Source organism: Taudactylus pleione, unplaced genomic scaffold (assembly GCF_031769625.1).
Source record: "Taudactylus pleione unplaced genomic scaffold, aTauple2 ptg000660l, whole genome shotgun sequence".
NCBI classification, from domain to species: Eukaryota; Metazoa; Chordata; class Amphibia; order Anura; family Myobatrachidae; genus Taudactylus; species Taudactylus pleione.
The window spans coordinates 2756205-2828293 of record NW_028285062.1 but is presented as its reverse complement, the minus strand read 5'-3'; the positions used below and the strand labels follow the sequence as shown (position 1 = coordinate 2828293).

Genomic DNA, 72089 nt, shown 5'->3' with positions numbered 1-72089 from the left:
TACTTACCTCTAATGACAGGTAAGTACTGCAGAATAAGCTGAAATGTGCGGTGTCCAGAATCAGCCAATCAGATATTAGCTAAATATCCAACAGAAGAATCAAAGCTGTTTTTGCTATAGTTTGCTATAGTTGCTCTGTCCATGTTACACTCTGGCCCTGATTCAGAGCCGGACGCTCTCACAGAGCGCTCGCTCTGAATCAGGGCCGGGCTATTTTTTTTTTTAGAACGGCCTCCTGGCTGCTCGCATAACTGCGGGTGACCACCCACAGCTATAGCGAGCAGCCAGGAAGATGGTCGCGATGGTCAAGACCATCGCGACCATCGGGCTTGCAACGAGACCCTTGTGGTAGAGTCTCGTTGCCGCAAACAGAGCCAAAATCTCTCTCACTGACATCACTCGTGATGTCAGTGGGGCCGGCCCCAAACTGAAGCGTTCACATGGGAACACCTCCGTTTGGGCAGCCACTCCCCTGGCCCGCCCACCATAGGGGGCGTGCTGTCACTCAACATCGACAGCACGCCCCCTTTGGTACGAGACCCGGGTCTGAAACAGGCCCTCTGTCCAAGTATACTCACTGCTCAGTGTTATATTCTGTACAGTAGTTGTTTTACTGATCTGTTTTCTTGCTGATACTCCATATTGGAACCAGCCCTGCAGTACTCCTGATTATCCATCTTATTTCTCACACGGGTTATTCTGTCATTTACATCGCACAAAGAATGATAACTAGATTCCTGCTGGTTCCCTGGGGCTCTGCGAGAAGGTGAATAGATTCAGTCCAAGGTCAAATGTAAAAATCAAGAGCCAAAACATTAACATCCTCACTGTCCCCCGCTGTCCTTTTCCTCGGCCGTTCTGCAGTTTCATTACTAATAATTACTCTCTGCTTTGTTTTGTACGTTGTAACAACTTTTATGTGGCTTCTTTTTATTTTTTTTCTCGTTATAATGACTGGATTCGGCCATTGCATTGGTTGTATTTATTTACTTTAATGTGTTATTGATTAGGTAAATGCTAGTAATCGATGCAAATTATAAATTGCTCCAGCAAAGTGTTCTGTGAATTGTTCCTTGGGAAAAAGTCAATGCCGGCTCTCATTTCTCTAAACTTCTCCTTCAGAATCAGAGGCGGCAATACGGACATAGAACATGTTGGAGGCTTAGGATACTGTATAAGGACAATGTATATAGTGTAGATTAGAAGGATTGGCGGACATGCCTTTTTCGGAGGCTTACTGCACCTCTGCGCAACGGGTAGGCCCAGGGCAGGTTTTCAATCTGATTAAGATAGATGGACACATTTTCCACTGAACATATCCATACGTTAGAGTCACAGACGTACACACATAAGTGCGTGTAAAGGTCACAATTATACCATTTATCTATAAACCAGCCCCTGGGTGACACGTACTAATATCACTGTCGTCTAAACATGATACATATTTGAGATAAAGTAGTCAAAACATATTGATTCAATTATTGAGAGAAAATAAACCATTAAAAAAAAGTGTGATGTGAGACGGAAAGAAATGCGAGGAAAGCGCAATTATTTATGGGCCTGGTTCCGAGATGTCCGTTCATCCAATGAATGTACATCACCGGTGTTTAGGCGTCTGTGCCTGCGCAGGAACTTTTCTGCACATGTGCATAACGGGTTCTGCCCTAAATACGGAACATTGGGGAACTGGTGTAGGGACAGCATGACAAGACATGCTCTGGGGGCAAAGGGGCATGAAACAAAGGGGCGGAAGTGTCTACCTATGGCAAACGAAGCAAGGTAAAGCTGCCATCTCACACTTACAGCTCCTTATGGGCTAGATGGAGAGAGATAAAGTACTAACCAACCAGCTCCTATCACATTACAGGCTATGTTTGAAAAATGACAGAAGCTGATTGGTTGATAGGGAATATAGAGTGTAAGCTCCACTAGGGACTGATGTCAATGGCCAAATACTCTGTGTAAAGCGCTTTAGAATATGTGTGCGCTATATAAGTAAGTGGGGTATACGTTTAAATTGCCGACGGGTGGGATCTTGGACATCGATACACCGACACCGGAATACCACCGCCCATCAAACTGCCGACGCCTCTATCCCGAATGAGATCAGGATACCAGCGTCGGCTTACCGATTGTAAGGGTACGGATAAGTATTAGAATTTCTCTGGGGATGGGGAGGTTAGTTTTACGGACTCCCGGGGAGAGATTAGGGTTAGGCACCCCCTCGGGGAGGGTTAGGTTTAGGGGGAGAGAGGGGGAGGGTTAGGGTACTTACTGCCCCTGATGGGATCCTGAACGATCGGGCTTCCGGCGTCGGGATATCATGCCGATTCCGTAACTGGTAATAAATAAGTGATACAATGTAGCCTGAAACATGAACATTACAGGAGCTTTATTAGTTCTAAAAGTTGATGTTTAACTTTTCTCTTCCAATAAAACCGTTATGTGCTATTGTGTCCCAAATATGCCTAATTAAGTGAAAATTAAATTTCAGACAATTCTCTTGCTGCCAGCGGAGAGCTCAATCCATTAACAAGTTAGTGTATTGAGCCATGAGATGGCATTATCAATATCGAGCCATTATGCAACAGAGAATTAGACATTAGCTGTTTTTAAACAATGAAAGATGAGATGTTTTTCAGGTCCGGAGAAAGGTCTCCCTCCATTCTAGCAGCAAAGAAAAGGACTGGATGGCACTCGCTGTAATTACTTAATCAATATATATCTAGCATCTAATGTGTATTAGCGGTATGAACAGGCATCATCTCAGTGGTACATCTCATAAATCATCAGCTACAAAATTCATTGACATCTGACTTGAAGGAAAAGAGTTTTAATAAAAAGAGACACCAGCCGTTAAAACTCCAGCCAAAGTAATTTACAATGTAAAAAGTTTTTTTTTTTAAAGTTTTTAAGGTTAAAAAAAGTTACAGAATGTAGTGGGTGCCTTTATGGTAATGTGCTGTATACTGGCGGTTACTCATACAGTACTTGTCTATTTTGTGGAGTCTGACAGACCTTCGAAGGAGGAAAGGCTGCCCAGCCAATCACAACATCAAAGCTTCGCCCACTGTGCTTTATGTGGTGACCCAAAGCATTATGTCACAGGGGGCGGAGCCATCATGACACCATTCCCTTGCCCCCCTCATAGACTATCTGCATCTATCCACAGGGAACCCTCCTGGAAGGGACAAATAGAAGGAAGGCGAGTATGCACTAACCGGCTGTAACACACTACTGCATATAAATATGGGACAGGAGCAACAACAACAAAAAAATACTCTGTGGTCCATTGAAAAAGGTGCAAAAAATGTTGCCAGACAGAGTAATTGTTTCCTTGTGATGTCATGCGCAGATACGCTTGTTTATTCAGGAAGAGAATGGACAGCTATGAAGATGGCAGCGTCTGTGTAGGACCAGCGTGTAGCATATTGGATGCACCTCCTGAAACACCCACATGGAAATGCTAGATTCTGTGCGCCAGGACAAGATATTCATATGGGCTTCAATCACCCATGTAATAAATCATTTTAAATAAAAACAGCCCCGATGTCTTCTCGCTCTTGTTACGTATTTCTGTAGTGAATGGGAGTCCAATTGGCAGCATTTTTAGATGACGAGGGACAAACTGACTTCAATGAAGGGTATGGACCCCAAGAGAGAGGACTCTGGATTGTCAGTGTTACTTTTTCCACCATGTACAGTATATATTGCTTTATATATATACTTTACTATATATCTATCTATCTATCTATCTATATATATATATATATATATATATTTATACTGTATATATAATACCTTTAACTCTAATAAGAGCCAACGGACACTGTAAGGTGGGAGACTGCCACTAGGTAGATCCGCAGGAGAGCAGGGTGAGGTGTTGCAGGTCTGTGAGACAAGACTGGGCACGTGACGATGCTGAGGTGGTGCCATGAGCCAAGGCCACTGAATATCCGCTGACAGAGTGCTGCTTGTCAGCACCAGGAGCTGCAGCAGAGATCCGTGAAGGCTGTTTAAGCTAAACTGACAAAGGGAGACCTTTCTGCTGAAAGTCTACTGTAATACTGAGTAACTCATACCTTCCAGAGACAGATATGTATATATATATATATATATATATATATATATACACACTGTATATATATTAACCATCGCTGAAAGAAGATCCCTAAAAACAAATGACAAGAGCGGTGCCATTGTTTTACAGAACATTAGTGATTGTAAGGCTGAAATTGAACTTCAACTAAGTGATTCTTCAGTTTATGGTAAAGTTAATGGTGACCCATCTGCGATATACAAACAGGGAGAACAGGATTATTTGTTACTAGCTAAAGATGCTCAAAATATATCTGATCACCATTATAAAGCTATATTGCCTGCGCACCATATTATGCCTGTTCTATACAGTATCCCTAAAATACATAAAGGCCTCTATCCACCCCCCCAGTTGGCCAATTATTGCTGCCAGAGGCTCATTATTTCAGCCTATTGCTATTAATCTGGATGCTCCCCTGCAGCCATATATTCAGGCACACTCCATTTTGTTATTAGACACAACGACTGATAAATTGTAGAGTATAAATTTGATCACAGATTCTATCTGGTTATCAGTATGGATGTTACTAGTCTTTACACTATTATTCCATAATGTCATGGCTTAGCCTCTGTTAGAAGATTTTTGACTAGTCGTAATGCGTATGATAGTGTCCATATAGATTTCATTATCTATTTACTTGAGATGATACTTACTAAGCATTTTTTCATGTACAATGGTCAATATTACTGGCAGATTAAGGGTTGTGCAATGGGGTCCAATGTGGTCCCCTTGGACACGAATATATTTATGTTTGATATTGAGCACGATTTTTTTTCTCCATCCCCCTGATTTCATTTAAAATCCTATGTATTACAAGTTTTATAGATGATTTGTTTAACATATGGAATGACACAAGGGAGTCTTTTGCGCTAATCATTGAGGAACATAATTGCCTGCAGGGTCTGATGAAATTTACATATATGATTAGTCAGCAGAGCATTCACTTTTTGGATGCATTAATATCTAAAAATGGTACGAAATTTTCTACAACTTTGTATACTATAATTACTGACTGTTACGGTTCTTGCACGGTTGTGTAAGACCTCTAGAGCCAGGGAGAGGATCTTCCACCAGTAACAGCCACCAGCTGTACACACTGGTACTTATATGGCCACCTAGATTTTTGCCTCCAGCAGTTGAGGCTTACACAACCAACGAGAGACTGCAGGACTGCTGACCAAGAACACGACAAAGATAAGGAGTGGCAGTCCTTCCACTACTGGTACTAATTGGAGTGCAACTGCGAGTGAATGGTACAAGAACTGATGATAAAAACTCAGTACTCAAGCAGCGACAGATGACAAGATCTCAGGAATGTCTAGGGTCTTTGGTGCAGCTTGGTTGTTTAGACAAGGAGCGAGGTGACAAACAATACAGGCAGCGCAGCAGGAGCGACCTGAACTGTGATATTGCAGGATTTAGCCAGGACTCAACCAGACAGGACTGGCAAATAAGAAACATAGACTAAACAGGCAATATAACTGACAAGGACAAGACATGCCAATAACAGACATAAACCAGACATACAAAAAACAAAGACTAGGTACAAGATGTGGCCTTGAGGGCCGAGGTATGACAGAAACAACATGGAGCGGCCTTGAGGGCCGAGGTGCGGCTTTGAGAGCCAAAGTGCGACTGGAGAGCCAATAGATGTACTGGCTGTAATGCGGCCTAGCAGGCCGAGGTGCAGGAACCAGGTAGCAGACAGGAGCACTAGATGCAGCAGGATCACAGACTGAAGGCAGCGAGGTAGAGAACACTGCAGGTAGGAATAGCTGGAACAAGACCGACACAGCAGAAGCAGCTGTGGTATGGAGATACCGCGGGCAGCAGAGAGATTAACTGCATCTGCAGAGTAACTGCTTTGGAGATTCCAAACTGTGAGGACAGAAGGATTCACAGCTGGAAAACACAGTTATACAGTTACAGATCCAACAGACAGGTACAGGATACCAGAACTGCAGAACTAGGAAGACCATCTAGAACTCAGAACTTCTGAGCACAGACCAACAAACAAAGCATGTCAGACAATATCACCGGCATGGAGTGAAGGGCTGGCTGTAACTTAAGGAATACAGGGTCCAATCAAAGCCATTTCCTGCAGAGAGCTAATCACTGGCTAGTGTGCTCCTGAGCTGCACAGCTGCACACAGACAGATGGTGATTAGTAAGCACCTGAGACAAACACACAGACAGACAGGAATGACAGGCTATGAGCTAAACACAGGCAAGACAGGAATCCGGCTGCCTGCAACAGCCGAGACATGGGTCAGGACAAGATGCAGTGTCCCAGTGACAATTATAGCTGGGACCTGGCAACAAGATGATCGGCTGTCACGGATCTTAACACTTGCTCTCGGTTACAAAGTTTCCACCCTCATAGATTAAAAATGGGATTACCATATTCTCAGATGTTTATGGTTATGAGGATTAGCATTAAAGTGGCTGTAGCTAGCCAACAAATGGATATGATGATCTCAAAATTTCTAGCAAGAGCCTATGAGCGCACTATGCTATTGATACTAAAGCAAGGGAATTAGCTACGGATAGAAAACAATTATAGGGAAAACAGAAAACTGTGCATAACGAACAAGCCAATTTGTCTTGGGTAAATAGATTCAATATATTATCCCCAGTGGCAAACGCAGGATTTCTAGAGGGGGGTTTCCAAATGCCTGAATTTAGAGTGAGTGTGGCCAGTCCATGAAGAGGGCATAATTACCACTTATCCAGCTTTAATATGCGTCATACAAGCAGTATTGTGTATCATAATTCCAGATTTTAGATATGGGCTCCATTCCAGAGCATGGGAACAAGTCTGGGGGAGCAGCAGAAGAACCTAGCACTGGCCTGGACATGTATGTAAATATTGGGCTCTATAGCAATCCATCCCTAACAGTGTATGTTTTCCAAATCCCCTAATTGGTGCACAGGTGTATTTATTACTGGCTGATACATGTTAAATGATCCACAGGTGGTGCTATTTATTTCATTTATGATACTGAGAAGAACATGCAGCACTAGTAAAATTCCATTATATTACTATTTCTATTGTGATCATGGTGTGGGCTGGGGAGGGGGGTTTCCAGGCAGATGGAAACCCCCCTACGTTTGCCTTTGATCCCTTTACGTTAATAAGGCCTCTAAAAAGTTCTGGTCACTTATACAGTCTGACCCTAAACCTAATCTTACGCAAACCAAGTTTATGGCCTGTTATGCTATATGCCGTTATTTGAGAAATATCTTGGTGAGATCTGACATCACAGATATTGATAAAAATACCACCACAAAAAGTATTTTGACCAAGTAACCAGGATGTTATAAATGCTCTTTGTGCCGTTATCTTATAACAGGTAACACTTTTAATCACCTTCATTTGGGTAAAGTGTTTCATAATAATTATCATCTGACCTGTACTGTAATAGTAGTTTTGTGATATATCAGATTATATGTCCTTGTGGACTATTGTATATTGGGAAAACGGAACGCAACTTCAAGACATGTATGGCCTTACAACACAGGTTCTCAAACTTGGTCCTCAGGACCCCAAACAGTGCATGTTTTCCAGGTCTCCTCACAGAATCACAAATGAAATAATTAGCTCCACCTGTGGATCTTTTAAAATGTGTCAGTGAGTAATGAGTACACCTGTGCACCTGCTGGGTGACCTGGGAAATATGTCAGTGAGTAATGATTACACATGTGCACCTGTTGGGTGACCTGGGAAATGTGTCAGTGAGTAATGATTACACATGTGCACCTGCTGGGTGACCTGGGAAATATGTCAGTGAGTAATGATTACACATGTGCACCTGTTGGGTGACCTGGGAAATGTGTCAGTGAGTAATGAATACACCTGTGCTCCTGCTGGGTGACCTGGGAAATGTGTCAGTGAGTAATGAATACACCTGTGCACCTGCTGGGTGACCTGGGAAATGTGTTAGTGAGTAATACATACACCTGTGCACCTGCTGGGTGACCTGGGAAATGTGTCACTGAGTAATGAATACACCTGTGCACCTGCTAAGTGACCTGGAAAACGTGACCTGTGTGAGGTCCTGAGGACCGAGCTTGAGGACCACCGTCTTACATCATTTGGCCATATGCCAAGCCCTTAATGCAGGCTCTAGTGATCTGCCTTTGTCATGTCTGATCACAATCTTGCTAGTCTTCAATACAGAAAGATTGATCAGATTCCTTCGCTAAGATGGGGTGTAGACTGTGCCAAATTGTTCCTCCAATGCGAGTCTCGGTGGATCCAATGGTTAGATGTACTGAATCCCAATGGTCTAAATAATTGTTTGGGGTTTAGCTGTTTTGTATAATATTTTTAGTGGTAATTTATACTTAATATTGCCATATAGCAAATCTAACAATATTCTTATTATGCTGTATATGTCTCTTAAGAATTGTACTGTTATAGTATTTTGTTGATTTTCCAGTCCAGGTTTTGCTGGTATTTGTATATTGTATATTGCATTATACTGAGACTGCAGCCTGTGTATCTATGCATAAAGCTATTTGCTTGTATATGTGTCTCTGTTTCTATGGTGATGGTGGGTGTGTTTCACAGACATCCAGTGGTCATGTGATAGCACTGCAGGGATGATGTCATTATGCAGCGCTCCTGCCCAGGTTCTGAGTCCCACCCCCGGACATGCGATGTGCACATGGTGTCTTATGTGGATATAAAAAATAAGACTTATGTATCTTTATGTGGTCCTGAAGATAGTAAAATACTGAAACGTTGATCTTCTATTGCTGTAGCAATGCCATTTTGTCAAGATCTGAGTGCCACACCTCAGCCCTTGTTTATATGCATTTTATGTGCAGGCACCGGGCACAGTTGACAGTTGTGTGTTTTATTGGACTGCTGGACTTTGGAGTTTATATATGTGCTGATTGCTTTACCATTGAATTAGTGGACTGAGGGCCTGATTCGGCTTTGGGAATAGAGTAAGAAATAGCAAGTAACTCTGTATCTGGACAAACCGTGTTGCAGTGCAAGGGGTATAAATACATACCGTACATTTTTTGCATGCAGGGTAAATACTGGCTGCTTTTGCATGTAGCCCACAGATGCTGTACAGCTTTATTTTTACACTGCAATTTAGATGTCAGTTTGGACACCCCACCCACATCTAATTCTTTCTGCACATGTTACATCTGCCCCCCCTGCAGTGCAGCATGGTGTTACCAAGATGCACAGTTACTGTCTCTATCTTACTCTATTCTCAGACCTGAATCAGGCCCTTAGTCTGTTAGTATAAAGAAATGGGAAGCCATTTTTTAGGAAAGATTGATATAAGAACTGATTAAGAGGGAACTTGGGACTGAGCTACTATTACTATTGAGTGCTGAATATAACTGTGCTACTAAAGTGGAACTGTATTCATTGTGCTTTATAATTATAAAGTGGAAGTTATTGTTCTCTGGAATCCAGAAAGTCCAGCATTAGATGCTAAATCTGTTACTTTTACCCATTGTGGAATACAAGCACATACATGTTATAGGACGGTGACCACCTAGCAAGAGTGGTTGGGTATGGGATGCCTGAGCTTGGGAACCCAGTGGTCAGAATCCAAACACTGGCTTTCCAGCAGAGTTAGGATACTGACACCTGTTGGTAAGTATCCTAACCCTACCCCTAACCCTCCTTCCCATGCACCCTAAGCCTAACATCCCTCCCTAGTGCCTAAACATAACCCTCCCCCTTAGTACCTAACACTAACCCATAACCCTCCCCTAACCCAGCTACTTACCATTGGGATGCTGGTGCCAGGATTCTGACTGGTGTTGGGATTCCAGCACCGGCATTCTGAGCCAGCATCCCGACAACCGAGGTTTCAACTGCATCGCAGCTAGAGAGCACTGGAGTTTTGCTTGTTTGCTGAGTATTAATCTGTGCTGCTATTTGTTCATATACAGTATATGTATTGAGAAGGTTATTGTGTGTTTACAGAATATTGCATTCAAGTACTTGAGAAACCATATTTTCTATAGCAGTGATTCTCAAACTCAGTCCTCAGGACCCCACAAAGTTCATATTTCTCAGGTCACCCAGCAGGTGCACAGGTGTAGTCATTACTCACTGACACATTTTAAAAGATTCACAGGTGGAGCTAATTTTTTCACTTGTGATTCTGTGAGGAGAAATAGAAAACATGCACTGTTTGGGGTCCTGAGGACTGTGTTTGAGAACCTGTGTTCTATAGTAATAGCCAAAGAGGTGCTGCAGCAGTTAGCATAAAGAAGCCTACCTAACTATTAGAAAAAATTGCCTATTTACTACCATATTGCTAACTACTGTCATATATTTGTTATGTTTTGTTGGTACTGCATTGACTGTCATTTGTATGGTGATTATTATTTTTTCCATACTGATCTACCCTGAACTCACATCCTCTTACACCCCTTTTAATAAATTATATTTACTAGATTATTCTATTTACCAAGGCTGTCACATTATATCATGTTACTATGTGTATGGGGCTAGCCTCTCTGCTACAGCCTGACATGGATAAAGCTTGTGGAGTCAATACCAAGGCTGTCACATTATGTCATGTTACTGTGTGTATGGGGCTAGCCTCTCTGCTACAGCCTGACATGGATAAAGCTTGTGGAGTCATTACCAAGGCTGCCACATTATGTCATGTTATTGTGTGTGTGGGACTAGTCTCTCTGCTACAGCCTGACACAGATAAAGCTTGTGGAGTCAATACCAAGGCTGTCACATTATGTCATGTTACTGTGTGTGTGGGACTAGCCTCTCTGCTACAGCCTGACATGGATAAAGCTGGTGGAGTCATTACCAAGGCTGTCACGTTATGTCATGCTACCGTGTGTATGGGGCTAGCCTCTCTGCTACAGCCTGAGGTAGATAAAGCTTGTGGAGTCATTACCAAGGCTGTCACATTATGTCATGTTACTGTGTGTGTGGGACTAGTCTCTCTGCTACAGCCTGACATGGATAAAGCTGGTGGAGTCATTACCAAGGCTGTCACATTATCTCATGTTACTGTGTGTATGGGGCTAGTCTCTCTGCTACAACCTGAAGTGGATAAAGCTTGTGGAGTCATTACCAAGGCTGTCACATTATGTCATGTTACTGTGTGTATGGGGCTAGCCTCTCTGCTACAGCCTGACATGGATAAAGCTTGTGGAGTCATTACCAAGGCTGTCACATTATGTCATGATACTGTGTGTGTGGGACTAGTCTCTCTGCTACAGCCTGACATAGATAAAGCTGATGGAGTCATTACCAAGGCTGTCACATTATGTCATGTTACTGTGTGTGGGTCTAGCCTCTCTGCTACAGCCTGAGGTGGATAAAGCTTGTGGAGTCATTACCAAGGCTGTCACATTATGTCATGTTCCTGTGTGTATAGGACCATCGGCGCTGAGAGGGGGGGAGCGGGGACAGTTTGCCTGGGCTAGCTAGAGGGGCCCGGCGGGGCCTGGGTCTGGCGCCGCCCCCCCCTCACAGCAGCTCAGCACACAGCTTGTGCTGGGCTGCAGTGTGAGACTGCTCGTGGCTGCTGCAGCTGCCGGAGCAGTCTCCTATGGCTGTGGGGAGGAGCGATCACACTGATCACCCCCCCCTGCTTGGCACCGGGCTATGCGGCGCTGAAAAAGTAATACTTTTTTTTTCACGGGGGCGTGGCCGTGCCTCCTGTGATTAGGCCAAGCTCCCTCCTTTACCCGGACCTGGCCAGGCTCTCTACAGCCTTGTATAGGACTAGCCTCTCTACTACAGTCTGAGGTTGGATAAAGCTTGTGGAGTTGTTGCCAGAGAAAAAGGAAGATCCACTAGAGCTGCCTTCTCATCTATAAGGTACCAACTATGCCTAACTTCTCTGTGCCCACTACAACACCCCCAAACAGTCAAACATTTCTACAGGTGCCTTTACCAAACCAGGGATTAGACAAAGAGTACACATCAATGAATGTGCACAGAATGAGATGCACTGTAACACACTGCTTTCATTTGTTTCTAATGCAAGTTAAAGTTGTGCAAACATAGGATCCCTAGTGAAGTGGGGGTGGGACTTGAAGATGAGATTTGTCCTGCCCCCTCCCACTGCTCAATGCATGAAATCATGCCACCATGCCCGCTATACATAACCCCTGCTTCTCTCCTCCAGAATACAAAATATTGAGAAGTATGGCCCTTCCTCCCAAATGTGAACTCTTCACCCTTTGAATCACATCATGTTAAATGCACTCACCCAACAATACTGCAATTCTCTTTGAGTGTGAGAAAAACAATGGTGAATATGTGTTTATTTTCTTCTCAAGCTTCAACTTTCATGACCACTCTACAAAAGCCTACATGGGCATCCCTCTGAAGATGCGCGGTATTCTCCAATTTCACAGATACCAGTGCTGAGATGTATGCACGAAGTGAACCAACAATCACAGTTAGCGCTACCGTTAGGCATACCTACTGTCGGTGATTACCTGGATCACCAGTTGTTTCTTGCCACCTAAAACTTTGTTAGTTGTTTGTTTTGAACCCCACCACCACCACCACCCAGGGAGAGCTGTTGTACAATGAGTTACCATAAGACCGTTACAGTCTCAGCGCATGATGTAACCTGGTCAGTGCTGACCCAGAGTCCCTACTCTAGCCACTGGATGCAGGATGGCGAGGATCAGCCGCAAAGAGAACGCAAAAGATGTGATGTGTGTTCCTTATCTAATGAAAGGTGCATCTCTCACCCACTATTTACCTAGGGGATTTATTCACCCAACATTGAGGTACCAGGAGGGCTAGAGGCAATGTGTGAGGTCTGACCTATGGGCAGATGGCAGCTGGTGAGGATAAAGAGCTACAGTAATCGTTACAGCCTCACTGCATGTGCCACCTACAGTAGGGTTCCCCAGGGCTTGTCCCGGCCAGGGCCGGCTTGAGGGACGTGCAACCAGTGCGGTCGGACAGGGGCACCGCCCCATAGAGGATTCACTCCTCCCAATCATTCCCGTTTTCTGCGAGACAGTCCTGTTTTTTCGGGCACTGCCCCGCTGTTCCACCCACATGGCGAAGTGTCCCGCGAGCGATCGAGAGGTTGGGCACCTCCACCGCCGCAGCTGGAACATCCATTCAGTGCAGGAAGAGGGCCGATGTTAACGGGAGGCGTGCCATATGGGCACGCACCCAAATAATGACTTTTAGGGACATGGCCTATGGTAATTAGGCCAGCCCCCTTGTTGGTCACGCACAACTACGATGTGCGCCCCCTGGAGCCGGCCCTGGTCCCAGCCCTGTCAGTAATCTTAGCAAAATGCAGAAATCGTCATTAGATGAGAAGCACCCACACTATATAACATGACCCTCATATATTTGCTGTCTCACATTATATAGGGACCGTATCCAGGGGCGTCGTAAGAGAGAAGGGGGCCCGTGTGCACTCCCCGTGCGGTGCCCCCTCCTCTCCTCCCGGTGGCTGGCAGCCGACTGACGCGGCTGGCCAGCCACCAGAGCATTAGTAGACTCAGGGCACTAGAGTGTGCCCAGAGTCTACTGTGCATGCGCAGAACACTGGAAAATGGCCGCGGTGGCCATTTTTCTGGCGTTCTGCGCAGCGCTGACACTCGACGCGGGACCACGGACAGGCAAGTCTAAAAAAATATGGGTGCAGTGTGTGCAGTGCGGGGCCCCCCTGGACCCAGGGGCCCATGTGCCCAGCACACACTACACCCATTATAAATATGCCACTGACCGTATCTCTTCGCCCATATTAAGCGATTTAGTCTATGTAAAACTTGAACCACAGCAAAACTGCCTACACTTCGGGAATCTGCAATATCTGGGTAAATCCACAGCGGTACAGGACTATTTGCTCATACAGTAGTTAATTGAGCCTTCACTTTTATTTATGATTCCGCAGATCATTTATCTGTGTTATCTTAGTCTTGCTGTAATCCTCACACGATATGGCTGTTTATACAGGCTGCAGTGTATGTGTATTCATTATGTTTATCGCATAGTAAATGACACAGAAATATAGAATCATAGCAACAATGGGAGATGCCAGATACCAGTGAGGGGGGAAAAAAGCAAAATATAGGTTTGTAAAATGCTTTTCTGAGAGAGAAACAGTTACTGTACCTGGGACACAGATGTAGCTGAAGAAATAAGGACATGGGATAAGCACAGCTCCGACGTGCATGGTGATATACAAAATGATTAGCCTGGTTACATAAGGGGCTTATAATTCACTGTATACAGGCTTCCTTCTGCTTAATTATATATATACTGTATGCACTGCCAATGAGACACAGCCAAGCTAACATACTTGTCCTGTCTTCTTTTACTAATAGTGCTGAGCTCCAATCCTGCTGAATAAGATACATGCTACATGTACAATTGTTTTATCCTGTCTGAGGAAAGGCTGATTTGTAAAGGGAAATGATATGCGTATATGCTTATAAATGACAAGTCATACTGTACGTGCCTATTATTCCAGGGATATTACATAAGTCACCCATTTGTTTTATTATTCCCTTTTGTTAACGTAACTTAATCCTAAACCTAGAAATAAACACACTGACACATGTATATGGAATTAAAAGAGGTCACAGCCAGAATTTATTGATCAAATTGAAATTTTAGAATAGGTGACAAGAAGAAAGCAGAGCTCCGAGGCCACAGCCCGATGGAAACCAATACAAATAAAAAAGGGCGGATCCCTTTCCTGCACAGACTGACCTGGGGCAGTACCATCCTCCCCTAATTGGCACAGCATTGGTCCCTCCATTGGAACAAAGACCATGTCCCCCCTTTAGGCGGTGACAAACTGGCCGCTCTCAAAGGAAGAATGCTACCACAGGCACTCCTGCGCTAATAATAGGCCGCCCATGAGCACTGCTTCCCGCCAAAGCCCGGTTCGCAGAACCAGGCCTCCCACCAAAACTGTGACCCTCTTAAAATTAAAGTGAAAACTGCTGCGGTCACTGGTCACCGCTCGAGCACCGCACCCGTGAGGTGTACCCCATCGGGCCTATGAAAGCTCTTCGCCCCGTAACGTAAACTTGGGTATTGTATGACGCGTCCGCCAACGCTAAATGACAAGCGTACAATGGCCATATCCGCTCAATACCCACGAATGCGCCCAAATCATTGCCTCCCAAGTGGGGCCCCAAACTTCTCCTCTGCTGCCAATGGGGCATCTAGCAGGCACTTTCAGTGCATTTCTCGTAATCCTAATCAATGCAACTTACCCATTCACAACAAAATTTGGGCCTGTAACTCCAAAGGGTGCTGGCTATAGCCCAGTAAATATAGGAATTTTCCCACACCCGAGAGTTAGTTCACCTAGACAGAACTTGGCATTTATACAGACAGATATTGGTATATTTATACATACAGAAATTGGTATGTATATAACAACAACAATCTAACCCCAAGGAAAGGGAAACAAATAGTTGGGTGACCCATCTGAAGATGAAAAACAGCAAAACCTCTTTGAGGGAAAAAACTGAAAATCCTTTCAGAATCCCTAGCGGCAGTAGGCATAAGACCCCTGGGTTTCCCAACAAACTCGCAAGGAGCGCAACCACTTAATGCAACTTGTCCCCCTTTTAAATACGACTTCCACTGCCCTAGCTATAATATAATTCTGAAACACCCTCGCAAACTACAACCTGGACAAAGGGGGTTAGATTAACATGGATAACCACTGCCCGCCACCTGGAGGGCGAACCTTATTAAAGCAACTGGCCAAATAACAGGATCTGCATGCATCTGAATAGAAACCCAACGCTTCCTGGCCGGTTAATCCGTCTTAGACCCATCTATTCAGCATAAAATCAATACCGGCTTATTAACCACCTTATTTTAACATTAAACCTGATAGCGCAGAAATCTTAGTAGCAGCAACTAGCTCGCCCATTCTAAAAGCCCTAAAGTAAGCTAATGAAAATGCTAAACTCAAAAAGGGGGGGGGGGGAGGGGGCGCCTAGTACTTGACCAAAGCAACCCCTTACTGGTCCAATCAAATCCTGCAATAGGGCTGGGTTGATGGGGCTCCGCGTAATGCCTGTGTTAGGATGCTCCCTTGCCCACCCTATTAATGCCTTGGTTAGTACTCTCTTACCCACCCTATTAATGCCTTGGTTAGTACTCTCTTACCCACCCTATTAAATGCCTTGGTTAATACAAATTATTTGTCAGAATCCGCCGAACGTGCAACTTGGAAAATTATACTGGGTAACGCTGAAGATAAAGCAGCCTCGGAACGACCCCTGACATAGCAGCTACAGACAAACTCTGCCATACAATCATCAATCGTCTGAAAACGCCCGCTCTTGGAAGCTAAAAAGCTTGCCAATCGCACAAAAACCGGCGTGTAGATCTTAATGTACTTGGTGCCAATGACTTCAGTGTGAGGCCCTTGATGCCGTCGCGACGATCCGCCAGGCATGGAAGGGGAAGGATAAACCATGTAAATTAGCAAGAGACGCGAGCGAATGAAACCTGTCCCACTGAACGATATAAGACGTCCGCTATCTCATTAGCAACGCCTGAAACATGCCATGCCCTAACTCAGTATTCCGTACACACATAGCAGTGTAAATGCCTAACAACCGTGAGGCCGGATCTAAGTCCGTCCTTGATTAGTGCCTGCCTATACCACACCTAAGTTATCACCAAAACAGGATTCGCCTATTGCAAAGCTTGCTGGACTGCAGTTCAACCGCCACTACAATTGAAAAAAAAAAAAAAAAAATCTCAATAATAAGGATGTTCCTGTCTAGGTCCTGAACCCCACAAGAAACCGGCCAAGGCTCCGCGCCACACTCCCCTTCAAATGCACCACTTAAGGAACAGGACGCATCCACAACAGTCTAAGTTCGGACTTGGCTACGGTTGACGCGTGCAGAACTGTACTCCGTTGAATTTGAGCATAAAAACCAAACAAATGCGCAGAATCTCCACTCCGCTCCAGATGGACGCATATGAGGTGACGAGGCTTCCTAACCCCTGCTGTGGCTCCCTCTAGCTGTCTACTGAAAAAACCAACCCCTATGTATGACTCTAAATGCCAAACTGAGGGGGCCGAACAGCGACTGCAACTGTACTAGCAAAACCTTTTTCACCACAATGAAATGCTTCTAGCAACTCCCCAAAACGCCATGCCTTCGCCATAGGCAAGCGATATAATCCTATCAATGTATCGATTTCTATGTCCAAATAAGATATGCGCATAACTGAACCCTCCTTCCTGTCACGAGGCACCGGGGCTCCCATAACAACGAAACTAAGGAAATTAATTAAATACTGGCAAAACTCAGGTATCTACTAGCCCCTTAACATGAAAACATCCAGGTAGCGGGACACAACAGTATGTCCTATACCCGCCTGGACACACTACTGCAAAAAGTAACTAAAACACTCAAATAAAGTACCCGAAATGGAAAGGCCAATCGGCCGGCATGTAAAACAGTCATCTGACTTAACCACAAAGCCATAAGGGCTTTCCCTCTGTCTAACGTAATTGAGCCATGCAACTCCAATCCCCCAATATTTAAAGGACTCGGGGTGAAATGGGCAACAGTCGAAAAGCAGTTTCGATATCTGCCTTAGCTAGTAGAGCCCTCCCCCTGAAACGTTGCACCATTTCCAGTGCATGTCTGCAAGATTGTTAAACGATGCAGTGATCTGACAGATATTTTGTATGATTACCCAACCCTTCCATTTCGGTAAGACTATCTAATTCCTTCTAAGACGCCCGTTAGAAGGCGATGCACCAAAACCCTCTAAAGAGGGGGGGAGCAAAAGGGGCCGCACCCGCGCCCCCACCAGAGCCAGCCCTAGCCCAAATTTTTTGGTAAGCAAGTATGTTTTTGGCGCCCCCCCTATGCAGTGCCCCTTTTACAGTGCCCCCGGTAGTGGTCCCCCCAGTGCAGTGCCCCCTGTGCCCCCAGTAGTTAGCCCCTTATATAGTGCCCCAGTAGTACTCCCCCCCATGCAGTGCCCCCAGTAGTGGTACCTCCCTATGCAGTGCCCATTATATAGTGCCCCCAGTAGTAGCCCCCCTTGTAGTGCCCCCAGTAGTAGCCCCCCTTGTAGTGCCCCCAGTAGTATTCCCCCCTTGCAGTGCCCCCAGTAGTATTCTCCACTTGTAGTGCCCCCAGTAGTATTTCCCCCCCCTTGTAGTGCCCCCAGTAGTATTCCCCCTCTTGTAGTGCCCCCAGTAGTATTGCCCCCCTTGTAGTGCCCCCAGTAGTCCCCCCCTTGTAGTGCCCCCAGTAGTATTCCGCCCTTGTACTGCTCCCAGTAGTCCCCCCCTTGTAGTGCTCCCAGTAGTCCCCCCCTTGTAGTGCCCCCAGTAGTATTCCCCCCCTTGTAGTGCCCCCACTAGTCCCCCCCTTGTTGTGCCCCCAGTAGTATTCCCCCCCTTGTAGTGCCTCCAGTAGTATTCCCCCCCTTGTAGTGCCTCCAGTAGTATTCCCCCCCCTTGTAGTGCCCCCAGTAGTATTCCCCCCCTGTAGTGCTCCCAGTAGTCCCCCCCTTGTAGTGCCCCCAGTAGTAATCCGCCCCCCCGTAGTAGAGACATAATTAAAAAAAAAAAAACACTTACCTGACACCCGCTCCTGGTCCCGCCGCCGAGATCAGCTCCTCCGTCCGCCGCTTTGCATTATGGGAGTGACGCGTCATGAGAGTGACGCATCACTCCCATTACCCACTGCGGGAGCCGGAAGATGTCCGGCTCCGGCAGTGGGAGCAGCAGCCGATGAGAGTCTGTCAGACTCTCATCAGCTGCTAAAGCAAACACACAGCAGCCGGCGCCGGCGGCTTTGTGTTTGTGCCGTGTAGCGCTGACCGAACTCCGTCCGGTCAGCGCTACACACGCGGTGCAGCTGTGTCACAGAGACACAGTCTGCACCGCGGCCCGCATGGTATGCTGCTGAGGCGCCCTTCACTATGAGGCGCCTTACGCAGCTGCGTATCATGCGTAACAGGAGAACCGGCCCTGGCCCCCACCTGACTTCCGCCTCCACTTTACTCCTAACGACTTCTGGATGGTCATGTGCCGCTTTCAGATTCCTCCTAGAAAATCTGGATAACTCAAACCTCGGATATCGCCCAAGGTAACGCAAACCCAAGCCAAAATCTTGTAGCAAAAAAGGCAGCTTCCTCCCAAGGGGGTTAACGACCCACCAGCTCCTCAACAGAACCACAAAACAATCAGCGATGGTGCTTTTCCGAACACCTCGGCTGGGAGACCGATACCGCAGAGTATGCGATATGTCTGTATCCACAGCCTGCCCTTCATGACACTGCACGTTATTACATGCATATCACTACTCGCGGCTGATGCCCGCAGATCTGGGCAGGCCAGAAAGGGCTGCTTACGACCAGCCGAGGAATCTGCAGGCGAGCTAGGCAGAGTGATTGAGCGAGCCGAACGTCGACGTCTTTGAAACAATTCCTGTCCCTCCTGTTGTATTTGGACTCAAGGTAGCCCGCCGGAAAAACATACATACCAGTCGCCAATTCTGGTACGAATGGAGAGCTTCCTCCGCTACTACTCGCGCTGACTTAGCCTAATCTAACACCTTTGCGCTTCGGCCGTAAACGCCAACATATCCACAAATTTACCCTTCTTGAAGCGCTCACAAAAATATGCAATTTTTATACTTTGACATGCTTAGGGGACCATTGGGGCTGATATTGAAGGTGTACATGCCCACATGGCTCTGGCCACACCCACACAATACTGGCCACACCCACACGGCACTGGTCACACCCACATGGCACTGGTCACACCCACAAGGTACTGGTCACACCCACACGGCACTGGTCACACCTCCTCCGCTTCTCATAATACGACCTTGAACATTTTTAGGCCTCAGGGACATGTGCCCATAACCTGGCCCTGGTCATTATACACAAGCTGTCTTGTCCACAATGAGCAGCCAGCCAGTGTAGATAATGCCTGCAGTACGGCACTGTACAAGCATTATTAATGATCTTATCTGCTCCCTACATATACATATACCAGGGAAGGTGGCACAGAAGGTTATGGCTGGTATAGTCCATGAGAAATGACAGGAGCTTGCTGGGATGGAGCGGACTGGGGGGGAGGGGGGGAGACCACAAAACAAGTCACGTGTGTGTACAGATTGGCTCGCACATGACACCTGTAACCTCCCCCTCCCCACACCCTCCCCCTTAGTGTCTAACCCTAAACCTAACCCTCTCCTAACCCCTGATACTAACCTTCATGATGCCAGCGGTCGTGATTCTGGAGACGGGATACTGACTACATCCTACATCCGGGTCTCGCGCATGCGCACGACGGAGCCGGCTCCGTCGTGCGCATGCGCTCTGGGTCACCATCGACCCGGTTGCGAGCGCTCAGCACTTGCGACCGGGTCTGAATCAGGCCCTGTGTTCCATAGAAAGGACTGTAATATAATAATCTGCAGAATAAATCACTATCTGTTGGGTGGCAGCTGGAACAGAGCAATGTTCTGCAGATCTTTTGAGAGGTCAGTAATGTAATAATCTGCAGAATATATCACTATGTAGTATGTGTCAGGGGGTAGATGGAACAGTGCAATGTTCTGCAGATCTCTCCTGAGAGGACAGTCATGTAATAATCTGCAGAATATATCACTAAGTTTCTGTCAGTGTAGATAGAACAGTGTACTGTAATGTTCTGCAGATCTCTGGAGAGGGCATTAATGTAATAATCTGCATATTATTATTAGTGAAAGAAGACGTATGATGCCCAGGATAATGCCAGTGTAAAGGTCAGTAATGTTTGTTCCTCCGTTTGCTCCCCGCAGCTGGCACCTGAGTCTGTAAAGCACACTGTACCCACCACCTCTCATTATTTTATTTTATGAGCTTGCTGCGCTTGTTAGCGCTGCAGTCTGACATCTCTGTATTTATGTTTTGCATATTCCCAGCATAAATATTTATGTGGAATATTAAGCGTAGTCAATACCAGTGTACTCCAAACTCAATAAACCAATGATTTACAACAAGATCCTCTGCGTAATGATATAAGGTGCAGCTCATTTTTCAGTCTCTTGATGGTGAAAACGTAAAAGGTGCAAGTAAAATGCCGCAGTAATTGACATCTTTATAGACGAGTTTTTTTTGGTCTGCTTTTCAGATGTTTGATAAATGTTTGTGTTTGCAAGAAAATAAAATAAATCGTACCATATGTAATAATGCTTTGTCTATCAATTTAGAGACAAATCCCAAATTAAAAAATAAATCATGTACCAGCTGGTCGTTGTTTTAATGTCCTTCAGAAACCTGCACATTGTGCCAAGAAATGTCACAAATCCTGTGTTGCTGTAAAAGCCACTACGGATAAATCATTATTTGATATTCTGACTCTGCAACGTTTCACAAGTTGGAAATGATATCATTTCACTGGAATCGCCCGGATCCGACCAGCTCTGCCCGGCAAAAAGCGCAAAATGTTGTCTGCCGCAGTCACCACCATCTTGCCATGATGATCTATGTGATGATTGGATAGAGACCAGCAGCATAAATGATATATAGTGATATGCACCTATTTTTGCCCAAATGCCATTGTCTACATGATAAGCGCGAAGATTACCATATGGGTGGAGAAACACACCTTGGTGCTCATGATGTCAAAGAGCAGCCTGTACTGACTGGGCTCCTCCCTACAACCAGAATATGTGCAAAGAGAAAGGCATGGCACAGTATTTGGTGCCGATTGGATAGAGACCTAACAAATCTGGTGAAAATACATAAATGAATAAAAGTAGAAAGGAGCATCTCTTGTATAACCTTGAACAATGGGAAGTGTCGGATGTCATCAGCAAGGTGCCACAGTAATTTATGTTAAGAAAGTACTGTACATCTAATTTTTCATGGATTGCTGCTTTAAGAGGAGTTTAATATGACAAGGAAAGTCACAATGCTTCTTGTATATACAAGAATAACAAAATAAACAGGAATGAAAACAGAAATATGAATTCACATGCTTTTCATGCAACTGTACCTGCTGCCTGGAGAATGGTGAGAATTTGAACTTCCTCTCAGTAGCAGACTGTATCCCAAAACAGACTTTTTGCAATTGTCATTCTTTTTTTTTTTTTTTTACTTTCACTACTTGCACAAAAATCCTTCATTTTGGGGTGACTGAAAAATGAGTGTGATATCCTAAGCAGCTCTATGTACTTTTAATTGCTGTTTGTTCACTTCAGGTCATAAATACAGATGTGTCCTTTTGCATGCACGCGCTGCGTTCGCACAATGCATTCCTTAGTGTCGCGGGGGCAAATACAGCGCACTTCCTGTTCATGGGCGAGCGACTCGCCCCATACATGGCAGGATTTCCCATACAAGCGACAAAGTTGCAAGTGGAAATATCTGTACTATAAATGAGATAACTCTCTCTCCTAAAACATATCAGTATTTAAATAATAATTATATTTAACAGAATATGAATTTGCTTACATAGGCATATGAAACCCCATTATGGAATAGTGGCATTTAGTACTAAATCCATATGAAGCATGACTCATATAAAATTATTTTTTTCGGGATAAGATACTAAAATGCTTATTTATTTCAATTAAATTCAAGGGTTGTGAAGGAAGAATCTTCTCACTTCATAAATGATTATTATTATTATTTTATTTTTTTTAATGTCTTCAGCTGTGGCAGAAACCGAACCCCGGCCTATACGTCTAGGAATAATTTATACAGGTAAGCGAATGTCTAGTTGGATTTAAAGCTACTGACATGTTACTGAGGTTCCAGTGTCCCATCACTCTCATACTTTAATTAAGGCATTTAGAGCCTGATTCAGTAAGGATCGCTATTGTGATCGCAATAGCGAATACTCACGCAGTCTCACTGCGCAGATATGCTAATGATTTCAATCGCAATGCCGTCACAGCCTAACATAAGGACGCCCACCTTACCTTACACACATCTGTAATACTTAGCAAGACTGCGAAACCATAAGTAACATGGAGTACCATCGCAGCCTCACACACACTTACACAGGCTCTGACCTTACTCAGGAATTACTAACCTCATCGCACATAGTGATTACACAGGCCTGAGAGACCATCAGTAACATGGAGTACCATCACAGCCTCACACACACTTACACAGGCTCTGACCTTACTCAGGAATTACTAACCTCATCACACACAGTGATTACACAAGACTGAGACACCATCAGTAACATGGAGTACCATCACATCCTCACACACACTTACACAGGCTCTGACCTTACTCAGGAATTACTAACCTCATCACACACAGTGATTACACAAGACTGAGAGACCATCAGTAACATGGAGTACCATCACAGCCTCACACAGGCTCTGACCTTACTCAGGAATTACTAACCTCATCACACACAGTGATTACACAAGACTGAGACACCATCAGTAACATGGAGTACCATCACAGCCTCACGCACACTTACACAGGCTCTGACCTTACTCAGGAATTACTAACCTCATCACTCACAGTGATTACACAAGACTGAGAGACCATCAGTAACATGGAGTACCATCACATCCTCACACACACTTACACAGGCTCTGACCTTACTCAGGAATTGCTAACCTCATCACACGCAGTGATAGCTCAAGCTGTGTATTGCATCGCAATGGCTAATTTATGCATGCCCCTGTAATGGCGCACTGACACGCCTGCGTTTTGCCAACCGCCCCCCCTCGTCACCACCCCCAAATGGTACCTCCTATCAATCACTATGTGATGGGTATGCGTAGACGCTACCATGTTAATTTCCAGCTGAAACTACAAACTAATTTACTTTATGAAAAGTTAATGCTGCATTCTGTGACATTGGGTTCCGGGTTAGTGAATAAGCAGCCTCGTGTCGTGCAGGAGGCCGGAGAGTCCCTGGTTTCTGGGACCAATGGAGATTGTTCATTTGTATTGACAAGTAAAAGCCTTCACTCTACCACGTGTTACGCATTCTGTCACATCCCACAACGAAGCCATAAAGGCGCAATAAAAAGTAACAACTCTGTAATGTATCCAAATCAAACAACTTAATGCTATGGAGAAAAGAAAAAAAAACACCATGGAGGATGCAGAAATGACAAAAGACATAAACTGTCAGATACATGGACATTAAAACGTTCTCCTAAATAGTAGCTGGATAGGAAATATCACAGAGCGAACATTGTGCCAAGAGGAAAATATCAAGAAATTGTTAAAATAAAAAAAAACCCTCACCATAAAATTATCAGCTGAGATTGTGGCACTCTGGGGAAATTTAGTTAACAAAAATCCAATACAGAGCATTTTGGGTTTATCGCTAGGAACACATTCAATTAGAATGAGATCGGGAAAAGTGGAGACTGTCACCGAGCCGGCTGACTGTGTGTGAGTGAGTAAAAATCCCATCTCCTCCGCTCCCCAATGAGCAATTTACCTAATAAAACCCCAACTGTAAGAATTGTTACACAGGAAAATCTTCTATTGCAACAAGTAGGCAACAAACTCCCGATGCAAAGTTTACAAAGTTTTGCTGAATGTTTAAAGCCGCATACACACACAACGATTTAGTAAATGAACGATTTTAGTAAACGATTTTCGTTATTTTTGTCAAGTGAAAAATGAACGAAAATCATTTACTAAAATCGTTCATTTACTAAATGTAATGAGCAATTTTTTTGAGCTACAAACGATTTTTGCATATTCCCTTACTGAAAATCGTTGAGTTGGTCAGTCTGACTGAACTACAAACGTGAACGCGCATGAACGATAAACGATATCGTTATCGTTAATCGTTCAAAAAATCTTGTGTGTGTATGCACCTTAACTACTGTAAAAGTGCAATACAAGTACTGTAGGTCTGTCTGCTAAACTGCTTATACCAGATAAGCAACATGGGGAAAGTATTGCAAGGGAACATTCATTGGCCATGGATGGGCCATATTCATTTAGGCTGCGAAAAGCCGTTACCGGCGATAATTTATCGCCGATGACATCATTTTTGCCGTTTTGACTTTTCCTCATATTTAATTTCAAAGACTTTTCGCAGGTGCGAAAAGTCTTTGACAAAAACTGGGGATAACTTTTCACCTATGATTAGGTGGCAATAAAGTGCAGAATTGGTATTTTGGGGCACAAAGTAAAAAAAATACCCTGCACCCCTTAAAATGTCACCTAAAGGTATTCTGTGTAAAAAAAAAATTAAAAAGCTCAACAGGATACCCAAAATATGTACTTTCATTTTGGGGGCAAAGAAAGTTGGGAGACAAACTTATAAACTAGCGAATTCAACTCAGGGGGGGTCTCCAAGTATGCGGCAGATGTTTTTTAGAATGTGGTTGGTTGCAGCAGGTAGATTTTTACTGATTTTTAAAAGTTCACTTTAGGGACTTAAATATGCTTGCACCCATTTTCATGTACCCCAAATTTGATGGGACTAGTTATTATTTTTTTTTAAATGTTGCTAAATGCTATTCTTCACCACTTTGTTAAAGGCGCATTAAAGCACCTGCCGACACTGTTTAAAAACCTTAAATACCTTTAGCAGGGCTTTTCGGGGGTACCCATAAGGATCCCCCATGTTAGTGCATCTTTTGGGGAGTGACAGGCTGATTTCCCCAAAAAGTGACAGGACTTTTCGCTACTTACCTTTCCGCCGGGTCCCATTTTCGCCGAATCCTAATTAAATACGGGGATACTCAGACATGCGCCCGATACTTTAACCCCAGGAAAACCTGCGATGTCGGTGAAAAGTCTGGCCTCTGACTTTTCGCCTCTAATTGAATATGGCCCAATGTGGGACAGATCCCAATGGAATTGCTATCTGCAGATCATGGGCAAAATGTAATAGTTTGGAAAATGTGTGAGCATAGTGTTATACTCAGGGACGGTACTAGACTTCTAGGCACCCTAGGCAAAACTTCTGCATGTGAGTAAGCCCCCCCATCCCACCCCCTGCGCACACACATACACACCAAAAAAAAAAACAATACTTACCTTAAACCCCGCTCCAGTGCCTGCTGCCATCTGTCCTCGGCGTCCGCTCCTTGGAACTATGGGAGTGACGTCATGACAACACAATCTAAGCGAGCACCTGGCAAACAGGGGGTGCAATCGCTGGGCCGGCGGGCCCCAGCAACCAGGCGGACTGAGAAGCGCCCTATAGTGGTCGGCGCCCCTAGGTAGCTGCCTAAGCTTGCCTAGTGGAAGTGCCGCCCTGGCTATACTTACACATTTTTAGAACTCACCCTATGTAATAGGGTGTGAGAACACGCAAACATGTTTCTCACACCCCCGCAACTCGCATCCAGATGTATTTCCATTGTGAGCATACAACTTGGGCAATGTAAGAGAGGGCATGGTTTTAACTCGCACACTATTACTGACCTAAAACTCGTAAAATAACAGACCTGCTTTAGGCTAGTGAGTATAGTCTGAGCAGGTGCGAGTTACACAGAGGCATGCACAGATCAGATCTGTGCATGTTTGCAATCTGTGCATGCATATAAGACGCAGTGCGCGTGTGCGAACCAGGCAGTGCGATCGCACCCAGTACGCAGACCCATCACTCATTGATTGACAGGAAGTGGCGTCTGTTGGGGGACGGGGAGGGGGGTGGTCGAGCGAACGCAGGCGTGTCAGTGCATTCAAACGCCGTCGCAAGGGGCATGCATAAATTGACAGTGAACCCATACGCAGACTACTCACTGCGCGCAGGAAGTTCAGCAACCTTTACGGCAGGGTCATGTCAACCACAAGTGTGCGTGCAGCTCCGATGTTACTCCATGTTACCAATGATTGTGCATACTTGCACATTAGTACGGATGTGAGAAGAGGGTAAGGGGGCGTTATTATGTAGTGCTGGGCATCTGCATCGTGTGCTGCGACGGCAGTGCGTATGCATTCATTAGCTTATTTTCACAGTGACCGTGTGCGTGCGAAAGCAGAATTGCGATCCAGCCTGAATCAGGCCCTTAGTACCATCCTCTAAAGACGGTACCTCATGAATGAGGGCTCAGCCGCGGCATTTCCCATAGAAATGCATGGGCTGAGCGTTCATTGGTTGAGGGAGGTGAGCCTCCTCCCTCTCTCAGCCAATGAGTGGTTCCCACCATTGACTTCAATGGTGGGAACCGCTATGTAACCTTTAGGGGTTCTGGTTGTGCAGATGCGTAAAACTCTGTATAGGAACAAATATGCACAATTATGTACCGGCAATGAGTGGGTAAATATGTTTCAAAAAGGTCAAAGAGGCCCATTTATTAATAATCGCATTTGCAATGCAATCTGGGTGCGATATTAGAGCCCACGATCACATTGCAGGATGCGCTCATAGCACTGGGTTGAAAAAGCACACACAGGGACGGGGCTTCCGAAACGAGCCCGTACCTGCTATGTGCTGGGAGTGATGTGACTGCGTCAGTGGATCTTCACTCCTGTGCCGTGGATCCTGCACATGTGCGCCCTCTCCTGGCTAGTTTTGCATTATGTAGCCCATCTTCAGATGGCATAAGCTGCGGGGACCAAGTTCCGGAATGCTTGGCATTCTGGAACTTGGTAAATATGACAGCCTCGCATCCCCTATAGAAAGCTATGGGGGCTCCTGCTGCTGGCAGAAATGGAGGCATAGCATCTGATATCGGAGACGTATGCTGTGATCCCTCCATAACACATGCAGGGGATACTAAATATTTGTGGGTATCCCCCGTAAGTGGGTGTTTTCAGGGAATAAGCCGCAAATATGACAAATGGGTCCCTTATGGTTATATACAATATATTAACGGTACTTACATTTCTGAGATACACTTTTGGTAAAAGTTATTTTTAGCTAAATCCCCAGTTAGTCTATGAGAAGAATTAGGAAGACCTTTAAGCTTCACTCATTAGAGACAATATGCTAATAAGTCCTAATGAGAAGCATCTTGGGAATGCTATGTAGTAATTAAAAGAACCTGGTGCTAATACTATAATAAATAAAAAGTAAATTTATATGAAAATATAATAATTCAAGCAGCAAAGACTCAGGACCTGATTCAGACCCGCTCGCAAGATGAGATCGCTCGCTGGCAAAAAGGGGCCGGATATGTAAATTAAGCGCTCGCACTGCGTCGCTTAAGGACGCTCAATGTAAGTGAGCTACGGCAAAGTGCGCTCGCGAGTGTCTTAAGAAGCCCCCTTGCCACTCACAACACACGTCATCTCCGGGAAATGTAGGATTAATTGGGACCATCGTGAGCCATCAGAGCTGCTCGCAGCCCTTGGGGTTGCCTTAGCCTGCCGCAAGCACTGCGATCAGTGCTGGCTGAAATACATGCAGGTGACGTGTACAATGACGCTGCTTTGCTAATTATGCACGCCCTTTAAACAGCGTTTTGGCGGGCAGACACGCCTGCGTTCGCAACACCACTACCCCGTTCACATGCACCTTCCCCTGTTACCACCCACAAAACGGTGCTGTTTGTCACTCAAAGCAGCAATTTGATAGTGGCTTACGAGCAACCAAAATCAGATCACAACGAATGGCTTGCGCACGCACACTGCGAATTATACGCATATGCAGATGGGCGAAAAATCGCTCACAGTAAGCGATCGTGACTTAGCGAGCGGGTCTGAATCAGGTCCCAGGTCCTCAGTGTGCTTGAGTGTGTGTGTCTGGTCTTTTTTTTATATTTCTTTTGCAGTAGAGCTAAAGGTACCAGCAGGCCAGTAATGCCCGTATGCTGCTACTTGTGGTTCTCCAAGTACCAGCATGCAGGGGAGGCTTGCTGTGACCTGTAGTTATATTGCAAAAGACAATATTTATACTTCTAACTTCTACACCAAATTTACACTGTTAACCAGGTGTGCCGGGGATAGCCCTGTGCTATCATCCCAGGCCTGGGGTGCCCTGGAGTGTGGGACCCCTTTATTGGGGGGCGTCCCTACTTCCCCAGGGATCCCCAGCCTGCGCTGACTATCGGCCAGGAGTAATGCTTTGGCCGGGGAACCCGGTGAAAGGGTTTCCCTGGCTGTGGCATTACACCCCCGCTAGAAAGAGTTCAGTGCTGGTTATGGAATTTACAGGGGATCCCTACTAATTTTGTCCCCTGTATTTTCACAACCAGGACCGGATCAGAAATGCACTGTGCTGGTATTTAAAATACAGGGGCCCCCTACGCATTTTAGCATCTGTTTTTTTAGAAACAGGACAGGCTTTAAATAGCCCAGTGCTGGTTCTTAAAATATAGGGCCCCCCACACATTTTGTTCTCTGTATTTTAAATCCAGCACAAGCTGTACAGAGCCCGGGGCTGGTTATGCTACTGGGGAGGGGGTGCACATAATTTTTTTTTTAACACACAGACAGAAGCCGTCACGAATCTCACTGATCTGTTAAGGCTTTTGTAAAACTCACATCTTTAATGCTAGTCGCATTAGAAGGTGTGAGGTTACATAGGGAAATACTCACACAGATTCACATAGTGTAGTAGACTCGAGCTCAAAAGTTCGCAGGCTATTACGAGTCCTGGCACCAACTCGCACCTTCAAAAAATGCGAGAAGGGGCGAGTTGGATTTTAACTAAAACTCAAACCTTATTACATTTGGCCGCTTGTGTCCCTGGATCCACACCTATAAATGATAAAAATCAGGGTGGACAGGGGCGTTATGCCTCAGCACTAGTATTGGGGATTTGGGGTATTATTGGCGACTGCTATTCCCAAATGCAGATGAGGCAGGGAGATCGCAGGTTCACAGGTGGAGAGCTGAGAACATTTCTTACAGATATATTTGTGGCAAGTCTTCATGTGGTGCTGTAGAATTATGTCCAATGTATCTACAGCAGGGGTGGCCAGACTTTTGGACTTGGTGATCTACTTTTAAACTAAAAACCTTTCATGATCTACTGACCCTGAAAAAGGGGACGTGGTATGCAAAAATTCGGTGTGCGAGACAGTGGCGTAACTAGGGTATTTGGAGCCCAGAGCAAATTTGAAAAGGGAGCCCCACCTCGCCCATGTGCGCGCGCCTTCGGCGTGCGTGGCAAAAAAATGGGAGTGGTCACTTAAAAATGGGGCGTGTCAACATGACACACCCCTTTATTTTTAAACTGAACATTCCTATCCATATGCACCTTAACACCTGTAGTACCCCTTATACAGTACCCCAGTTTGCAGTTGTGGTCCCTCTCATGCAGGCCCATAGTAGTGCCCCTTATACAGTATCCCCAGTAGTGGTCCCTCTTATACAGCCCCCAATTAGTTCCCCTTACTCAGTACCCCCAGTAGTGGTCCACCCAAATGCAGTGCCCCACGTAGTGTTCCCCCTTATGCAGTGCCCCCAGTAGCAGTCCCCACAATGCAGTGCGCCCAGTAGCGGTATCCCCTTATGCAGTGCCCTTTTATATAGTGCCCCCAGCAGTAGTCCCCCCCATGCAGTTTTCCCAGTAGTGGTCCCCTTATGCAGGCACCCTGTAGTGATCCCCCCTATCTAGTGCCCCCTGTAGTGGTCCCCGCAGTGCCCCTAGCAGTAAGCCCCTTATATAGTGCCCCCAGCAGTAGTGTCCCCCCCTCCCATGCAGTGCCCCCAATAGTGGTCCCCCCGATGCAGGCTCCCAGTAGTGACCCCCCCTATCCAGTGGTCCCTGTAGTGGCCCTTCCTATTATTGCCCCCAGTAGTGGTCCCCCGAGTGCAGTGCCTCTAGTAATACTAGGCCCCTTTTAGAATGTCCCCAGTGGTAGTCCCCCCCCCAAGTAGTAGTCCCCAGTAGAGTAGCCCCCCCCAGTAGAGGTCCTCCCAATGGCACCCCCAGTAGATGTCCCCCCCAGTAGTAGCCATCCCCTCCCCCGTTGTGCAGATAGGTTTAAAAATAAATAAATATATATAAAAATATACTTACCTGATTCCACGCTGCTCCTGCTCCTGTCCGCAATGCCGCTCCCGCCCTCCAGTCCGCCCGGGCTGGCGCGCTCAGCATTATGGGACTGATGTCATGACGTCATGACGTCAGTCCCATTACCCACTGCAGGAGCCGGACGGAAGTCCGGCTCTTGCAGTGGGTGCTGCAGCAGTCAATGAGAGTCTATCTGACTCTCATTGGCTGCTGTTTAACACACGCATCGCCGCCAGCGCTGGCGGCGATGCGTGTGTTATCCACAGCCTGAGCCCGCCTCCTGGCGCTATTGGGCAAGCGCTCAGGGGGAGGGAACGGGCTCAGGCGTGCAGCACAGGACCGGCGCTGGAAGCCTAGCGCCGGTCCTGTGCAAATGTGTAGCGCTGACCGCACTCATTGCGGTCGGCGCTACACTGGCTATCTAGGGCGGGCGGGCCGTTACCGTGGCCAGCGGCGCCCCCCCGCGCCGCCGGTCCAACGGCGCCCAGGGCACGAACCCCGCTCGCCCTGCCCTAGTTACGCCACTGGTGCGAGACTGTTCTGCCGAAATCACACATAGTGGCCCTGAATCAGGGCCGGGCTATTTATGTTTTAGAACAGAGCCGAAATCTCTCCCACTGACATCAGTGGGGCCGCCCCCAAACAGAGGCGTTCACATGGCTTCGTCGTGCGCATGCGCTCTGGGCCACCATCGACCTGGTTTGCGAGCACTCAGCGCTTGCGACCTGGTCTGAATCAGGCCCTGTATCCCCAATTCAAATTATGCCACACAGCAGCACAATCCTATTCACATTACACCACATAGTAGAGTCCCTTATTCACGTTACGACACAGTAGTGCCCCTTATACATTGTCCACTGTAGTAGTGTCCCTTATGCAATGCCCACTGTAGTAGTGCCCCTTATGCATTGGCCCCTGTAGTGTGCCCCTTATGCAATGCCCCCTGTAGATGTGCCCCTTAGGCAGTGCCCCCAGTACTAGCTCCCCCTCCCAGTGCAGAACAGCCCGCTCACACCCATGTACCTGTCTTCACACTGGCACCACTCCACACCGTCAGGGCTCCCGCTGTTGCTGAGTGTTGGATTTAAGTAGATCCAGCAGACTACTCACATCACGCCCTGTATCACTGGGAACCAGGGGCATATCTATAATGGGTGCAGGGTGTGCGGAGAACACGGGCCCCTGGGTCCAGGGGGGCCCCACACCGTACACCCTGCACCCATAATATTACTTACCTCTCCAGAGTCCCACGTCGGCGCAGGGGTCCGGCGCTGTAAAACGACTGGAAATTGGCAGCGGCAGCCATTTTCCCATCGTTTGCGCATGCGCAGTACAGGGAAAATTGCCGCCGCGACCATTTTCCCGGTGACCTGTGCATACTTTATAGACTCTGGGCACACTCCAGTGCCCAGAGTCTACAACTCCGGCGCTGGCCGCGAACAGCTCAGTGCGCTGCTGGCCACCGGGTGGAGAGGAGGGGCCCCGTGCCGGAGACTGCACACAGGCCCCCTCCTCTCTAGAAACGGCCCTGCTGGGAACGTTGGCCTCTGGCGATCAGACAATTCTTTAGCGTATTATCGCTTCAGAGGCCAGAGCTCCCAGTTGCTATGATTAAGTTGGTTGTGATCTGCCGGCGGGAGCTCCGCGAGCTACCGGTCGATTGCGCTCAGCCTTTTTGCCGGGCCTGATCTACAGTATAAATTAGTAGTATGCATATTATGGAATGCTGTCCTCTGAAATCTTCCATTTTTGGTTCCTAAATAAACCTTTCTGGTTATATTTTACCACTTGTATCCTTTGTCTGAAGAAACTGCAGATAATATTATTGTGGTCAATGGGAATTTTTTAAATATTTTTTTTCACAAATACCTGTGAAGTGTTTACGTTTTTCAATAATAGACGTCTGTGTACAGCGCAAATTCATTGCTTTTGCTATTTACTTAATTTCAATGAATGAAAATGTTTTAAACATTCTGATGTGTGTGACGTGTGTGCATGGCATGTTCAGCAAAATACAGTATGTGATGTGTGTGCATGGCATGTTCAACAATGTACAGTATGTGATGTGTGTGACATGTGTGTGCATGGCATGTTCAACAATGTACAGTATGTGATGTGTGTGACATGTGTGTGCATGGCATGTTCAACAATGTACAGTATGTGATGTGTGTGACCTGTGTGAGCATGGCATGTTCAACAATGTACAGTATGTGATGTGTGTGACATGTGTGTGCATGGCATGTTCAACAATGTACAGTATGTGATGTGTGTGACATGTGTGTGCATGGCATGTTCAGCAATGTACAGTGGCCCTGATTCAGAGCCGGTCGCTCTGACAGAATCAGGGCCGGGCTTTTTTTTTTTTTAGAACGGCCTCCAGGCCGCTCGCATAGCTATGGGTGACCATCCACAGCTATAGCGAGCGGCCATGATTATGGTCGCGATGGTCAAGACCATCGCGACCATCGGGCTTGCGACGAGACCCTTGTGGTAGGGTCTCGTGGCCACAAGCCCCAGAGAGATTTCGGCTCTAACAGAGCTGAAATCTCTCCACTGACATCACTCGTGATGTCAGTGGGGCCGCCCCCAAATGATAGGCGTTCTCATGGGAACACCTCTGTTTGGGCAGCCACGCCCCCAGCCCACCCACCAAAGGGGGCGAGCTGTCACTCAACATCGACAGCTCGCCCCCTTTGGTGCGAGATCCGGAGCGACGGAGTGCCCGTCGCTCTCCTGGTCTCGCGCATGTGCACGATGGAGCCGGCTCCATCGTGTGCATGCGCTCTGGGCCACCATCGACCCGGTTGCGAGCGCTCAGCGCTTGCGACCGAGTCTGAATCAGGCCCAGTATGTGATGTGTGTGCATGGCATGTTCAGCAATGTACTGTATGTGATGTGTGTGACGTGTGTGCATGGCATGTTCAGCAATGTGATGTGTGTGACATGTGTGTGCATAGCATGTTCAGCAATGTACAGTTTGTGATGTGTGTGCATGGCATGTTCAGCAATGTGATGTATGTGACATGTGTGTACATGGCATGTTCAGCAATGTACAGTATGTGATGTGTGTGACATGTGTGTACATGTCATGTTCAGCAATGTACAGAGGGGGTCATTCAGACCCGCTCGCGAGCGCAGAATGCTTGCAAGCGGGTCGTTGTTGCCCCACTGCGCATGCACACCTCGGAGGGAGCTCCGTCGTGCGCATGCGCGAGACCCGGATAGCGACGGGCTCTCCGTCGCTCCGGGTCTCACACCAAAGGGGGCGTGCTGTCGATGTTGATTGACAGCAGGCCCCCTTTGGTGGGCGTGCCGGGGGCGTGGCTGCCAGACGGAGGCGTTCCCATGGGAACGCCTACCGTCTGGATCCGGCCACACTGACATCACTAGTGACATCACTAGTGATGTCAGTGGGAGTGATTTTGGCTCTGATAGAGCCAAAATCACTCCAGGGCTTGCGGAAGCGAGGTTGGTAACCCACAGCTATGCGAGCGTCCATAAGGCCGCTCCATTTTCAGGGAGGAGGGCCCTGATTCAGAGCGAGTGCTGTGGTCAGAGCGTTCGGCTCTGAATCAGGCCCAGTATGTGATGTGTGTATGTTGTGCTGCCCGCTGACAGGTCTGAGGGTTACTTCTGGTCTGCGCATACAATTCCTTTGAGACAGAGGGCTTGATTATGAGTGATATGGGCATGGGGAATAATTTGGGAAAGTGAATTTCAGCAGGGGCTCTTATCTCTGTCATCTTCCCCTATTACTGTCCTCATTGTGCAGCAGACACATAAGTGGATGACCACACACTGGCGGTTACTTCTGATTGAAGCTTCTCGCCATCCTGAATGACTCCTCGTCCCGAGTTCCGGATGTCAGGGATTGAGCTGCCGCGCTTTGGAAGCCCAATATTGGGTCTGTGTGATAGGAATTATTCACAGACTATAGCAGAGTGATTTTAATATACTCCCTCTTTTGCCTAGACTAGATCACTGGAGCAGTAAATAGAAAAAGGATATTCTCTCCAAATAGCAGAGATCAGCGATGCAAGAAATAGGATGCAGGTCCCAAAAGGGATCTGTGCAGACTTAGCCATACTCAGCAGCAAACGATAATCACCCAGCTAATTATATTTAATTATCTGTTGTATCAAAACAATAAATAACGTGGGAGCCGAGTGCTGTTTGCTGAGGATGGCGGATCAGCTTGGGAAGTAGTTTGGGCAATGTAACAGCGCACGGTGGTTTCCAGTCTGCGTACCGTCTCCTGCTAACACGCACTGCAAAAGTGAAGGTAATACAGAGGTCAGGTCTTTTAACTTTGTCTTAAAGCACAACAGGCAGTTGCTCAGGGCAAAGTAGAATGTTGCTTAAGGCAAAGTAGACATTTGCCTAAGGAAAGTTAGACTGCTTCACACAGCACCGACCAGGGTTAATTTAGGGGCAAATCAGAGATCCAAGCTTCAGAGAAACCCCCAAATGCACAGAGACTTTCATACTGCTGCTCTAACTTCCATATTGGTATTAATAATACTTTTGTCATTGATGCCCGAGACCCATATATACCGTTTGGTAAACCGATGAGAGACTCACGTAAACTGGCGACTGTGAAATGCTGTCACTCAGAGTGGGGCACAGTCACATAAATGTGGCTCCGTTATGTTATGGGTTATCCCAAGTCAGACGCTAATGCGTTGTCAGATCAGTATATTTCTATTTTTTGTCTATTTCTAATATACATAGAATTAAGCTACTTGTGACAGGTGCATCCCAGATAGCTGCTATACATCCCAATAACCATAGCACACTTATACCCCTTTTACACCCTGCAATCCAGCACAGGTATCTACCAGGGTCGGACAAAGGATGGACCCGGGTAATGGTGCAGTGTAAACGGTGCAACCTTGGTTATCCGGCCTGGGTCATGCCTAAAATGAGCTGATTGGTGGTTGTGGAGCAGTCACCTCCCATTTTTTATGACCTCACAAGTCTAGCAGGGCAGTCCCGGGTTCAGTGTGAATGGGGCTGACCTGAGAAAAACCCAGATCGATGGTGCAGTGTAAACGGTGTCTGACCTGGGTTTTTCGTGGAAAAGAGGTATTAATCATGGGGCCCGTAGACTGGTCCCTGTTCTGGGATCCAGCATTACAAGTAATCTCATGAGAGAGGTACAGGTGTTAGGATATCTTGCAATTAGGGATGTGCGCAGGACCATTTTTGCCGGATTTGGATTTGGTTCTAATTTGTCGTCCGGATTTGGATTTTTGAGAAAAATTTACAAAAAAAGCGAAAATCACATAAATTGGGCATTTTTTCCTTCCTATAGTATTATTAACCTCAATAACATTCATTTCTAGTCATTTACAGTCAATTTAGACCACCTCACAGCTTATAGTATTGTTTTCACCATTATTGGCTAAAGGTTGCAGTGAGCTGGCTGGTTACTAAGCGACAGAGCAGCGGCACAGCGACACAGACACCACAGTATAAAGCACATCTATGACACATTGCCACACAGCAGTGGCAGAAATGAAAGGTAGTGCAAGATGGAATGGTCCTTGGGCCCTCCAGCCCACCCAGTGGGGTACGGCCAGCAGAATCACAGTACTTGTTTATAAAGTGGGCTACGGCCCAAGGAGTCACAGTGCACAATCTTATTCACATTGCACCATAAAGTAGTGTCTCTTATTTATGTTATGACACACAGTAGTGCCACTTTTACACAATGCCCACAGTAGTGCCCCTTTTACACAATGTCCACATTAGTGACCCTTATACATAATGCCCACAGTAGTGCCCCTTACACAATGCCCACAGTAGTGCCCCTTTTACACAATGTCTACATTAGTGACCCTTATACACAAAGCCCACAGTAGTAATGCCCCTTATACAATGCCCACAGTAGTAGTGTCCCTTATATAATGCCCACAGCAATAGTGTCCCCTTACACAATGCCCCCAGCAGTGGTGTCCCTTACACAATGCCCTCAGTAGTATGCCCTTACTAGTAGTGTCCATAGTAGCATGCCCCCAGTAGTAGCATTCCTAGTAGTATGCCCGCAGCAGTAGTGCCCCCAGTAGTATGCCCCCATTAGTAGTGCCCCCAGTAGTATGCCCCAGTAGTAGTGTCCCTAGTAGTGTGCCCCCAGTGGTATGCCCCCATTAGTAGTGTCCTCAGTAGTATGCCCCCAGTAGTATACCCACAGTAGTAGTGTCCCTAGCAGTATGCCCCCAGTAGTAGTGTCCCTAGTTGTATGCCCCATAGTAGTGTCCCTAGTATGCCCTTTAGTAGTGCCCCCTGTAGTATGCCCCCAGTAGTAGTGTTCCTAGTAGTATGTCCCCAGTTCTATGCCCCCAGTAGTAGTGTCCGTAGTAGTATGCCCCCAGTAGTAGGGTCACTAGTAGTATGATCCCAGTAGTATGCCCCCAGTAGTAGTGTCCGTAGTAGTATGCCCCCAGTAGTAGGGTCACTAGTAGTATGATCCCAGTAGTATGCCCCCAGTAGTAGTGTCCTTAGTAGTGTGCCTCTAGTAGTAGTGTCCCTAGTAGCATGCCCCCAGTAGTAGTGTCTCTAGTAGTATGCCCCCAATAGTAGTGTCCCTAGTAGTATGCCCCTAGTAGTATGTCCCCATTAGTAATGCCCCTAGTAGTATGCCCCTAGTAGAAATGCCCCTAGTAGTTGTACCCCCATTAGTAGTGCCCCTAGTAGTATGTCCCCACTAGTAGTTCCCCCAGTAGTATGCCCCCACTAGTAGTGCCCCCAGTAGTAGTGCCCCTAGTATACACCCAGTAGTATGCCCCCATTACAAGTGCCCCTATTGGTATGCCCCCATTAGAAGTGCCCCCATTAGTTGTGCCCCTAGTAGTATGCCCCCATTAGTAGTGCCCCCCGTAGCACCACCTTACACACAAAGAAAAAAAACTTACCTGAATCCCCGTTCCTGCTTTGACCGCAGCCGCCCGCTCCTCTCTGCACTATGGGAGAGACATCATGACGTCCAAATGTCAAACCAAGCGCTCGCACGGGTGGTCGCTCGTAGCGAGTCTTCCGCCCCATATTTCCACAACCCCTCCCCTAGCTAACGAGCGTCCGAAATAGCGAGCGCACTACTCGTTTTTGGATGAAGTGTTCGCTCGCACAAGTACGACCGGAAGTAGGCCTGTCATTTGTCGATTGCCTTGTTTCTCCTTCGTTAAACATCCGTGAATATATTGGTCGCAATCATTACCTTAATTGACTTAATTGTTGGTCGAAAGTTTTCAATCTTGTTTCTTTTTTGAATGTCAATAAACTTTATTGTTTGTTTTGTGTTTTTTGGGTCCATAGAATCCGTCCGATTTTAACGGCAAACTTGTTTTTTTTCAATCCAATGGCAGTTTGTTTGTTTTTTTGCTAGCTTTTATTTTGGTTTCCAATTTTGAAATTGTTTTATTTCCAGCTTGTTGCTAACGCATCCAAATGCAGCAAGCCAATCATAAGTCACAATATATTTTTAGGGGTTGTTCACATGACTCACTCATTAACCAATAGAATTCTTCATGTTATTTATGAAAGTATATTAGCCAATCAAAATTTAGGGGTCCCTGTAATAAAACTGATTTGTGTAAAAAAAAAACCATTGCTATCATGAGAGCCAATGCTTTTACACGGCGTGAGCTGCTGGTGCTCACCAAAATTATTGATCGCCGTATAACGGACATGCCGCCCCCCGTCACCAACCAACGCAAGCGCCGGGTGTACGTGGATGTGCGGCGCAGGCTGCGGGCCATGGGATTTCGGAGGACCAGTGGTCGGATTTGCAACGCCGGTCTCCACACCTGCTTGCGCATCTTCGGATGAGGATCCGTCGCCGTAAGTGGATATTTGAATGTTTATATAGCTATGACAATCTGTTGTTACTTTTTGTCTTTGCTAATGTAAATTTGCATTAATGCGTGCGCATGTGTGCAGTATGTGTTTTTTTCGGGCTAAATGAGACCTTGTTAATGTTTTTTTTTTTTTAAATTTAATATTTTCTTTTGGGTTAATGTTTTACATTTAAAATGTTTTTTGGTGTACATATTTGCTAATATTACAAACTATACATCATTTAGGTCAGGAGCGGATCCAGAGACGGAGGCCTGCCCGACCCCTCTCCCCAACTCCCACCATCTCCTCCCCTGCCCACTCCTCCCAAATTTTGCCACCCTCCCCTGACCTGCTCATCCCTATTTCCCCTCCCTCTCCTGCTCCCCAAATCCAAATAACCCCTCCCTCCCCTGTCCTACCCATCCACATTCCCACACCCTCCCCTGATGCACCCACTCCTGAATCCAACCCCTCCCCTTTATCCCCCCCAGACATTTCGCCACCTCCTTCGCCCATCCACTGGCCCACCGGAGAAAGAGGATATGGGCCAACCTGGCCCTGAACCTGCAGGTATTTTGTATTTTGTGCCCTATATGCATACACTGTGGTATCCCTGCTTACAATCTAAGGGCAGTTCATTTTTTTTCTTTTTTTTTATCTTTTGTGTGGTATTTGTTCAAAAATTTGGCCCCAAATTGAATCTTTAATTTTTATTTTTAAAGTCGGTTTTTTATTTATTTTTAAAGTTTTTGGGAGTTTGTTTTCCTAACTTTTGGCCAAATTTATTCATGTTTCAAAACAAAATAAACTTTACAATAACCACATATGCCACAGCCAAATACAAGTTTCATTGTGATTTTTTAAATTTCTACACTAAAATCAATATACAAATGGTGTAAGGATTATTTAAGATCCCAAAGTGATTGTTCAAACCACTATTCTCATGTTCATGTTTTTTTTGTTTTTTTTTTGGTGCCAATTGGTAAGTTAGGCAAATTTATGTTACCACTATAGTTTAGCACCAAAATTAGCATGGTATGTAAACTTTATTTAAGGGTAAATCATACTGTTTTTCTTGTATGTTTTTTTTGAAAAATTCACATTTAATTAAAACTCATATTTGTCTTTCTACAGACCTAATAGGCGGGATCAAGCCATTTTGGGCCAGATAATGGCGATGAAGGGACATTTGGTCCAGCTGCTGGTCGCAATGGACCATTTAATTTTGTTTTTGTGAGATTAATTTTTTATGTTATTTTATTTTGTTAATAAAAACTGTTTCTTTAAACAAATCTCATTTATTGACTCCAAAATTAGCTCACAAGGTCAATCATTTTTTTTTGGGGTAAACATTTGGGTTTATGGAATTTGCATATGAAAATGCAAACAATGTGGCATACTATATTTTTGGAGTAAGTATTTTTAAAAATGTTAACTTTAAAAAAAAAGACATATTTGGACATTCCAATAATTTGGCCAATTGACATTAACTCCATAATGTTTTTCTAAAATTCCCTTATGTAATTATTTTATTTTTTTTCAAAAATATCCATGCAACTCCCAAAATAGGTAAAAAAATACGAAAAAAGGTAGGCCCAACTATGCAAACATGTTGTTAATTGTTATGTTGTTTTTAAAATTGTTTGTAAAAAAAAAAATTATAAAAAAAACACTTGTAAATTAAGTTAAAAGGTACTGTCCATTTACTGGTTTTTCATGTAAAAAAAACGAATAATTTTAAAATTTGTTAATTATACAATATCTCACAATAAAAACCAAATACACACAAATATTGGAAACAAAAAATCAAGAACTGGTTGAAGATGGTGCATGCCAACATGTTGTCCAAAAATCAGGTAAGAAACACATTTGTCCAGGTGTAAAGGTCATTCGTGAGTCATTAATGTCACAGGCGAGCATTTTCAGGAAGTAAGGTTGTTGTTTGGATTTTGCACAAAAAAAGGTTAAAATTCAAAACATAAGATAGTAAACACACAGAATTTTCAGTCTTCACAATGTCAACAAATGTAAAACCAAGGAAATTCAAATACCTGAAAAAGCGGGAAACGACCTCATTACGTATGGCCCCCCTGACACTCTCCTCCGACCAACCTCGGGGGGGCCATCTTCAGGCAAGGCATCCTCTGGCTGCATTGGGACACCACTCCTTATGGCGATGTTGTGAAATATCCCACACAGGACCACAATTTTGGAAACCATAGCCGGCAAATACATGAGGTCGCCACCAGAGCGGTGGAGGCATCTAAATCGGCCTTTTAAAAGGCCAATACAATGCTCCACCACCTGCCTGGTGGCAGTAAGTGCAGAATTATATTGAGTTTGTGGCCCTGGTGTGGGAACCAAATAAGGAGTGAGCAGCCAGGGCGTGCAAGGGTAACCACTGTTTCCTGTGAAAATAAAAAAACATTCAGTACCATTTCTAAGTCAACAGTGTTTGGTTTAAAAATTAGGGGTACCACTTACCCAGAAGCCACGGGTCACCAGCTTGTAGGTTGTTTAATTTGTGCCAAAGCACTGATTGCCGGATGACAAATGAATCATGTGCACTTCCTGGAAATTTGGCATTCAGGGACAGGATCTGGAGGGAGGCATCACATACCACCATTACGTTCATTGAATGGAAATGCTTGCGGTTCCTAAATATGGCCTCCAGCGCTGCTGGTGGTTGAAGTGGTATGTGAGTGCCGTCCACAACCCCTATGATGTGTGGGAAGCCTGCAATTTCGAAAAATTTCTGCTTCACCACATTAAGGGAACCCATATCCAATGGCATATTAATAAAATGATGGAGGTGCTTAAATAGTGTAGCCATTACCGCCCTCAGGATCCTTGAAAAGGAGGATTGGGAAATGCCTGCAACGATCCCAACTGTGGTCTGGAAGGATCCTGAGGTGCAAAAATGTAACACCAACATTAACTGCGTAAGTGGTGATATTGCTGTTGGATTGTTAATTTGCCTTTCAAGATCACTCTCTATTAATGAAAGAGTGTCTAGGATGATTTGGGGTGGTAGGCGATACCACCGTAAAACCACATCATCAGGCATTCCAAAAAGGGTGACACGTGTTCTAAATATCTGGGGCCTTGCACGCCTATGATGCCTACGCCTAGGAGGATGTTCAGGTTGGTCGGGGTCGTGGACCATCGCCACTATAATTCGCCCAACATCAATCTGAAATGTTAGACAATGAAGTTATTTTTACAACATTTAAAAATAAGAAAATATACTTATCGTTTTTACACATTAAGACGAATCTTACAGGGTTAGGCAGTGACATCTTGAAGTAAAGCCTACGAATTAGAAAGAAAAAAAAATTAACACAAAATAAAGACAGGCTAAGGCAAAAATATAAAGAATGCATGCACTACACAGATGTTGTTAGTGTATAATTTTATTCTAATAATCCAATGTACGCTAATGCCACAGACAGGAGCTGTGCAAAATATACGCAATAGAGGATACAAAATACCACTAAATGGTACGCTAACGCCACAGACAGGAGATGTGCAAAATATACGCAATAGAGGATACAAAATACCGCTAAATGGTATGCTAACGCCACAGACAGGAGATGTGCAAAATATACACAATAGAGGATACAAAATACCGCTAAATGGTATGCTAACGCCACAGACAGGAGATGTGCAAAATATACACAAGACATTTCGCATTTTTGATGGCCAAATAATCATTTCGGCCCAAAAATGCATAGTGAGACCCCTTAAAAAAACATGATAAATGTTAACAATAAACAGGGTCTAATGTATGTCAATAAACACTTACCGTACAAAGACGATCCCGAAAAATCGAAATGCAGTCCACAAGGCGAAAGGAGATAAATAAAATTAAAAAAAAAACCTAAAAAAAAAAAAAAACATTTTACAAATAAAAAACAAAAAAATTAAAACAAGCCAAATGCGACCCACCAAACTTACCTCAACACCAAAAAAAAGGCTTACAAAAAAAACAGAAAAATGTGAAAAAAAAAGACCACTCAACAACTCGCACCAAATCCAAACAACTTCACAAACCACAACTCCGCACCTATAACAACCTCCAACCACTTCAATCAACCCACCCCGAAACAAGGCCACAAAAAAGCCTTAAATAGACCTAACTTTCCCACTCAAATCAATGACGCACAATAGATGCGCCTGTATAATGCACACGCATCTATAAAAACGTCACGAGAGGCCACAATGGGTCTGCTGAATTCAAGGGTTTAATCATGTCCACTGAACAGCAGCAAAGCCAAAATCCAGGACCAAACAGTAAGTAGCTCCAAATGTAAAGTTAACACACAAAAAATAAAAAATAAACAATAATAATTGTTTTATTTTTTGTAAGGTGTTGAGACTGACAATGAGGAGGCTGCGGGGCCTAGTACCCAGGCCAGGGCCAAACGAAAAAGGCAGCCGCAATTCACAAGAAAGGAGATGGAGGCTTTGGTGCAAAAGTGCGTGGATAAATTGGCACAGGCACCCCGAAATATGGGTGCAAGCCAGAGATGGAAACTGTGGGAGGAAATAGCCAGTGCTGTCAATGGTGTTGGTGATGTTGTCCTTTCAACCAAAGAAGTCAAACGCCGGTACGTAAATGCTGTAACCTATTTCCACAATTCTAAAAACTTAGTTAAAAAACTAAACATACATTTTTAAACAACAGATGGAGCGACTTCAAATATCGGCTCAAACAAAAACTGGCTGATAGGGCTAGGCATGCAGTGGGGACAGGTGGTGGGCCAACCCCTGTGTCATTGGAGTTAACCGATTTGGAGGAACTGGCACAGGAGTGTGTGCAGGAAGAGGAGGTGTTTGGCGTGTCCAACATGGACACAGACATGCCAGACTTTGCGGCTCCACATGTTGCTGCAGGTTAAAAATGTTGGATCAACTTGTTTAAATACAAAGAAAAATGTACTAATATTTTTATGATCTCTCTTTTTCACACAGGCACAGAAGAGGACGAGTCTGCTCCAGAACTGAGGTTTGGCCGCAGTAGATCTGCTGGCTCCGCAGGGGAGGAAGCAGTATTTCCGTCTGGGGACCCTGTGGCGGACAGTCCAGGGCGTTCCCCCTCGCAGGCAGTGGGCCTCCTCACTGATCTCAATGATAAAACGGATAAAAACACAGAGATTCTGATGAGGATGGACGCTAATCTGCTACGGGTGGCGGACGGCCTGGAGGAAAACGCTGCGGTCAATGTCAGAATAGCTAATGTCCTGGAGCAGCTCATCCACCTGCGCATGTTGGAGCCATACTGATTATTGTACAAAAACTGTTAAATGATAATTACTATAATGGTGGTGCACAGTTTACAGTAAATACGGTCAAATATCTGAAAGTGACATTGTATTTGTTATACAGTATTATATACAGTAAGTGCACACCTGGTCTTTGATAGAAGCCTATTTATACTGGTATTTACTATGTGGGTTTTTCTTATTTCACTTTAAAGCTGTTTTCTATATAAAGGTGCAATATTCAATGTTATACTGCTTTAATACCGAAATTCCGGGTCTAACCCGGAGGTTGGAACAGGGTTCCAAACCGGATCAGACCTGGAATTTCCTCGGTGCCGACCCAGGATATTCCCGCGTCGGCGCCGTTCACACCGGAGCCGGGTCTGCAGAGACCCGGCTTTTCTGGTGTTGAAAGGGACGCTTGGAGATGAAGTCATCTCCAAGCACCACTGATCCCGGCCAATCAGCAGGCATGTGGCACGATCCAGGTCACCCTGACCCGGATCGCACCGTTTACACTGCAGGGTTTCACGGGTTATTCCTGTGTTAAACCCTGCAAGTTACCTGGGTTGGATTACCGGGTCACTCGACCCAGGAATCCAACCCTTTCCCCTTTTACTCCAAGGAGCTACCCGATATAACTCTGCAATAACAGGGTTTTAGCTTGGTGTGAAAGAGGTATTAGTCACCAAAAATATAAAATGATTACAGAACTTGCATTGGACACTAATTTCTATGTGGTGTTGTGGTTATTATTTTGTGATATTTGCTGTTGTCATTATGTAATAGGGAATTATTTTTTTAAAACTACTTTCTGCCACAATTGATACAAAGTTTGTCGTGCACAGTGAACCACAGTTAGCCGGCCTATCCCTACCATTGATGCCTCCAATATCAGGTCCCTATCTTATTCTTAAGTGTCAGTTTTACTTGAATTTTTTCTGAGTAAATTTTGTGCAATGTTTGATAAGGGAATGTGACACAGAATAAGCATGATAATTGCGCTACTCATGTCCTTTTACCTGGGGTGCCTCGGGACACTTGCAGGGGTGCGTCTGGTTGGTGGTCCAGCGCCATATCAAATTATTTGTGGTCAATCTAATGTAAATATATGGACAAACAGAAGCACAAACCTGTCCACCACCATGTAACTGAGCCTAAGGATGACAGGTCAGCAAAATTTACTACTCCCCGTACAGGGCCCCATTCGCTGCCCCCGGTGGCCGGCAGCCTACTGACACAGCTGGGCAGCCACTGGAGCATTAGTAGACTCCGGGCACTAGTGTGTGCCCGGAGTCTACTGCGCATGCGCAGAACACCGGGAAATTGGCTGCAGCGACCATTTTCTGGTGTTCTGAGCAGCACTGACACCCGACGCGAGACCACAGACAGGTAAGTTTAAAATAATCCCCCCGCACACACTGCACCCATTATAGATACGCCATTATTACATTTGTTTCTGAATTTCTCAATAACAAACTTAAACTTAGGGGTGCCGTGAAGACAATGCTAATACTCTAGGGCGCCGTGATTCAAAAAAGTTTGGGAACCACTGGCCTAAAGCTGGCCACACACTAGACCAACTTACATCCAACCAGCCAACTTGTTGATTGGTTGGAATGAAAACCTGGTAAGGTATGGGAGTAACTGATGATCAGCAATTTGCTCCCAAACTCCGGAAAATGGACAAAAACTGTTGTTTGAACAAATTGTTTAGATCAAACATTTAACAAACTTGTCTGACCATTTTCATCTGTTTTCTGGCATTTAGGAGCAAATTGCTGATCATCAGTTACTCCCAAACATTAACAGATTTTCATTCCAACCAATCAACAAGTTGGCTGGTTGGACAGATAATCTTTTGATGTGTGGCCAGCTTAAGGTATGGCATTTTAATTATGAATGGAAGTGAGTATAGTTATTTGCCTAGGTTAGAAAATTGCTATCTTAGCATTCAGCTAACATTTTAATGTATAAAATCCACCATCTCTACCTTATATTTAAAAAACAATATGTTTCCAATAAAAATTAAGTACAGTCCTGCAAAATTAATTAATCCCAATACCAACAAGTTATTGATTACATATTTTGCAACAACCCATGTAAGCTGATCGATACATGTAGATGTCATCCCAGTATTTTATATGATTAAAGACGGAGTTTACAATCTCACTATAACATAAAAGCACATTAGTAATTATATTAGCTGGAATAACCCAGTAATGTAAAAAAATTTAAAATCCTGTATTTATTTTTCAACGAAATCTGTGACATAAATCATCGTTTAGTAATTAATGGAGGTTGGTTCAGTTAGAGATAATTTATACTTTATCTACCAAATCTCCTGCATCAATTAATTGTGGTTTTAACATTTCCAGTTTATTTGAAGACGATTGTCTGTAATGCTCCCTGTAACACCATCACAGTAACCAATGTCACATAGAATGAATACATTATACCTTCTATCAGATGGGAGCTGTCACGTGTGCAAATCAATTAACAATTATAATATAAATATAATAAAGACCCAGAGACATAGAGTTGTTAAAAATTACTGTTTGCTAATAATTTCATTTTTTATGGATGGGGTGCATGACACATTACATTCATGATGCCATCCACCCCACCACCCGCCGCATGCAGGCCAGCGTTAGCCACGCCGGTAGGCATGAAGAACCCCACAGAGGACATTCTGCGCATGCTGTGGGGGTGCTGGGAAAGATCCAATTGGATGTCTCTCACCGCACTCTGCCAATAGAAGCCCGTGGGCTTCTATAGGGTAACGCCAATCAGGAGATGGCATTACCCACCATAACTAAGCCCCGGAGTTCATCACATTCCGCAATTGGTGCTTATGAGGAATGCGGTCAAACCCGCATATTAAGAGTTTTACTGCATTTCTCCCCTTGCTGCATGCCGCCTTATATATTTAAGGAAAAGTATGGCGGCAAAGAAAGGACGGCCAGAATCAGCACAATCCACAATAACAACCAATAACATGCATTGTAGGTGGATACCGCCCAAGGTGCACAACTATAGCACAGCTATAACACTACAAAGGGTACGCATTCAACCTTCCAACTTGACTATCCACCCCTTTAAGCAATGATACTGGTTGACGAAATATGAGTAGGATTGAGGAGAGTTAAGATTACTGTTTTTTTACTGACTGATTGTGTTTAAATGGCAGCCTTGTTGCTGGGTAATTTGCTTTCAGTGTGAATATGGTCAGCTGCTTCCCAGGGCCAGTCATATAGTTTGGGGGAGTGGTTATAGCAGCCTATATAGGAGACTGTGGTCCTTGGGATCAGCCTCTTTGCAGGATTCTCGGAACCCACCATCCCTCCCTGATATTTGGTTGTGCATTAACCTTGTTTCTCAATTCAGGGGAGGCACAGCAGGGCAGGAGTACGCTGCAGCTCAGTGGCTTTATGGGGCGCAAGATAACTGTGGGGGCACTTGCCCTCGATGTACATGGCAAATTTGTCCTGCTCCGCACTGGGGGACCCGGGCGTTTTTGCACGAAGCGCCTCGGATTGGCCCAGGAGGGCAGTGAGTCCTCACGGCTTAAGTGCGTCTAGAAGGGGGAACGTGTTAGTCGTCCCCTGAGTATTTTGGAGTAAGTTAAAAGCTAGAACTGAGTCTGCAGCGTCTCTTTGCCACCCTGGTTAGGTTGATTGATTCAATTATAAATAAAAGCTGTGACCTTTTTAGCCAAGCTATGGTGTCTGTGTCTTTATTTGTAGTTAAGTTAAGTAAGCTAATCAAGGTTGATAAGGTTTGGAGGTAATAAACATATGTAATTCTTATGTCCCCATTAGAATGGTACTGCCAACTAGCCAGTCAACGAAGGGAGCGCACCCAAAATGAAACAATTGCACCCAGACTGGTGACGTGCCGTTCTTACCTGACATAAAATAGCCAACCATAAACTGCAAACCCAACCAACAAAACTAAAATGGGAAGGATGGTGGGAAGACTGAAACAAAGAGGCCAAAACACACTCCCGCAACACCATACTGTGTGCTGACTACGGGCCTGATTCAGAGCCAGATGCTCTTTGAGAGCGCTCGCTCTAAATCGGCGTCCCTGTTTTTTTTTTAAGACGGCCTCATGGCCTCTCGCTAAGCTGTGGGTGACCACAGCGACGTCGCTGGCCGGGTCTCGCGCATGCTGGAGCCGGTTCTGGTATGGCAATGCGCAGTGGGGGACCATCGACCCACTTGCGAGCGCTGTGCGCTCGTGAGCGAGTCTGAATCAGGTCCTTTGTGCAGTGATCAGCACCCATGACAACTCCATCCTAAAAGTTTAAAGTTTAAACCACCTGTCACATATCAGAATCTCAGCCTTACTTATCCTTTCTGTCGGAGTTATATCATGGTGTCCAGCACCTCTCCTGCCTGCCAGTGGCATTTCATGGTGTCAGCATCTCCATTTGTTTACAAACTTCCTTACTGAAGATTTGGCGAACATCTCCCTCCATTGAACAAAAAGTAGAAAAGAGAGGGGATTATTACTCAGTGCACTTATCTTCCACTAACAAGCAAATGGTTACTGCCAAATGATAATAATAGAAAATAAAATATAACTTTTATTATACATCTATTTAAAATAATTAGTGAAATATTAAAATTGTGTAAACAAACAGTGCAAGTGTTATTAAAATTCTTCCATACTGGAAAAAATGTGCCCTCACGTAACCAGCAAGTTATTGATATTGTGAATATTTAACTATTCATTGATTGAATGGTTGTTTGTTCTTAATTATATAATAAAAGGTTATTAATACCTCTTTGTGAATGTATTATTTGTGTCTATTTATACAGTGTCTTGAATTGTCTCAGATAATTTTGAGTATATAACTGTTACTTAATTGCCATTAATGCAACACACTGTATCTAAATCTGGATACATCGCTCCTTGTTCATTATAGCATAGCCAAATTAATGTGAATATTATATTGAATGGTATAGCAGATGTTATTTGAAATTATATTGATGTTTATAGTCATATTCTCATTATTCCATCACCTGCTTCTGTGTATGGAGTGGGAGCGTTACTGATATTTATGTCAGCACTTTATATCATCAATCTGCTATAAACCTAGCAGAAAGCATCTAGCCGTATATACTTATTATCTGCTATTGCGCAGACGGCGATGCTCTGTATTGATCTTTGCCACTATTTTGCAACACAACCTTCACAGGTAATACTCTAATACTTGAGTCAATTTAACTATTCATATACCCACTGTGAGGTCTGCAAATAATTCCTATAGTGGCTTTCTGCTGACTCCTAAATAAGACCGCTCTTCTATTCCATACACTATTAATCCCTGTGGCTGTGCATACAAGCAGGCTAATAACCGATACTATTTTACACTGCGTCTTTCACATAATTGAAATAGCAACCGGACTAACCATTGGAATACTCATTGTGTTCACTACTAAATTATGTCAGATCTCAGGAGCTGCACTCACATGATATTTCCTACCAATAGAGGGACAGAGTGCCATATTTTAGCCATCCCCTGTGAGTTGCTGGTGGTCAATATAACTCACTTCTTCTGAAGAGGATTCTGCCTGACTCCTGGCTTCAGCTGTTTTGCTTCTGTTTTTGTGTTCACCTGCAAGTGCTCCCATTTATCCACAAGCTACTACTTTTATCCTGCAAGTGCTCCTGTCATAGGCAAGTTCTGTGCACACTGGCAAGTACTCCTGTTATCTGCATGTACTTGTGTGCACCTGCAATCACTCCTGTCATCTGCAAGTTCTGTGCACACTTGCAAGTGCTCCTGTTATCTGCATGTAATGTGTGTGCACCTGCAATCGCTCCTGTCATCGGCAAGTTCTGTGCACACTGGCAAGTACTCCTGTTATCTGCATGTAATTTGTGTGCACCTGCGAACGCCCCTGTCATCTGCAAGTTCTGTGCACACTGGCAAGTACTCCTGTTATCTATATGTACTTGTGTGCACCTGCAATCGCTCCTGTCATCGGCAAGTTCTGTGCACACTGGCAAGTGCCCCTGTTATCTGCATGTAATGTGTGTGCACCTGCAATCGCCCCTGTCATCTGCAAGTTCTGTGTACACTGGCAAGTGCTGTTATCTGCATGTACTTGTGTGCACCTGCAATTCTTCCTGTCACTTGCAAGTTCTGTGTACACTGACAAGTGGTGTTATCTGCATGTACTTGTGTGCACCTGCAATCGCTCCTGTCATCTGCAAGTTCTGTGTAAACTGGCAAGTGCTCCTGTTATCTGCATGTAATGTGTGCGAACCTGCAATTCTTCCTGTCACTTGCAAGTTCTGTGCACACTGGCAAGCGCTTCTGTCATCTGCATATACTTGTGTGCACCTGATATTGCTCCTGTCATCTGCAATTTCTGTGCACACTGGTAAGTGCCACTATCACCTGCATGTACTTGTATGCATCTGCGATTGCCCCTGTCATCAGCAAGTTCTGTGCACACTGGCAAGTGCTCCTGTTATCTGCATGTACTTGTGTGCAACAGCAATCGCTCCTGTCATCTGCAAGTTCTGTGCACATTGGCAAGTGCTCCTGTCACCTGCATGTACTTGTGTGCACCTGCAATCGCTCCTGTTGGTTCTGTGCACACTGTCAAGTGCTCCTGTTATCTGCATGTACTTGTGTGCACCTGCAATCGCTCCTGTCATCTGCAAGTTCTGTGTACACTGGCAAGTGTGAAGATACCGGGTGACCTGGGTATCCTGGGGTTCAGGGATCACACAGTGGAGCGGGTTATACTGAAGGATTGGTGAACTTTATTCATGGAGACACAGAAATGCAGCAAACAGTAAGCAGGGTTATATCATTACAGTCCACTCAGAGTTCAGCAAAGTCCTTTCCAGTTGCTATATATCTCCTCCCTACCTGGCCAGCAATGTCAGATGTAACAGGGCACAGAGGGCTGCTATATATCTTAAGACACTGAGAGGGGACAACACCCCAACTTTCAGAGTCACACTATACTCACACACTATCCCAAAATTCCCCTTGCTGCACCACCCTACTTCCCTCTCTCTCACTCATTGGTGGGCTCAGGTGTCAGTCTTTGCAGAGAGGAAGGAGGAGGGCTTTTAGATGGCACTATGACCCCCAAAGCTAGCATCTCCTCTCTCTCAGCCTTTACCTGCCTCATAACACCCGGAGTCATCCGGTAAGCGACTTGTCGGATGGGTCTAGCACTTCCAGTGTCCACATGGTGGGCGGTCAGATGAGTTTGACCAGGTAGACAAGAAAACTGGGCCTGTTCAGCCTCTAAGATCCTCCACATCTCCTGCTGCTGGGCTGCATTCAACTGTTGTCCCACCTGGACTGATTCCACTCCTTTCTTCTCTTTAGCAGCTCCCAAAAGGTCAAGCAATGAATCAGTTTCTGGTGTCTCCATCGGAGGACAACATACCGCCATTGTTACTGCTTGACGATCACGATAGGCCTTAATTCGATTTATATGGAAGGTGCGTAGGTGCTTCCCTCCCTTATCCAGGGTAATCATGTAATTGACCGGTCCGGTGCACCTTACCATGGTATATGGTTCTTCCCACGTGGCCTGCAGTTTGTTTCTTCGCACTGGATAAGCACCATTACTTTTTGCCCTGGATGCAACTCTCGGTCTTGAGCGTGGGTGTCATACCATTCCTTTTGTCTCTCTTGTGATTCCCTGAGATGCTCTTGGGTTAACTGTAGCAATCTTCTCATGCAGTTCCGCATATTCTCCACATATTGTAAAATGGGCTGCTGGTGTTCTTGGAAAGTTCCCTCTCAGCTCTCTTTGACCAGGTCTAGAGGCCCTTGCACTTTTCGGCCCTACAAAAGTTCAAATGGGGAATATCCAGTAGATGCCTGAGGGACTTCCCGATAAGCAAATAGAAGCTGTTGCAGGGCTCTCTCCAAGTCCCTCCCTTCGGACTGCACGTAAGCTTGTAGAAGTCTTTTTTGCGTTCCATTGAATTGTTCACAGAGTCCGTTCATCTGCGGATGATAAGAGGTGGTCCGAAGAGGTCGAACCCCCCACTTTTTCCACAGGGTTTGCATTAGTTCACCTTGGAATTGGGGTCTTTGATCTGTGATGATTTTCTGTGGGTATCCAAGCTGACTGAATATGTCTGTCAATGCTTGCACAACATGTAATGTGTCAATATAGGACAGGGCCACAGCCTCAGGATAGCGTGTAGCAAAGTCCACCAGCGTTAGAATGTACTTTTTTCCCATATGACTGGGAATAGCTAATGGTCCGACTAGGTCTATGGCAACATGGGCAAAGGGTTCCCCTATAATAGGTAATGGGTGCAGAGGAGCTTTTCGCTGGGGCTTCCCTAGTCTCTGGCAGGTATCTCAGGTGTCTCGATGCTGCTTAACGTCTCCAGAGATCCGTGGCCAGAAGAAATTCTGCAACAGTCGGGCCAGTGTTTTACGCATGCCAAAATGCCTGACCACTGGAATGTCATGAGCAAGGGCTAGTAATTGTGCTCTGTATGGTGTAGGTACCACCAACTGTTTAGTGGGCATGACTGTTTCCTGTCCAGAATGAGGAATGACTACTCGGTACAGCAATTCCTCTTCCCAAACTATCTTGCTCACAACAGCTGTTTCCAATTCCATGTCAGCTGCACTCCTTAATTTACTTAGGGAAGGGTCTGTCCTTTGGGCCTGTCGAAACTCGCTCCGGTCCACCTCCCCCAAGTCTATCTCTGAAGTACTGGACAAGGGACTGGAATCACTCACCATTGTGGTTGGGGTAGGTTGGTTCTGTTCTTAATCTGTCACCTGGGTCACTGCTCTTTGGGTTTGGCTCCGGGTCACCACTTGAATGAAGCTTGTCACCAGTCCCTGTCCCAGATCATTCCAAAAAATGACCTTGGCTGGTAGCCCCTTGAGTACTCCGTCCTCCATGATTCCTTGATCGGCTCCCCAGTCGAGATGTATCTTGGCGACAGGGATATCGGTTTGTTGTCCCCCGGGGGTGGCAATTCGTACATACTGTCCAGGAATCACCCGGGAGGAAGGAATCAGGTCTGGCTCAATCAATGTGAGTGAGGCCTCAGAATCTTGTAGGCCCTGTACCAACTGGTCCTCTACCAACACAGGCTGTAAGTACCCCTGCATATTCTGAGGAGTTGCCTGCTCCTCCCCCAGAACCAGGTCTACAATATACACCCCATCCATCATCTCAACCGCATCTGACTGGATGACTGCATCGCAATAATCCTCCATGGGGTAACATACCACAGAGACTGGGGCTGGTCTAGTCCCTCAACAAGTGTCCTGGTTGATTGCAGCGGTAACACTTCTGAGGGTCTGGGTTAGCCACTTTGAATCTGGGTAGTTGATAAGAGATGTTTTTGATAGGGCCTCCTTTACTACTATCATTGATGCGTGGTTCTCTGTCAGGGAGCTTCTCCACTCGTGGGGGTCTTGTACCACCTGTTGCACTGAAGACTCTCCATTGGGGACGGTTAGCTATATATTCATCAGCCCATTCTGCAGCTTGTTCAGGTGTGCTGGGCTTCCGGTCTGCAACCCACTCCCGTATCTCTGGTGCCATCTTAATCATTAGTTGTTCTACCACGATTAGGTTGACGAGCTGCTCCACGGTAGAGGCCTGTCTACCCTCGAGCCATTTTCCACAAGCTTGCCGTAGCTGACTGGCAACCTCTTGGTAGGAAGCAGTCCCACTTTTGCTCAGTGTCCTGAATTTGAGATGATAAGATTCTGCAGTGATCTGAAACTTAGCCAGCAATGCCTTCTTTATGCAGGTGTAGACTCCACATTCCTGGGGAGTTAGAGCCCTGTAGGCTTTCAAAGCCCTACCGGTGAGACTTGGCCCCAAGTACTTGGGCTATTCAGTTTGCTCTATCCCATGCACTCCCATGAGATTCTCAAAGATCTGGAGTTGAGTGTCAATGTCGGTTTCATTCTCTCGGAATGTGGGAACATCCTTAAATCCCAAGCACCGCTTCTCTTGTTCAGCCCCTCTGGGCGACAGCACAGTTTCGCTGCTAGTAGGGATTTGTACCCCTAATATCGCTTGGATCACTCCAGCTGTCTCTTGTTTAGTTGCACTTTCACCTAGCACCCCCAGGCAGCTCTGTAGTAGGGCGGGAGTAGCGGTGGTTGACTCGGGTAACCGACTGGAAGAACTGCATCCACTGCCTGTCAGCCCTTCTTCATCGTCATTCAGGTGGTCGCTATCCTCTGGGTGTGCACGATCCCACTCCAACAACCGCAGTACGAGTATCTCCCAGGTGTCAGTCCCATTATATGCAATTATCTTCATCCTGCAAAATCCTTGCGGGTGCAGTTTCTGGGCTGTCTGGTCAGAGTTTAGCAAAGTCCTTTCCAGCTGCTGTATATCTCCTCCCTACCTAGCCAGCAATGTCAGGTGTAACAGGGCACAGAGAGCTGCTATATATCTTAAGACACTGAGAGGGGACAACACCCCAACCTTCAGAGTCACACTGTACTCACACACTATCCCACAATTCCCCTTGCTACACCACCCTACTTCCCTCTCTCTCACTCATTGATGGGCTCAGCTGTCAGTCATTGCAGAGAGGAAGGAGGAGGGCTTTGTAATGTAACAGGAACACTCCCTTGCTGTCTGCTGCTGACAAGTTTCCTGTATGAGACATGCAGACTGAGGGCTTCAATTTAAAAACACAGAAATGGGTCATGGGGTTAACTCTTTTCAACATGCAGGCAAGTCCTACAAGTCCTTTTCTCATGTCTCCTCACAGCAAGTTCTCCTGTTATCTGCATGTACTTGTGCACCTGCAATCGCTCCTGTCATAGGCAAGTTCTGTGCACATTGGCAAGTCCTCCTGTCACCTGCATGTACTTGTGTGCACCTGCAATTGCTCCTGTCATTGGCAAATTCTGTGCACACTGACAAGTGCTCCTGTTATCTGCATGTACTTGTGTGCACCTGAAATTGCTCCTGTCAGTTCTGTGCACACTGGAAACTGCTTCTGTTATCTGCATGTACTTGTGTGCACCTGCAATCACTCCTGTCATAGGCAAGTTCTGTGCACACTGGCAAGTGCTTCTGTTATATCTGCATGTAGTTTGTGTGCACCTGCGATCGCCCCTGTCATCTGCAAGTTCTGTGTACACTGGCAAGTGCTCCTGTTATCTGCATGTACTTGTGTGCACCTGCAATCGCCCCTGTCATCAGCATGTATTTGTGTGCACCTACATTCACTCCTGTCATCTGCAAGTTCTGCGTACACTGGCAAGTGCTCCTGTTATCTGCATGAACTTGTGTGCACCTGCGATCGCCCCTGTCATCAGCAAGTTCTGTGCACACTGGCAAGTGCTCCTGTTATCTGCATGTACTTGTGTGCACCTGCAATCACTCCTGTCATCTGCATGTACTTGTGTGCACCTGCAATCGCTCCTGTCATCTGCAGATTCTGTGCACACTGGCAAGTGCTCCTGTTATCTGCATGTACTTGTGTGCACCTGCGATCTCTCCTGTCATCTGCAAGTTCTGTGCACACTGGCAAGTGCTCCTGTAATGTGCATGTACTTGTATGCACCTGCGATCGCCACTATCATCAGCAAGTTCTGTGCACACTGGCAAGTACACCTGTTATCTGCATGTACTTGTGTGCACCTGCTATCGCTCCTGTCATCTGCAAGTTCTGTGCACACTGGCAAGTGCTCCTGTTATCTGCATGTACTTGTGTGCATCTGCAATCGCTCCTGTCATAGGCAAGTTCTGTGCACACTGGCAAGTGCTCCTGTCACCTGCATGTACTAGTGTGCACCTGCAATCGCTACTGTCGGTTCTGTGCACACTGGAAAGTGCTCCTGTTATCTGCATGTACTTGTGTGCACCTGGAATCGCTCCTGTCATAGGCAAGTTCTGTGCACACTGGCATGCGCTCCTCTTATCTGCATATACTTGTGTGCACCTGCAATCGCTCCTGTCTTCTGCAAATCCTGTTCACACTGGCAAGTGCTCCTATTATCTGCATGTACTTGTATGCATCTGCAATCGCTCCTGTCATAGGCAAGTTCTATGCACATTTGCAAGTGCTCCTGTCACCTGCATGTACTAGTGTGCACCTGCAATCACTACTGTTGGTTCTGTGCACAGTGGAAAGTGCTCCAGTTATCTGCATGTACTTGTGTGCACCAGAAATTGCTCCTGTCATTGGCAAGTTCTGTGCACACTGGCAAGTGCTACTGTTATCTGCATGTACTTGTGTGCACCTGAAATTGCTCCTGTCATTGGCAAGTTCTGTGCACACTGGCAAGTGCTCCTGTTATCTGCATGTACTTGTGTGCACCTGCGATCGCCCTTGTCATCTGCATGTACTTGTGTGCACCTGCATTCACTTCTTGCATCTGCAAGTTCTGTCTACACTGGCAAGTGCTCCTGTTATCTGCATGTACTTGTGTGCACCTGCGAACGCCCCTGTCATCAGCAAGTTCTGTGCACATTGGCAAGTGCTCCTGTTATCTGCATGTACTTGTGTGCACCTGCAATCGCCCCTGTCATCAGCAAGTTCTGTACACACTGGTAAGTACTCCTGTTATCTGCATGTACTTGTTTGCACCTGTGATCGCCCCTGTCATCTGCAAGTTCTGTGCACACTGGCAAGTGCCCCTGTTATCTGAATGTACCTGTGTGCATCTGCAATCACTCCTGCAACCTGAATGTACCTGTGTGCAACTGCAATCACTCCTGTCATCTGCAAGTTCTATGCACACTGGCAAGTGCTCCTGTCACCTGCATGTACTTGTGTGCATGTGCGATGCCCCTGTCATCTGCAAGTTCTGTGCACACTGGCAAGTGCTTCTGTTATCTGCATGTACTTGGGTGCACCTGCAATCGCCCCTGTCATCAGCAAGTTCTGTGCACACTGTCAAGTGCTTCTTATATCTGCATGTTCTTCTGTGCACCTGCAATCTCTCCTGTCATCTGCAGATCCTGTGCACACTGGCAAGCGCTCCTGTTATCTGCATGTACTTGTATGCATCTGCAATCGCTCCTGTCATCTGCAAGTTCTGTGCACACTGGCAAGTGCTCCTGTTATCTGCATGTACTTGTGTGCATCTACAACCGCTCCTGTCATAGGTAAGTTCTGTGCACACTGGCAAGTGCTCCTTTTATCTGCATGTACTTGTGTGCATTGGAATCGCACCTGTCATTGGCATGTTCTTTGTACATTGGGAAGTGCTCCTGTTATCTGCATGTACTTGTGTGCACCTGCAATCGCTCCTGTCATAGGCAAGTTCTGTGCACATTGGAAAGTGCTCCTGTCACCTGCATGTACTAGTGAGCACCTGCAATCGCTACTGTCGGTTCTGTGCACAGTGGAAAGTGCTCCTGTTATCTGCATGTACTTGTGTGCACCTGAATTGCTCATGTCATTGGCAAGTTCTGTGCACACTGGCAAGTGCTTCTCTTATCTGCATGTACTTGTGTGCATTTGCAATCGCTCCTGATGTAGGCAAGTTCTGTGCACATTGGCAAGTGCTCCTGTCACCTGCATGTACTAGTGTGCACCTGCAATCGCTACTGTCAGTTCTTTGCACAGTGGAAAGTGCTCCTGTTATCTGCATGTACTTGTGTGCACCTGAAATTGCTCCTGTCATCGGCAAGTTCTGTGTACACTGGCAAGTTCTGTTATCTGCATATACTTGTGAGCATCTGCAATTGCTCCTGTCATCGGCAAGTCCTATGGACACTGGCAAGTGCTGTTATCTGCATGTACTTGTGTGTACTTGCAATTGCTCCTGTCATTTGCATGATCTGTGCACACTGGCAAGCCCTCCTATCACCTGCATGTACTAGTGTGCACCAGCAATTGTTCCTGTCATCTGCAATTTCTGTGTACACTAGCAAGTGCTCCTGTCACCTCCATGTACTTATGTGCACCTGCAATTGATCCTGTCATCGGCAATTTCTGTGCACACTGGCAAGTGCTCCTGTTATCTGCATGTGCTTGTGTGCACCTGAAATTGCTCCTGTCATTGGCAAGTTCTGTGCACACTGGCTAGTACTCTTGTTATCTGCATGTACTTTTGTGCATTGGAGTCGCATCTGTCATTGGAAGTTCTTTGTACACTGGGAAGTGCTCCTGTTATCTGCATGTACTTGTGTGCACATGCAATCGCTCCTGTCATCTGCAAGTTCTGTGCACACAGGCAAGTGCTCCTGTTATCTGCATGTACTAGTGTTCACCTGCAATCGCTACTGTCAGTTCTGTGCACAGTGGAAAGTGCTCCTGTTATCTTTATGTGCTTGTGTGCACCTGAAATTGCTCATGTCATTGGCAAGTTCTGTGCACACTGGCATGTGCTCCTCTTATCTGCATGTACTTGTGTGCATCTGCAATCGCTCCTGTCATAGGCAAGTTCTGTGCACATTGGCAAGTGCTCCTGTCATCTGCATGTACTAGTGTGCACCTGCAATCACTACTGTCGGTTCTGTGCACAGTGGAATGTGCTCCTGTTTTCTGCATGTACTTGTGTGCACCTGTAATTGCTCCTGTCATCGGCAAGTTCTGTGCACACTGCAAGATCTGTTATCTGCATGTACTTGTGTGCACCTGCAATTGCTCCTGTCATCGGCAATTTCTATGCACACTGGCAAGTGCTCTTGTTATCTGCATGTAATTGTGTGCACCTGCAGTCGCTCCTGTCATCAGCAAGTTCTGTGCACACTGGTAAGTGCTGCTCTTATCTGCAAGTACATGTGTGCACCTGCGATTGCTCCTGTCATCTGCAAGTTCTGAGCACACTGGCAAGTGCTCCTGTTATCTGCATGTACTTGTGTTCACCTGCAATCGCTCCTGTCATCAGCAAGTTCTTTGCACACTGGCAAGTGCTCCTGTCACCTGCTTGAACTTGTATGCAGTTGCGATTGCCCCTGTCATCAGCAAGTTCTGTTCACACTGGCAAGTGCTCCTATTATTTGCATGTACTTGTGTGTACCTGCAATTGCTCCTGTCATCGGCAAGTTCTGTGCACACTGGCAAGTGCTCTTGTTATCTGCATATACTTGTGTGCACCTGCAATCGCTCCTGTCATTGGCAAGCTCTGAGCACACTGGCAAGCGCTCCTGTCACCTGCATGTACTTGTATGCACCTGCAATCGCTCTTCTCATCTGCAGTTGCTGGGCACACTGGCAAGTGCTCCTGTTATCTGCATGTACTTGTGTGCATCTGCAATCGCTCCTGTCTTGTGCAAATTCTGTGCACACTGCCAAGTGCTGCTGCTATCTACATGTACTTTTGTGCATCTGCAATCGCTCCTGTCTTGTGCAAATTCTGTGCACACTGCCAAGTGCTGTTGTTATCTACATGTACTTGTGTGCATCTGCAATCGCTCATGTCATAGACAAGTTCTGTGCACATTGGGAAGTGCTCCTGTCACCTGCATGTACTAGTGTGCACCTGCAATCGCTACTGTCAGTTCTGTGCACAGTAGAAAGTGCTCCTGTTATCTGCATGTACTTGTGTGCACCTGAAATGGCTCCTGTCATTGGCAAGTTCTGTGCACACTGGCAAGTGCTCCTGTTATCTGCATGCACTTTTGTGCACCAGAAATGGCTCCTGTCATTGGCAAGTTCTGTGCACACTGGCAAGTGCTGCAATTATCTGCATGTACTTGTGTGCACCTGTAATCGCTCCTGTCATCGACAAGTTCTGTGCACACTGGCATGTGCTTCTGTAACCTGCATGTACTTGTGCGCACCTGCAATAGCTCCTGTTGGTTCTGTGCACACTGGAAAGTGCTCCTGTTATCTGCATGCACTTTTTTGCAAATTGAATTGGTCCTGTCATCGGCAAGTTCTGTGCACACTGGCAAGTGCTTCTATTATCTGCATGTACTTGTGTGCACCTGCAATCGCTCCTGTCAATTCTCTGCACACTGGCAAGTGCTCCTGTTATTTGCATTTAATTTGTGTGCACCTGCAATTGCTCCTGTCATTTGCAAGTTCTGTGCACACTGACAAGTGCTTCTGTCATCTGCATATTCTTGTGTGCACCAGAAATCGGTCCTGTCATTGGCAAGTTCTGTGCACACTGGCAAGCCCTCCTGTCACCTGGATGTACTAGTGTGTACCTGCAAAGGCTCTTGTCACCTGCAATTTCTGTGCACACTGGCAAGTACACCTGTTATCTGCATGTACTTGTGTGCACCTGCAATCGATCCTGTCATCAGCAAGTTCTGTGCACATTGGCATGTACACCTGTTATCTGCATGTACTTGTGTGCACCTGCAATCGTTCCTGTCATCAGCTAGTTCTTTGCACACTGGCAAGTGCTCCTGTCAAATGCATGCACTTGTATGCACCTGCGATCGCCCCTGTCATCAGCAAGTTTTATGCACACTGGCAAGTGCTCCTGTTATTTGCATGTACTTGTGTGCACCTGTAATTGCTCCTGTCATCGGCAAGTTCTGTGCACACTGGCAAGTGCTGTTATCTGCATGTACTTGTGTGCACCTGCAATTGCTCCTGTCATCGGCAAGTTCTGTGCACACTGGCAAGTGCTGTTATCTGCATATACTTGTGTGCACCTGCAATTGCTCCTGTCATTTGAAAGTTCTGTGCACACTCGCAAGTGCTCCTGTTATCTGCATGTACTTGTGTGCACCTGCAATCACTTCTGTCTTTGGCAAGTTCTGTGCACACTGGCAAGCTCTCCTGTCACCTGCATGTAATTGTGTGCACCTGCAATTGCTCCTGTCATCGGCAATTTCTGTGCACAGTGGCATGTGCTCCTGTTATCTGCATGTACTTGTGTGCACCTGCAATCGCTCCTGTCATCTGCAAGTTCTGTGCACCCTTGTAAGTGCTCCTGTTATCTGCATGTGCTTGTGTGCGCCTGAAATTGCTCCTGTCATTGGCAAGTTCTGTGCTCACTGGCAAGTGCTTTTGTTATCTGCATGTACTTGTGTGCATCTGAAATCGCTCCTGTCATCTACAAGTTCTGTGCACACTGGCAAGAGCTCCTACTGTCTGCATGTACTTGTGTGCACCTGGAATCGCACCCGTCATTGGAAAGTTCTTTGCACACTGGCAAGTGCTCCTGTTATCTGCATGTACTTGTGTGCACCTGCAATCACTCCTGTCATCTGCAAGTTCTGTGCACACTGGCAAGTTCTGATATCTCCATGTACTTGTGATCACCTGCAATTGCTCCTGTCATCGGCAAGTTCTGTGCACACTGGCAAGTTCTGTTATCTCAATGTACTTGTGTGCACCTGCATTTGCTCCTGTCATTTGCATGTTCTGTGCACACTGGCAAGCACTTCTGTCATCTGCATATACTTGTTTGCACCTGAAATCGCTACTGTTGTTGGCAAGTTCTGTGCACACTGGCAAGCCCTCCTGTCACCTGCATGTACTAGTGTGCACCAGCAATTGCTCCTGTCATTGGCAATTTATGTGCACACTGGCAAGTGCTCCTGTTATCTGCATGTACTTGTGTGCACCTGCAGTCGATCCTGTCATCAGCAAGTTCTGTGCACACTGGCAAGTGCTCCTGTTATCTACATGTACTTGTGTGCACCTGCAATCGCTCCTGTCATTGGCAAGTTCTGTGCGCATTGGCAAGTGCGTTATTTGCATGTACTTGTGTGCACCTGCAATCTTTCCTGTCATCGGCAAGTTCTATGGACACTGGCAAGCGCTCCTGTCACCTGCATATACCTGTGTGCACCTGCAATTGCTCCTGTCATCAGCAAGTTCTGTACACACTGGCAAGTTCTCCTGTTATCTGCATATACTTGTGTGCACCTGCTATTGCTCCTGTTTTTGGTAAGTTCTGAGCACACTAGCAAGCGCTCCTGTAACCTGCATGTACTTGTGTGCACCTGCAATCGCTCTTCTCATCTGCAGATTCTGTGCACACTGGCAAGTGCTCCTGTTATCTGCATGTACTTGTATGCACCTGTGATCGCCCCTGTCATCGGCAAGTTCTGTGCACACTGGCAAGTGCTCCTGTTATCTGCATGTACTTGTATGCACCTGTTATCGCCCCGATCATCTGCAAGTTCTGTGTACACTGGCAAGTGCTCCTGTTATCTGCATATACTTGTGTGCACCTGCAATCGCTCTTGTCATCTGCATGTTCTGTGTACACTGGCAAGTGCTCCTGATATCTGCATGTAATATGTGTGCCCCTGCAATCGCTCCTGTCATCAGCAAGTTCTTTGCACACTGGCAAGTGCTCCTTTTATCTGCATTTACTTGTGTGCACTTGGAATCGCTCCTGTCACAGGCAAGCTCTGTGCACACTTGGAAGCGCTCCTGATATCTGCATGTACTTGTGTGCACCTGCAATCGCTCCTGTCTTCTGCAAATTCTGTGCACACTGGCAAGTGCTCCTTTTATCTGCATGTACTTGTGTGCATCTGCAATCACTTCTGTCATAGGCAAGTTCTGTGCACATTGGCAAGTGCTCCTGTCAACTGCATGTACTAGTGTACACCTGCAATCGCTACTGTCGGTTCTGTGCATAGTGGAAAGTGCTCCTGTTATCTGCATGTTCATGTGTGCACCTGAAATTGCTCCAGTCATTGGCAAGTTCTGTGGACACTGGCAAGTGCTGCTATTATCTGCATGTACTTGTCTGCACCTGTAATCGCTCCTGTCATCGGCAAGTTCTGTGCACACTGGCAAGCGCTTCTGTCACCTGCATGTACTTGTGTGCACCTGTAATCGCTCCTGTCATCGGCAAGTTCTGTGCACACTGGCAAGCACTTCTGTCACCTGCATGTACTTGTGTGCACCTGTAATCGCTCCTGTCATAGGCAAGTTCTTTGCACACTGGCAAGCGCTTCTGTCACCTGCATGTACTTGTGTGCACCTGCAATCGCTCCTGTCATAGGCAAGTTCTGTGCACATTGGCAAGTGCTCCTGGAACCTGCATGTACTTGTGTGCAACTGCAATAGCTCCTGTAAGTTCTGTGCACACTGGAAAGTGTACCTGTTATCTGCATGTACTTGTATGCACCTGCAATCGGTCCTGTCATCAGCTAGATCTGAGCACACTGGCAAGTGCTTCTGTTATCTGCATGTACTTGTGTGCAAATGCAATCGCTCCTGTCAATTCTGTGCACACTGGCGAGTGCTCCTGTTACCTGCATTTTAATTTGTGTGCAATTGCAATAGCTCCTGTCAGTTCTGTGCACACTTGCAAGTGCTCCTGTCACCTGCATATACTTGTGTGCACCTGTAATCGGTCCTGTCATCGGCAAGTTCTGTGCACACTGGCAAGCGCATCTGTCACCTGCATGTACTTGTGTGCACCTGAAATTGCTCCTGTCATTGGCAAGTTCTGTGCACACTGGCAAGTGCTCCGGTTATTTGGTTGTACTTGTGTGCACCTGCAATCGCTCCTGTCATAGGCAAGATCTGTGCATATTGGCAAGTGCTCCTGGCACCTGCATGTACTTGTGTGCACCTGCAATAGCTCCTGTCGGTTCTGTGCACACTGGAAAGTGCTCCTGTTATCTGCATGTACTTGAGTGCACCTGAAATTGCTCCTGTCTTTGGCAAGTTCTGTGCACATTGGCAAGTGCTCCTGTCATCTGCATGTACTAGTGTGCACCTGCAATCGCTACTGTCGGTTCTGTGCACAGTGGAAAGTGCTCCTGTTATCTGCATGTACTTGTGTGCACCTGAAATTGCTCATGTCATTGGCAAGTTCTGAGCACACTGGAAAGTGCTCCTCTTATCTGCATACACTTGTGTGCATGTGGAATCGGTCCTATCATTGGCAAATTCTTTGCTCACTGGCAAGTGCTCCTGTTATCTGCATGTACTTGTGTGCACCTGCAATCGTTCTTGTCTTCTGCAAATTCTGTGCACTCTGGCAAGTGCTCCTGTTATCTGCATGTACTTGTGTGCATATGAAATCGCTACTGTCATAGGCAAGTTTTGTACACATTGGCAAGTGCTCCAGTCACCTGCATGTACTAGTGTGCACCTGCAATCGCTACTGTTGGTTCTGTGCACAGTGGAAAGTGCTCCTGTTATCTGCATGTACTTGTGTGCACCTGAAATTGCTCCAGTCATTGGCAAGTTCTGTGCACACTTGAAAGTGCTCCTGTTATCTTCATGTACTTGTGTGCACCTGAAATTGCTCCAGTCATTGGCAAGTTCTGTGGACACTGGCAAGTGCTGCTGTTATCTGCATGTACTTGTGTGCACCTGTAATCGCTCCTGTCATCGGCAAATTCTGTGCACACTGGAAAGCGCTTCTGTCACCTGCATGTACTTGTGTGCACCTGTAATTGCTACTGTCATTGGCAAGTTCTGTGCACACTGGCAAGCGCTTCTGTCACCTGCATGTACTTGTGTGCACCTGCAATCGCTTATGTCATAGGCAAGTTCTGTGCACATTGGCAAGTGCTCCTGGCACCTGCATGTACTAGTGTGCACCTGCAATAGCTCCTGTCAGTTCTGTGCACACTGGAAAGTGCTCCTGTTACCTGTATGTACTTGTGTGCACCTTCAATCGGACCTGTCATCGGCAAGTTCTGTGCATTCTTGCAAGTGCTTCTGTTATCTGCATGTACTTGTGTGCACCTGCAATCGCTCCTGTCAATTCTGTGCACACTGGCAAGTGCTCCTGTTATCTGCATTTAATTTGTGTGCTCCTGCAATCGCTCCAGTCATCAGAAAGTTCTGTGCACACTTGCAAGTGCTCCTGTCGCCTGCATATACTTGTGTGCACCTGTAATCACTCCTGTCATCGGCAAGTTCTGTGCACACTGGCAAGTGCTCCTCTTATCTGCATGTACTTGTGTGCATGTGGAATTGGTCCTGTCATTGGCAAGTTCTTTGCACACTGGAAAGTGCTCCTGTTATCTGCATGTACTTGTGTGCACCTGCAATCGCTCTTGTCTTTTGCAAATTCTGTGCATACTGGCAAGTGCTCCTGTTATCTGCATGTACTTGTGTGCATATGCAATCGCTACTGTCATATGCAAGTTTTGTACACATTGGCAAGTGCTCCAGTCACCTGCATGTACTAGTGTGCACCTGCAATCGCTAATGTTGGTTCTGTGCACAGTGTAAAGAGCTACTATTATCTGCATGTATTGTTGTGCATCTGAAATGGCTCCTGTCATTGGCAAGTTCTGTGGACACTGGCAAGTGCTCCAGTTATCTGCATGTACTTGTGTGCACCTGTAATCACTCCTGTCATCGGCAAGTTCTGTGCACACTGGCAAGCGCTTCTGTCACCTGCATGTACTTGTGTGCACCTGTAATCGCTCCTGTTATCGGCAAGTTCTGTGCACACTGGCAAGCGCTTCTGTCACCTGCATGTACTTGTGTGCACCTGTAATCGCTCCTGTCATCGGCAAGTTCTGTGCACACTGGCAAGTGCTTCTGTCACCTGCATGTACTTGTGTGCACCTGCAATCGCTCCAGTCATAAGCAAGTTCTGTGCACATTGGCAAGCGTTTCTGTCACCTGCATGTACTTGTGTGCACCTGCAATAGCTCCTGTCGGTTCTGTGCACACTGGAAAGTGCTCCTGTTATCTGCATGTACTTGTGTGCACCTTCAATCGGTCCTGTCATCGGCAAGTTCTGTGCATTCTTGCAAGTGCTTATGTTATCTGCATGTACTTGTGTGCACCTGCAATTGCTCCTGTCAATTCTGTGCACACTGGCAAGTGCTCCTGTTATCTGCATTTAATTTGTGTGCTCCTGCAATCGTTCCTGTCATCAGCAAGTTCTGTGCACACTTGCAAGTGCTCCCGTCACCAGCATATACTTGTGTGCACCTGTAATCGCTCCTGTCATCGGCAAGTTCTGTGCACACTGGAAAGCACTTCTGTCACCTTCATGTACTTGTGTGCACCTGCAATCGCTCCTGTCATAGGCAAGTTCAGTGCATATTGGCAAGTGCTCCTGGCACCTTTATGTACTTGTGTGCACCTGCAATAGCTCCTGTCGGTTCTGTGCACACTGGAATGTGTTCCTGTTATCTGCCTGTACTTGTGTGCACCTGAAATTGCTCCTGTCAACAGCAAGTTCTGTGGACACTGGCAAGTGCTCCTGTTATCTGCATGTACTTGTGTGCACCTGCAATCGGTCCTGTCATTGGCAAGTTCTGTGCACACTGGCAACTGCTCCTCTTATCTGCATGTACTTGTGTACACCTGCAATCGCTCCTGTCATAGGCAAGTTCTGTGCACACTGGAAAGTGCTCTTGGTATCTGCATGTACTTGTGTGCACCTGAAATTGCTCCTGTCTTTGGCAAGTTTTGTGCACACTGGAAAGTGCTCCTGTTATCTTCATGTACTTGTGTGCACCTGAAATTGCTCCTGTCATTGGCAAGTTCTGTGGACACTGGCAAGTGCTGCTGTTATCTGCATGTACTTGTGTGCACCTGTAATCGCTCCTGTCATCGGCAAGTTCTGTGCACACTGGCAAGCGCTTCTGTCACCTGCATGTACTTGTGTGCACCTGCAATCGCTCCTGTCATAGGCAAGTTCTGTGCACATTGGCAAGTGCTCCTGGCACCTGCATGTACTTGTGTGCACCTGCAATTGCTCCTGTCATTGGCAAGATCTGTGCACACTGGCAAGTGCTCCTGTTATTTGCATGTACTTGTGTGCACCTGCCATCGCTCCTGTCATAGGCAAGTTCTGTGCACATTGGCAAGTGCTCCTGGCACCTGCATGTACTTGTGTGCACCTGCAATAGCTCCTGTCGGTTCAGTGCACACTGGAAAGTGCTCTTGTTATCTGCCTGTTCTTGTGTGCACCTGAAATTGCTCCTGTCATTGGCAAGTTCTGTGGACACTGGCAAGTGCTCCTGTTATCTGCATGTACTTGTGTGCACCTGCAATCGGTCCTGTCATTGGCAAGTTCTGTGCACACTGGCAAGTGCTCCTCTTATCTGCTTGTGCTTGTGTGCACCTGCAATCGCTCCTGTCATAGGCAAGTTCTGTGCACACTGTCAAGAGCTCCTTTTTTCTGCATGTACTTGTGTGCACCTGCTACCACTCCTGTCACCTGCATGTACTTGTATGCACCTGCAATCGCTCCTGTCATTTGCAAGTTCTCTGCACACTGGCAAGCGTTTCTTTCACCTGCATGTACTTGTGTGCACCTGCAATCGCTCCTGTCATTTGCAAGTTCTGTGCACACTGGCAAGCGCTTCTGTCACCTGCATGTACTTGTGTGCACCTGAAATTGCTCCTGTCATAGGCAAGTTCTGTGCACATTGGCAATTGCTCCTGTCACCTCCATTTACTTGTGTCCTCCAGCAATCGCTCCTGTAATCTGCAAGTTCTGTGCACACTGCAATCGCTCCTGTCGGTTCTGTGCACTCTGGCAAGCGCTTCTGTCACCTGCATGTACTTGTGTGCACCTGAAACTGCTCCTGTCATTGGCAAGTTCTGTGCACACTGGCAAGTGCTCCTGTTATCTGCATGTACTTGTGTGCACCAGCAATCGCTCCTGTAATCTGCAAGTTCTGTGCACACTGGCAAGTGCTACTGTTATCTGCATGTATTTGTGTGCACCTTCAATCGCTCCTGTCATTGGCAAGTTCTGTGCACACTGGCAAGTGCTTCTGTTATCTGCATGTACTTGCGTGCACCTGCAAATCGCTCCTGTCATCGGCAAGTTCTGTGCACACTGGTAAGTGCTTTCCAGGAGCACTTTCCAGTGTGTACAGATCTGACAGGAGCGATTGCTCTCAAGTTCATGCAGATAACAGGAGCACTTGCCAGTGTGCACAGAACTTGCAGAATCACTCGTTATGTCAGTGGGGCCGCCCCCAAATGGCAGGCATTCTCATGGAAACGCCTCCATTTGGGCAGCCATCCCCCTGCCCCGCCCACCAAAGGGGGCGAGCTGACACTCAACATCGACAGCTCGCCCCCTTTGGTGCGAGACCCAGAGTGACGGATTGCCCGACGCTAGCCAGGTCTCGTGCATGCGCCGACTCCGTCGTGCACCTGCGCTGTTGGCCACCATCGACCCAGTTGCGAGCACTCAGCGCTTGCGACCGGGTCTGAATCAGGCCCTTAGTTCCCAGTAGCTTTTGCCAGCCTCTAGCTCCTGGGGTCAGGTGCTGAGGTTGAGTTTGCCAAGACCAGTTCCAGGACCTCATTCCGGTAGATTCCATTCCAGTCTCTGGTTCCATGGTCATTCCTTATTCCACGTGCTACTCTGATCCTGGGTAGAGATGAACAGAAGTATCATTAAACCTCCAAGTTTCAGCTTTCGATCACCTTCAACTAGGCCCCAGGGTCCCGACACAGATCAAACAAATTGGGACGATGTTAACACCACCTCTATCTTATGTAATTTATTCGGTTTCTCTTATTGACAAGTGCTATACTTCCCATCTCTGATTCTAATTCCACTGAGGCATTAATTGCAGAGATGAGGGAAACTGTCAGGGCCTCTTGTGATTCAATGATTTGATCACATGTTCTACTAAATGTATGGTAAACATTGGTGATAATGATGCATATTGTATCGCAGTAAACATTTCTTGTTTAAGTAATAACCTGCACACTTCAATTTGAATTTGTCAGCCAGTTAGGACCTAAAGGGCGGAACGCATCAAGCATCGCATTGTGGCTGATCGCATGCATATAGCAGCATTTAGTAAGCAAAATAAAGCTCTCCCGATAAGAGCTGTCCTTTGTGATGTGGGGGTCTTCCGGGTTTATGACCCAGGAGTCCTTCTGCACATATGTGGCCATGACATACCCTGAGAGGATTCCTATTGGATACTTTACAGGGGAGTCTCCAATATGAAGCCCATAGGCTGACACCACTGTTGTACCTGTTACTGCTGACACCACTGTTGTACCTGTTACTTCTGTTACTACTGACACAACTGTTGTACCTGTTACTGCTGACACCACTGTTGTACCTGTTACTTTTGTTACTGCTGACATCACTGTTGTATCTGTTACTTCTGTTACTACTGACACATCTGTTATACCTATTACTTCTCTTACTACTGACACAACTGTTGTACCTGTTACTACTGACACCACTGTTGTACCTGTTACTTCTGTTACTACTGACACAACTGTTGTACCTGTTACTGCTGACACCACTGTTGTACCTGTTACTTCTGTTACTGCTGACATCACTGTTGTACCTGTTACTTCTGTTACTACTGACACAACTTTTGTACCTGTTACTGCTGACACCACTGTTGTACCTGTTACTTTTGTTACTGCTGACATCACTGTTGTACCTGTTACTTCTGTTACTACTGACACCACTGTTGTACCTGTTACTTCTGTTTCTAATGACTAAACTAATGTACCCATTACTGCTGACACCACTGTTGTACCTGTTACTTTTGTTATTGCTGACATCACTGTTGTACCTGTTACTGCTCTTACTGCTGACACCACTGTTGTACCTGGTACTGCTGACATCTCTATATTACCTATTACTGAAGACACCACTGTTGTACCTGTTACTGCTCTTACTGCTGACATCACTGTTGTACCTGTTACTGCTAACACCACTGTTGTACCTGTTACTGATCTTACTACTGACATCACTGTTGTACCTGTTACTGCTGACACCACTATTGTACCTGTTACTTCTGTTACTGCTGACATCACTGTTGTACTTGTTACTGCTGACACCACTGTTGTACCTGTTACTTCTGTTACAACTGAAACAACTGTTGTACCTGTTACTTCTCTTACTACTGACATCACTGTTGTACCTGTTACTTTTGTTACTTCTGACACCACTGATGTACCTGTTACTTTTGTTACTGCTGACATCACTGTTGTACCTGTTACTTTTGTTACTGCTGACACCACTGATGTACCTGTTACTTTTGTTACTGCTGACATCACTGTTGTACCTGTTACTGCTGACATCACTGTTGTACCTGTTACTTCTGTTACTACTGAAACAACTGTTGTACCTGTTACTGCTGACATCACTGTTGTACCTGTTACTTCTCTTTCTACTGACACCACTGTTGTACCTGTTACTGCTGACACCACTGTTGTACCTGTTACTTTTGTTATTGCTGACATCACTGTTGTACCTGTTACTGCTGACACCACTGTTGTACCTGTTACTTTTGTTATTGCTGACATCACTGTTGTACCTGTTACTGCTGACACCATTGCTATACCTGTTATTGCTGACATCACTTTTGTAACTGTTACTGCTGACACCACTGTTGTACCTGTTACTGCTCTTACTGCTGACACCACTGTTGTACCTGGTACTGCTGACATCTCTATATTACCTATTACTGAAGACACCACTGTTGTACCTGTTACTGCTCTTACTGCTGACATCACTGTTGTATGTGTTACTTCTGTTACTACTGACATCTGTTATACCTATTACTTCTCTTACTACTGACACAACTGTGGTACCTGTTACTACTGACACCACTGTTGTACGTGTTACTGCTGTTACTACTGACACAACTGTTGTACCTGTTACTGCTGACACCACTATTGTACCTGTTACTTCTGTTACTGCTGACATCACTGTTGTACTTGTTACTGCTGACACCACTGTTGTACCTGTTACTTCTGTTACAACTGAAACAACTGTTGTACCTGTTACTTCTCTTACTACTGACATCACTGTTGTACCTGTTACTGCTGACACCACTGTTGTACCTGTTACTGTTGATACCACTGTTGTACCTGATACTTCTGTTACTGCTGACATCACTGTTGTACTTGTTACTGCTGACATAACTGTTCTACCTGTTACTTCTGTTACTACTGACACAACTGTTGTACCTGTTACTGCTGACACCACTGTTGTACCTGTTACTTTTGTTACTGCTGACATCACTGTTGTACCTGTTACTGCTGACATCACTGTTGTACCTGTTACTTCTGTTACTACTGAAACAACTGTTGTACCTGTTACTGCTGACATCACTGTTGTACCTGTTACTTCTCTTTCTACTGACACAACTGTTGTACCTGTTATTACTGACACCACTGTTGTACCTGTTACTGCTGACACCACTGTTGTACCTGTTACTTCTGTTACTACTGACATCACTGTTGTACCTGTTGCTGCTGACATCACTGTTCTACATGTTACTTCTGTTTCTAATGACACAACTGATGTACCTGTTACTGCTGACTCCACTGTTGTACCTGTTACTTCTGTTACTACTGACACAACTGATGTACCCATTACTGCTGACACCACTGTTGTACCTGTTACTTCTGTTACTACTGACACAACTGTTGTACCTGTTACTGCTGACACCACTGTTGTCCCTGTTACTTTTGTTACTGCTGACATCACCTTTGTAACTGTTACTGCTGACACCACTGTTGTACCTGTTAATGCTCTTACTGCGGACACCACTGTTGTACCTGGTACTGCTGACATCTCTATGTTACCTTTTACTGAAGACACCACTGTTGTACCTGTTACTGCTCTTACTGCTGACACCACTGTTGTACCTGTTACTGCTCTTGCTGCTGACACCACTGTTGTACCTGTTACTGCTCTTACTGCTGATACCACTGTTGTACCTGGTACTGCTGACATCTCTATGTTACCTATTACTGAAGACACCACTGTTGTACCTGCTACTGCTCTTACTGCTGACACCACTGTTGTACCTGTTACTGCTCTTACTGCTGACACCACTGTTGTACCTGGTACTGCTGACATCTCTATGTTACCTATTACTGAAGACACCACTGTTGTACCTGCTACTGCTCTTACTGCTGACACCACTGTTGTACCTGTTACTGCTCTTACTGCTGGCATCACTGTAGTACCTGTTACTGCTCTTACTGCTGACACCACTGTTGTACCTGTTACTGCTCTTACTGCTGACACCACTGTTGTACCTGGTACTGCTGACATCTCTATGTTACCTATTACTGAAGACACCACTGTTGTATCTGTTACCGCTGACATCTCTATTTTACCTATTACTGAAGACACCACTGTTGTACCTGTTACTGTTCTTACTACTGACATCACTGTTGTACCTGTTACTACTGACATCACTGTTGTACCTGTTACTGATC

At 46.0% G+C, this 72089-nt stretch overlaps 1 pseudogene; it reads right to left on the bottom strand.

Moving 5' to 3' along the window:
- Positions 1-51885: 51885 nt before the first annotated feature.
- Positions 51886-54379, bottom strand: LOC148478368 (uncharacterized; annotated as a pseudogene).
- Between the last annotated feature and the right edge of the window lie 17710 nt (positions 54380-72089).